Below are 71,395 nucleotides of genomic sequence, written 5' to 3'. Positions count from 1 at the left end.
TGGGAAGGCCTGCTGAGGGATCTTCGCTTTGTTTGTGTGGATCTGTTTAACTGCACAGTTGCTTCTTACGCTTACTGACAGGAGTCCTTTAACTTGTTTCCTCCTGGCGTCCCGGCCCCGCCCTCGGCTCGTCAGGTCCCGGAGAGAAGGGACTTGAGTTGCCATCTTCATGTAAGCGTCTTGGGGCCTGGAATCTAGTCAGCAGCCAGTTTTCTCTTGGTTTCGTTATTTAATGACCTCACTGTGTCACCTTGGAAGCCGGCATCCAAACTGGAAGGCCCGAGCCCGGTCTCTGGCAGGCGTGGCCCACTCAGCCCCGGGTGGGTGTCAGGCTGGTTGATGTTACGGTGGTTACTGTAATAAAGAACAGGGCTGGCTGACAAATTTTCTTATACGGCTGCCGTGAACAAAGTGTGGGGCAAGCCGCAGGTCGGCAGCGCCGAAGCAATACAAAAACACGCAACAGAAAAAACCCACGCCGACGAGGTCAGCTGTTGAGGTTCTCCCACGTGTATTTGGCTGGAAAGTAAAACAAAATGTAATAAAAGCAGCTGTGGGGGCGGAGAGAAGTCAGGTCAAACCCGGGACTGAAAGAAGGCCATTTGGGGCTGCCCCTGGGCCGCTTACAGCTGCAGGGATTTGCAGCGGCACAAGCTCATCTCCTGCGAGTAGAGGAGCCTTGCAGCCGCGCGTGCCGGCTCAGGGTTCGAGGAGCTGGAAGACCTGGTGCTGGGAAGGGTCCATCACCCCGGCCCCGAGGAGGCCGACGGTGTAACCACCAGGATGGTCCAGACGCAGGGCCGTTCCAGGTTGATTTACGACCCGGGCAAACAGCCCATCAATCCAACAGCGGCCCCACTTCCATTCATAGCTCCGTGGAGGCAGAAGAAGGGCCACTGGAAGCGGTCCTGAGCTGCTTCCTGTGGTTCCCCCGCTCCGCGGGGGCAGGGCCTTCTATTTTTAGAGAGTGACCAGTGCAGTGAAGGTCCAGGCGGCCATGGACACGGTGCGGGGACTGGTGGGTGACCAGGGCAGACTGGGTGGGCTCTCCACTGAGACGGTATTTTAAGAGATCCTTTCAAGTGACACGCAGTGGAGAAGAGCTACCACTTCCTCCTGCAGGGGTGAGAGGGTGTGTCCAGGCCAACAGATGCCAGGACGCTTGGCCATAAAGTGTGTCACCGTGTTTGGAGGGCTGGTGACCTCTCCACATGAGCCCCCATGGCCAGTGTCCACAAGACACCAAGACGTTTACTTGCGTGTCCTCATTTATCATGTAACCCTCTCTGAATTCGGTCGTGTGCTGTGGCTCAGTGTCAACTATGCTGTTCTCCTCCAGGCAACGGGTTCTGTCTTCATTTGGGTTCCTCAGAAGCAGATCCTGACAGATTCACATGTACGCTGCCGATGTGGGAGGTGGTCCCGCCAGCACCCCTCGGGGAGTGGGCGAGCGAGGCAGGGAAGGGAGGGAGCCAAGACCACCGGTGAGCGGAAGAGCCCCGAGAAGGTGCTATGAGGCCGACTGGCCCACTTCCCCGGCTCTCCAAGGCTGTGGGCTCTTCTGAAGGCGAGGCCCCTCCCTGTGACCACGGTGTGGCTGGAAGTGACAGGTAAGCCTCCCAGCAGGGGCCAGGGTGCCCCGGGACCGAGCAGCAGAAAGCAGAATCCACGGGGAGCTCTGACGGAGAGCGTCGCGGTCACCGCCGGGCCCCTCGGCTGTTCATCTTCACGGCTCTTGTTTCATCGCTGAAGGGACGTGGTCGCAGCTCAGTGTTTGCGCAGCGCTCCTCCTGGCAATGGAGCTTGATCTGAATATTTAAGACTTTTGTTTCTTTTTCTCTCTCTGTTTACCTTCTACCTAAAGTTTAGACTTTGCGTCTTATTCTGTGCACTCATTTTATGCAAATCACACCCACAGTGAAATATCCCCGTGATGCCATGGGGACGACTAAGGTTAAAAAGACTGATGACTCTGAGCTCCGGCAAACATGCGAGCAACAAGAGCTCTCCTACACTGTCGAGAAAACAGGATGGCTTATCTTATAAAGTTAAATATACATTCACCATACAACCCAGTAACACCCGCTCCTAGAAGTTACCCCAAGAAAACGTGTGTCCGCACAAAGTCCTGTGCGGGGATGAGTGTAGCATAGTCATAAGAGCTCCAAGCTATTTGGAGCATACTGCCTGGGCTAAAGCCCCGCCTCTGTGTGTTACAATGCTGTGTGACCTTCGGTTAGGAGCTTGGCCTCTCTGAGCCTCTCTTCCTCATTCGTCTAATGGAAGTAACAGTAACAACTCTCTCATAGGGCTGTTGTCAGCATTAAATGAGTGCACATGTATGAGAGCTCTGCAGTGGGTACTCCTGTCCCTCAGAAAGATGTGCTCAAGCCCTAACCCCCGGTACTGGTGAATGTGACCTTATTTGGAAATAGGGTCTTTGCAGAGTTAAGGATCTCAAGGTATCATCCTGGATTATGTGGGTGGGTCCTGAATCCCAAGGCTGGTGTTCTTCTATGAGAAAGGTGGGGGATTCGGGTGGGGGCTCTGCCAACCTCCCTCGTAAGCATGTGCCCCGGCATCGCGTGCGGCCAGGTGCGCTCTCACCCACAGGTTCGAGCAGCGATGCCTGTCAGAGCCCCAGCAACGTGGGTTTTCTTCCAGATCAGATACAGAGACGAGGACTCGCAGCTCCACCAGAGGGGAGGAAAGGCTCCGCATCTGAGTTATGTTAGCCAAACCAGCCCGGCTAAGTTTTCCCTGCCTGAGAATACCGACAGATTTTCAGTCTTGTGCAATGCCGCACTTCGGAGAAAAGGCAGGAAGACTCAAGTAACCCTGAACATGTTTGTGGCCAGGCCCCTCCATGGATGCCTCCCACTTCCTGGAGCAGAGAGGCACCAGCTGCCACTCCCGGCGTCTCTCATCCGTCTCGCCCCGTTCTGCTCTGACCCCCCAGCACCCCTCTGCCAGTTGCCTTTCACGTCAACACAGCACACCAAAGAACAAGGGTTGGCTTGGGGGAGCCGGGGTTGGTCACTTGCAAAGGAATGTCTAAACAGGGTGACAGGTGTGTTCTGGGGGTGGTCCGAGGGACCGAGAAACCCAGGACAACACAAAGACGTGGGCCAGCACAGCCCCAGACTGGAAGCTCTCCAGCCGAGCAAGCACGGTGAGGAGAGAAGACGGATGGGTTTCAGTTCAGACCACAGTCATGATGAGCTCCATGTGGGTTCTCGGCAAATGTCTGAGAGGAGAAAGTCTGCCTTCCTTCCTATACCACCTTTTGTTTATGCTTTTTCTCTTTTATCTTAATGCAACTCCCTCCCCCCTTAACACACTTTTAACCCTCCTGCCACCTACCCATCTGTGATCTTGTGCACTCTCAGCATCCCCACCCTAACAAGACTTGTTCCAAAAACCCAGCGTCAGTCATTTACATGTTAGTATAAATAAGTAATGGAAAGGCCCTTTTCCTGGGCTGGAAGTGGCATTTAAGCCCCAGTTATTTCAGCGCTTGAACCAGCAGCAGGACTGCGGCCAACTCTGTCTATAGCTGAAGCTGCTCTGCCTGTGGTGGATGCAAACACGTTTCCAGTTACACACTCATCATGGGCACTTGGACACACACATGCACATGCATGTGTATAGGTGCACATGCACACTCTTCCAGGCTTCCAGGGTGAAATTTAAGTCACATTTTCCAAAGGTTTTTCTGGGTATTCCAGCACTGAGAAAGGCTGCCAGGGTTGCCCTTGGAAAAGGAAGTGAGTGAACGTTCACATGTTGGGACAAGCCGGCTGTGTCCACCCTGAACAGGGGAGGAAGTCAGGCCCCAGGGATGCGATGACTCTGGGCAGGGGCGTGTATGGCTCCGCACTTACTACCTGGTCATGTTAGAGACAGGACTCTCTCTCTGTCTCTCTTTTTTAATGGCAGTGGGCACCAGCTCAAAGTCGTCTGCTAAGAAACACTCTGTGTTCTTCTCTCTGCTGACTCATTTGGTGGGAATTACAAACCCAAATGCCAGCGTGTGGCTGACCCACATGACCCTCCACTGAAAAATAAAGACAGGAGGTTTCAGTTCTTGTGAACAAACAACGGACATGCAGCCAAATCTTCTTCCTCTGTTTTTTCATTCATATCAATGGCCCTACACCCAGTATTCGATGTCACCCCTCCGCCCCCGTCAGTGGCTCCAGATGTGAGAAGAGAGGGGAGTGGGTCACCAACTGGCACCCCTTCTTATTTTTTAATAAGTGAAAAGGATCCTTGGCTTGTAACAGAGAGAGGAAAATTAAAGGTCCGAACTGTCTGATTTTCCGGCTGAGTCCTAGAAGTTGTGTCATGGCGCACGCTGAATGGACACTGGTCTGGGAGACACAAACCCTGGATTCTAGTCTCGGCCACTAAGTAGGTCTGTCACCTCGTTACACCATTTTCCCTCTGGGACCCCAGTTTTCTCATCAGCAAAATGAGGGTGTTGGCCTTGGCCAGAGTGGCAATCCCCTGGAACACACAAGCCCAGGCCAGCACCCACCCAGGCACGGTTTATGGGTCACCACACGGTCTTCCGTAGACCTCAGAACCCTTCTCATACCAGCTCTCCACGAGCCATTAGCCATCACTCAGAAACCTACACGGCGGCTGTCATATCCTTACGTGTGTCTGCCAAGGATTCCCAGCAGCTTGCTGTCGAGGACGTTGGTAGGACTGCACAGCCTGTCCCTGTGGGGGACTATCTCAGGCCAAGGAGTCACGAGCTAGTGAGAAATGGGTCACTTCTGGGCTGGGGCCCTTCACTGCTGACATGAGGCCCTCCACACCTGCCGTCCTTCATAGGGCAATTTGAATAATCAAGATGGCAGGAATTCCTGAGCCTGAGTGATTGAGCAGACACCCTGCCAACCTACAGTGGACCTGCCACACAAATAAGAAATAAGCCTTCATTTAAAAAAAAAAAAAAAAAGTAAACCTCAGCATTCTGGGGTCGTTTGTTACTCCAGCATGGCTTGGCCTTTCCTGACTGATACATCAACCTCAACCCCTCCAGCCCTGTGGTTTTACAAGTCTGGGTCTGGTGACTCAGCCATCAAGCCTGATTCAGAATTGTCCCTTGAGACACTGACACCAAACCAAAAAGTTCACGGCAAGGGCTCCCATGATGTTAGCTCTCAGATCTGTTTGTGGTCCTCTGGGGGTGGTTTTCCCAGCTAGTCAAGACGCATCAGAGCCAACGTCCAAACACTGACCACACCCTTCCAGTGCGGGGATGTTCTGACCAGCAATGTAACAGTGGTTCAGCCTTCACCTCTCTTTGTTCCCATGACATTTTCCAGTTTGAAAAACAAGCTCTCACACCAGTTTTACTTAAAAATGGAGAGTCCAGGGCCGTCCGAGTTTCTGTGTTTTACTCCTAAAACTTTCCTCTAGACCAGAAGGAACCATGGTGTTAAAGCAACGTGGAAGGAGAGCGAGAAGGAAGGCCACACGTGATGTCCACTGCCTGGACTCTTACTCACCGAAAAGGCCACTTCCTCCAGGCGGGGCGCAGGGATCGCGCGGCCCTACTTGTGTGCAGAGCTGTGTGGCGCAGAGCTGGAGAGAAGCAGTCCCTTCCCTCGAGGGCGCCGCTGTCCCGGGTGGCGTCTGTCCGGCTGAAGCCTTCCTGTCAGAAAGCCACAATCACGAGGTGAGTCTTTGGGCGCGAGCCCATGTCACGTGCCGGGCCGGCCTCACGACCGGTTTGCCCCCTTTATCACTTAACTCACTGCAAACCGGCGGGTTCACTGGCCAAGCTGAGACGCCACCTGTAAGGCGGGGAGCAAGAGCGCCTCCTCACAGACTCCCGGGTGGGAGAAGCACCTGCCTGGCGCCCGAGCCGGGTGCCCGGCGGCCGCTGGGGCCCCCGGGGCCGCGGGCTGCTGTCCCCGCCTCCCGCAGGGAGGGGCACCCCGACACAGAGGGCGCCCCACAGGCTTCGTCCCTGCCACGCTGCGCTCAAGAAATCCGAGACCCCGGCCTGAAAGAAGCATCGGGCGAACGAGGAGGCCGTCGGGAGCCCGACAAGCGCGCGCCGCCGCCGCCGCCGCCGCCGCCGCCGCCGCCGCGGCGCCATCTCGGCAGCTCTGAGCCCCGCGGAACACCCGCTGCGGGGACAGCGCGCTTGCGCTAAATGTGCTCCGGGATGCCCAACGGTCTAAGAATGAGAATCGAGGGTGCCTGTTCTTTTTTTTTTTTTTTTTTTTTTTTTGTCCATTTACAAAATTTTTATTTAAAAATTGACATACCAAATTCCATTCACAATAATGAACCAAGTCAAACACACAGAAGAGCACACGCAGCCCTCACGTCTCACCGCGGCGCGTTACCGCCGCTCACGCACAAGCCCGGGCGCCCCCGGAGCGGGACTCCCGACGGGGCGGCGTGGGGGACCCTCCTCCTCCGCCTCACGGCTCGGCGAGCGCCTCGACCACTGGAACGGGAGTCCTGGAAGTTTCCGTTCCATCCGCTGCCCTCCTCTGCGTTTCTTCCCCCCAAAGTCTGTCCACGGAACGTGCATGATCTTTGCGATCAGATTTTCTGACGAAGATAACGATGCGTGTTCAGCTCTGCCCCGAGACGCTTACGCTCCCCGGCGCATCCCCCACCACCACACCCTGGTGCCGCACTCGAGCTCGGTCCTAGCTTACAGCTGTGGGTGCCGGCTCAGAGAGGTGCTGTGAGCGGCCCAGGGTCACACAGCTCCCAAGGGGGTGAGCTGGAATGTGACCGTGGTGTTTTTCCATGTATTCCATGTCGCTATTTACCACTGAACCACAGCCGCCTCCTCTGATAGTGAAAAGTTCTTGGGAAAAATCTTACCGCTGAGATGATGTGTCTTTTACAAAAGGTCTTTCATGCTCCTCACTGAAGAAGAGCGTTTTTCCTGAGGAGTTAAGGGGGTGGGAGTCCTCTCTCCTTGAGGGAGGACCCTGAAGACAAACCGTCAGCCCTTTCTCCCTCCCCCTCAGCGGAAAAATAAATATGTTCTGGCTGTTGTTTAAGTTACAAGCATGTGAAGAGAGAGAAGTTTACTAGTTGTGGGTCAGCTCTGCCCTCTGTAACTACACAGTCGGTTCTATTTATTTATTTTGAAGGGGCTAACCTGGTGTTCTCTTAAAACAACCCACGTGTGGGCTGCAGAAAGCAAACCTAACCATGGCAACCGTGGACGTGGAAAGCAGGGAACTGCGGCAGAAGGTGGGCGGCTGGAGTCTGGTGCTCACGTGCGAGGGGCTCAGGGACCACCTGAATCAGCGCCTCCCGAACGCCGCTCTGCAAGCAATCCTCCTGGGGCTCTTGTTACAATGCGTGTGGAGTCTGGTGCTCATTCGAAGGTCTGGTGGGAGCCCAGGACTCTGCATTTCCAACCTGGGGTCGCAGGGGCCTTGGGTCTCGTTTCTTGGCTCCGAAGCACTTTAGAATCACCTGCAGCTTTGAAAACCCCAACAGCAAACCCGTTGAGTCAGAAACCCTGGGGCAGGATCCAGCGGATTCCAGTGTACGGCCAGGCTTCAGAAGCGGTGCTCAGAGCAGTTGTCAAAACTTGCCTCCCAGGAGCCCTGGACACTCAATGTGACTAATGATCTTGAAGAGCTTTTCCCATCATATGTATCATATCAGAAAATAAAACTAAGTGGTTCAAAAATATTCATCTATTGATTCATTTAAAAACAGAAGTCCACTTTATGTGAACACGAAAAGTGTATTTTTACGCAAACGACAGTCTCACAAAACAAATGTGCAGGCGAGGAGCGGCACTGGTCTCCACGTCCGTCCCGAGCATCAGCCCCAGTAGGTGCAGCAGGGCCGCCTGGCCGCTTCCGCGTCCAACCTGCCGCTTGTCACGCCAGCTGGGCCTCAGCAACGCTGCCCTGGCGTGGAGCTTACAGAAGGGGGCAAGGCCACGGTCCAGAGTCACACAGCCGAGAGCACCAGGGCCCGGGACGGCTGGCTCTACACCCCAGCGCTCTCGACCTAGATGCACGAGACGCGAGGGACTGGGCCTCGCGCTCCCGAGGAGCCCCCGTGATCCCTGGCTGGGAGGTGCTCGGGGGTCCCAGCATCCATCCGTCCAATGCCTGCAGCCTGTGCTGTTCCCTGTCCAGCCTTCTCCCTGCCCAGCTTTCAGCGACGGATGCACTTTTATTCGATTCTGTGAGATTTCACACACATTCCCACGGCACGTCCTGGGGGTCCAGCACTCCTCTGAGCACTCATAACACCAGCCCCGTTCATCGTATATAACCCTGCGTCACGGGTGCAGTTTAGCTCCCGTTTCACAGATGAGGAAACTGAAGCCACACAAAGCCAGGACCTGGACCTACATGGTCTGGGTCCAGCTAAAGCTCTGTGCTCTGCTGCCTCCAGCGACAAAGGGACTTGTTCTGGGCCAGGAGAAGACCACCTTGAGGCGGCGAGGGCCTCGGCCTGGCATGCTGGAGTACTTCCCCTCCCGTTCAGAGTGTCCACCTGGGCCCTGGACTCTGCAAACATCCGCTGGTCCCGCCGCTGCTCAACAGGGACTGACCTCTGCCAGCCTCAAGTTCCTCCCCTGTGAGATGGGTGTAATGATCGTGCCCCCCGAGGGAGGGCAGGCTCTACTATCTGCTCCCAACACCCTCTCCTCTGTGCCTTGCTGGGCTTCACTGCAGTTGGCAGGGCGAGGGGGCTCGGCCCCACTGGTGATGGCTTTGGCCATGTGACCGCTTTGGCCAGTGGAGTGTGGGCAGAAGTAAGTTCTCAACCAGGACGTAGAGAGCCGTGGGAGATTTCTCTTCCCCTCTGGCATTTCCACTGTCTTCTCAGAAAAGCATGTGCATGTAGCTGCTGGTCTTAGAACAGACAACATGTGGAGCAGATCTAAGCCTGGCCCACAGCAGAGCCACTCGACTTGCAGATCTGACAGAAAGGACATATATTTGCTATTTGAAGCCTCTGACATCTCTAGACTGTTTGTTACACAGCATCACCACAGCATTAGCTGACTAGTACATTGTTGAGATGATGAGGGTGGAGATGACATGTGGAGAGCTCTTAGTACAGCATCTGGCTCAGGGCACGCCCTCCAAAACAGGAAGCTTTATGCCCTATTTTAGATGCAGTTTCCATGCGCTGCCCGCCCCAGGCTGAGGCTCCGTAGCCAGCTCACCCTCCCTACCCAGCAGCACGAGGTGCTCACACTACATCTCAGCAGCAGGCTTTGGGAGCCTGGGCCAGGTACGTGGCAAACGACCAGAAACCTTTGCCTCGGTGAATGGGGTTTTCAACCTTATCTTGAACCCTTTTGGTATGGCTGGTGGGTCTGTGCCTGGCGGTGTCTTCTGAAAGGGTCTTTGTGGTGTGAGTGGAAGAAAAACAAGAACCGGGAAGGAAACAGGCTTGGCTTTGTTAAGAAGTGTTCCAGGTTTCAAAGGAAACTTGAAGGTGAATCCAGGGTCCAGGCCTGGCTATGGATTTACAGCAGGTCCCAGGACTCCGTGCCAGGCATGGAGGAAACTTGCTGTCCCAAGGTGTCCCAGGCGCCCTCCTGGGCCCACTGGTGCCACACCTGCTTTCTCGTGTTGCCCTCACGCATGGACACGTGACTTTGGCTGTTTACTGACGCCGGACCATCTACAGAAGGCAGCGGGGCAGGGTCTGCTGCTGGCAGCTCGCTCCTCTCTGGGCTGCGTGACCCTGGGCTCGTTACTTAAGCTCTCGGAGCCTCAGCTTCCCCCTCTGATATGTGGACACTGTGACGCAGACCTCACAAGCCGTGGTGAGGACAAAGCGTGCCCAGCTTCCGAGCCCCTGCACTGGGGCATGGCGCTGCCTGTTAGCACGGTGGCCTTCACCTTTCTGTTTCGACAGACGCCAAGCTCCTCTGCTTGTCCCTTAGCTCTGACTCACAGTGGCCGCTGCCCTCTGTTTATTGACATTTCCCATCTGGAACTAGCATGTAATAAGTGCTCTGGATGGACGAACAAAGAAGAACATTTTCCTTCCTAGGCAAGTGGGAGCTTACTCCGTGGTACCGGGCACTGGAGTGAAGGTGAATGGAATGAGTGAGGCAAAGGAAACAAAGCTGGGGATCGAGAAGTTCTGCACATAGTACAGCTCTCGGAGGAAAGGGTGACGGGTCCACGTGGTGAGTCAGGCGGAACCAGGCTGGGAAATCCTGGCCCTCTGCAATTTCACAGCCAGACAGCAGGAGACATTGTCGTGTTCACGCCCGGGGATGGAAGGGCACAGGGGAGTAGGGCGCAGGCAGCAGGGCGGGAGAGAGTTGTCCCCTCACACAGGTGTCACACGGCGGCTGTGTACCAACCACCCTGGCCGCTGCAACGAAGCCGGGCTGTCTGACCCTGCTGAATCTCAGAGTCGGGCAGGTACAGAAGGTGAGCTGGGGTCGGGCACTGTGAAGGGATGAATTCACTTAAAGGAGGGGCTTAATAGTATCTAAAACAATAATCTATAATAAAGACCACAGCAATCCATTCTAAGTGAGCAACGAGCCATCGTCTGTGATAAACAGTGATCTGTGGCAATAGAAGGCGCCCCACCGTCTTTACTTTTCACGTCACTAAGAACTCATTTTCTAAGAGAAAGACGAATATCACACGGTATCTGTTATGTGTCGAATCTAGAATATGATACAAATGAACTTATTTACAAAACAGAAATAGACTCACAGACATAGAAAACAAATTTATGGTTACCAAAGGGGAAAGAGGGGGGAAGGATAAATTAGGAGTTTGGGATTAGCAGAGACAAACCACCATGTATAAAACAAGGTCCTACTGCACAGCCCAAGGGACTACACTCCATAGCCTGTAATGACCTCTAATGAAGCATAATCTGAAAAGAACGTATACGTGTGACTGACTCGCTGTGCTGCACACCAGAAATTAGCACAACATTGTAAATCAACTGTACTTCAATTCAAAAAGATTTAATTTAAAAAAAGAATTTATTTTCCAGAACAGTCCCCTCCCCATCCCCAATTCTCTTTTCCCAGACAAAATAAGATACAAAACTCTTGGGGGCTAAAATCACGCCTCCATCTAAGGTCCGCACGCGGACCAGCCCCCGTCTTTCATTTGTTTTTATTCCTCATCAATCATTACTTGAGTGTTCTGGAGGTTTTGCATTCCAGAATCTCCTTTGGCCTCCTCATTTTTATAATTTTCCCAGTGAGATAAGAAACTTGGGGTCTGTTTTGGGAGTAGTTAGTGGTGAGTGTCAGTAAAAAAGAAAAACCAAAGAAACGGGGGAGAAAATTGTCTTCTTTTCAACATCCGCAGAACCTTGATCCACATAAATGGCCTCTCTGCTCTGCTCTTGTCTGGAGGCTCACAGGGAACCCCCGGAGGGGCCTCCTGCAGACCTGCAGTGCTTCTCTGCGGCTCGGGGTTATCTGTCTTAGGGCAAGAGCACAGGGAGATGGGGGGCGTCCTCCAGACACTGCCACACCCCCCGCCGACACAGTAGCTTAACCGCGGCCCCAGCACCCCAGCCCTGCGGAGAGGATGCTAAGGGAAAGCCGGGCGGCGTACTCATTACAGCAAATGGGGGTTTGCTCCCAAGTGAGCGCTGTGCGGACACAGGGAAACTGAGTTGAGGAATGCTAATTACTTCTGGAACTGCCTGTTTAGCCACGGATTAGCTCTTATCAGCAAGTGGCTTCTGAAGTCTAATTCTGCCCCAGGAAGGAGGCTTGGCCTGTGCGGCGCCCAAGTCTCCTCTTCCCTCCCAGGGTTCCCCGGTCACTGGGGTCCCACAGTAATCCCCTCCTCATTCTAGTTAATTTCAGCCTCCAGCACAAACCCTCTCCTGGAAGATGCCAACAAGAGACAAAAAAAAGCCGGGCTTTGCTTCATCCTCTGGCCTTGCCCAGATCGGAGAGGAGAACAAGCCCTGAAAGGCCACCAGCAGACTCCAGAGCCTTGCAGGAGGGCCGGCGTCCTCACTCTTTCCTCCAGGCTGCACGGAGATCCCATCGCATCCCAGGGCTGTGCCTTTGACTCACACACTGCGCAGGGGTGAGAAACGTCCGCAGGACGTGGGGCAGGAACCCCCTGGGTTAGCTGCCCAAGCCCCCGAGCCTCCCTGGACGGGAAGGACCAGGAGCCCCTCGTGGGGCCCACGTGGGGCTTACAGCCTCCCTGGTGTCCCACCCAGAGCAGAAGGCTGGGTTGAGATGCCACCTGAGGGGGGAGACTTGTTTCAGGACCCTTTCGGGTGTCCCACGAGAGACTGTGTCCTTTTTCTCTTTCTCCTTCCCCAAGCTGACACGAGGGTGGGGGGCGAATGCAGCAGGGATAACCGGGCCGGCAGGGAGTCTGTGCCCCCGTGCGTTAGGGACCCACTAGGGGTAGGGGCATCACACTGAGTCCACCTGGGGTGTAGGGGGAGCCCTGCAGCTGCGTGAGCCCCCAGGGGCCTCCGGGGGCTCGAAGGAGCCACAGTGCTTGGGGAGTAGATTACACCCCCAAGACCGACTCCCAGCGGCTGAGAGGGAACTTCAGCCAGAACCGGGGGACCCGCGGGGAGGGCAGAGGCCCCCGGGGGGAGGGGCTGCGTTCTCCTCCCACTGGGTTTTTATTAATGTATTGCTCTCTATTTGAATTTCCTCCTGTAAGCAAGTGAACAAGACAAAAATTCAAAACACCTGGTAGTTCGAAACTTACTCATTAAAAAAAAAATCCCACTAATAAAGATGATAGCAGAAGAGATGAAGTCCAGATGAACCACAGCTGCCGGTTCAAGTGACAGATTCGCAGCCCTTTCTTCTCCGTGAATGGGAAGGGGAGGCACCGCCGGCTAAAGCCCTTTAATGCGGATTCTCACCACCGCTACCCTAAGTGGAATCACTGTTACCGCTGTAATAACATTTACCCAGCGTCCCCGCGCTGGGTGCCCTCATATGGCGACCACATTGTCCACAGCAGCCTGGAGCTTCGCTCCATGGCCCTGACAAAGGGGATGCTTCACGGGTGTGGGGAGGGGGCTGGCGGGCAGGACGGGTGGGCCTCCTGACTCTGTTTGGCGGCGTTACTCAGAATCTCCGAGACTGTTTGCAGCAGAATCATAAACGCCTGTCACATCGAGTGGCAGGAGAACCTGCCTTTGTTTGAACAAACTCTGCAGATTATTCTTAAGCACATGAAAATCTGCGTTTCCCGATCGCTGAAAACGGATGGACGCTGACGCCTGCCTCACAGGATTGTCGCTGGGGCACCGAAGAAGGAGGACAGGACGAGGGACCGGTCACTGTTAAGCTCAGCAATTACTATTACTGTGGCTCTTACTGTCATTATTATTACCCACAAGCAAACCCAGGTCCAGGGAGGGAGGGTGACTGGCCCAGGGTCCCATGGTGACAAGGGGCCAGTGCCCACCGGGGACCCTGCTTGGGGGTTCCCCATCCCCACCCTCCCTGTTATCACCTCCACGGCGAGTGGACCGCCTCCAGCGCAGAGACAAGGGGTGCTGAACGCTGGGTCACTTCCCAAATCTGGGATCCCTACGCACCCTCCACCAGAAGGCGTTTCCTCTGCTCCCAGCTAGAGGGGACATTTCAGCCCCCCCCCCATCAGTTAGTGGCACGGTGACTCTCTAGACATTAAAGCTGCCACCGGCCGGAACTCTGAGCGGGGCTGGCGCGAACCACTCCAGTCAGGGGCTCCATCAGGACGCCCTTGTGGCCGTTTTCTTAGGGAACACAGCCCAGGCAAGCCCTGGTGCCCCTGATTCCCTCACGCCCCAGGGGGTTGGGGATGCCCACGTGGCTGCACCGTCTTGTCAGCATTCAGAGTTTCTCTTGCTCACCCGGTAACCCGTTCAGGGTTCCGAGCCCACGTGTGTCGGGCTGTAGCTGGAAGCCGGAGCACAGGGCTGTAATCACAGCCTTCAGCTGAGAATCAATGACGCGGGCAATTCTGGGGTCAGTTGAACAGAAGCAGGCTGCAAGTTCACAAGAAGGCCAAGTTGTGTGAACAAAAGGCTTACGAGATTCCCGAGTTCATATCTCGCCTTGAGATGGCTCCACAAACCTCCTTCGCAGGCAGTAGCCGGCTGGGCCGTATATTTGTCGACTGGGAAAAATGATGAAAGGCTGGCCAGTCAGCGTGTGGGGCCGGCACGGCGCTCCACACATCATCGGCAGATTATAGGGTCGGGCGGTTTAAAAATGCAACAAGCCGTGTTCTCCCCCAGCTCTGGGCGGAAAGATCTGGGTAAAATGAGCAGCAGCTTGAATCCGTTCCATCAAAGATTCTGGGAGGGGCGAGGGAGCCCCCACTCCCACTGCCGCTGCCGCCCGTGGATCTTATCAGGCACTCCACCTTCCTCATTCGTGGGTCTTCCCTCCGGGATAAACCAGGAGATAAAGGGAAACCTGCAAGAAACACCTCAGGATGTGTTTCCAGACGGAAAAGCCTGCGCTGTCTCGCGGTTTGGAACCTCTGGGCAGCCTGAGGTGGACGTGCCCGCGATGGAGAGTGGGGGCTGGGACCGGTCTTTGGCCAGCCGGCTGCGTCCAAGGGCGTGCCCAGGAAAGGCTGGCCGGAGGGACTCCCTCCGGCTGCCTCTCTGTGAGTCTGGGCCGGTCACTGCCTGTGTGGTCGTGGTCCATTTGGTGTTCACACCTTCAGAGTGTGAGCCCCGGGGCCAGGCTGCCCGGGGGCTGTTCTGGCTCCTCTCATCCCTGCTGTGTGTCCTCGGGACAGCCAGTCAGTGCCCCTGAGTCTCAGAGGTTTCCACTCTTCTCATGTGAGGTGGGGCTATTAAAAGTACCACATCACGTGGCTGTGAAGATGAAACAGGGTGGGCCGCATGTCAGGTGCTTTGCCCAGTGCTGGGCACAGACGAGACATCCCTGAGGATACGCCGCGGTTGGTGTTATTGTCCTTTTTCAGATGGCCCCGCTGCTAAGCCATGCAGAGGGCTGCACGGCGGTGAGCTCAGCCTCACTTTTCTAGGCTAGAAAGCGTCCGTGGTGGGAGGAAGCAGGACGGGGAAGAGAAGCTGGCGTGGGTCTCTCTGAGCCCCTCTGCCCCACCGCTGAGCGGGATGCAGCGGGCGCATCTGATCGAATCAGGCTGCTGAGCTCCCGAGAGGGAAGGGGCCAGCCAGACGCTCTACCTACACGATCTATGCTCCTCAAGCCAACTTCTGGGACCTTCCCCTGTTGGGGATGGTGTCCGCTTCTGACCTCAGAGGTGAGTGGTCCAATGCTGTGGGCTATTCGTGTCTGTCTGGTTCGGGTCCCCAGAAACAGTCCCAGGACAGGATTCTGGCATGAGTCGTTCATTTGGGCCGTGAGCCCAGGGGACAGCAGGAGGGGAGCGAGCAGGCGGGGAAGCGACCCAGAGAAGGGAGGGAGCCAACGTGGGATGGGCTGGGGTGTTGTCACCAAGCAAGTTCACCTGGGAAAGGACACAGAGCCCAGAGCTCGGAGCCGCCCGGCCCCAGGAGAGGGAGCGGGGTGCTTACACTCCAGCTCCCCCTGCCACCCGCGGGGGGGTGAAAGCCTTGCAGCCCCTGGCCTGCCGCCTGTGTGTAGGCAGAACGGGCTCTGGGAACTTCGGGTGCTGTCTGCCCCAGGCCATTCAGGAAGCTTGCCTGCCTCCCTCCGGCCCACCCGGACGCCCTCCTCTGGCTTTACTTCTTTGGTGTTTATTTCCCAGGGTTTAAATGCGGCTGTCCTGCAACCCTATCTCGACCTGTTTCACTGCGTGCACCTTATGCCCACGTAGGAGCGGAGTTCTCTTGAAGGCAGCCACACGGTTTTCCAAGTGCTCGGATGACAGGACCCAAATCCCAAGCGCAGACATGCTCATGGGCTTCCTCTGCCCCCAGGGCCACCGCAGCCACGCCGAGATCGCCAGTTCCATTCCCCCGCCCTTCTCTTCCCAAAGGAAATTCTTCCGCGAACGAGCAGCTAGGCCTACAGCATGACGACAGAATGAAGGGCTGGGGGAGAGGGAAGTGACCCAGGGCTCAGCTGGGAGCTTGGGAGGGAGATCAGCGTGAAGTGCTCTGACGCAGCGTCGTGTCTGGGCACACAGGGCGAGGGTGGACGGGCGTGCGGTGAAATTACTTTTGAATGGTATACTCTGCAATTTGATTGCAGCGGATTTTGGAGACTGAACCACATAGATTCGGGGCTTATAAGGGCTCCAACTGTATTTTCCAGGGGGCAGAAATGCACGTGCCATGGGGAGCCAGTAAACGCTCACTAAACGAACTAACGGTCTAAGTGTTTACGGACCTAGAGGCTCTTCTAGTGTCTGAGGCTCAGGTGCCTCTGTAAAAGCTCTAGATAAAATACAAGGTGCCTAGCAAAGTTCAAGTTTTGGCTTAAAAAAGATTATTAGTTAAAGTACGTCGCAAATATTACATAGGACAAACTTCTAATAAATTTGCTAAATCTGGCAACCAAGGTGTAAGAAACGTGCTGGTCGTGGAATTTAAATTGAGGGCAACAAGCCGTTAGACAAGTGGGAGCAGCGGGGATGGGGGACTGTTAAGGTCGGTGAGAACATGTCCTAAGAACATTTCTCTATTTTTTGAGCTTTTTTTTTTTAAAGTGAAGTACAGTCGACACATAATGTAGTGTTAATTTCTGGTGTACGGCATAGTGATTCACGTATGCACATATATTCCTTTCCATATTCTTTTTCATTACAGGCTATTACAAGGTATTGCATATGGTTCCCTGCGCTATATAGTAGGACCTTGTTGTTTATCTATTTTATCTAAGTGCACTTCTTAAAAAAAAAAATCTTCCTGTCATTAAAACAAAACACATTTTTTAATCCAACACCCTCCTTTTAAGTAAGGAATCTGACACGCAGACAGGAGGAGCAAGGAGCCTGAGCCCAGGCAGTCAGGCAGAGACGAGACTGGACTCCAGGTTTCCTCCCGCCCGGTCCGGCGTCCTCCCCCCGAGTCACCGTGGGAGGCTGCGCAGCTTCAGATGCGCCCCGCCTTCGGGGGCAGGTGATGGACGGCCCTTCGGGGTGAGAGCAATTTCATGGATCACTAGGTGTAGCCAGTTCACATTTTTCCCCAAGACAGCTAAGCTGTTAGCAGAGGCGGAGTGGGTTCCCTCGGTCTCTGGTCACACACGGCGGACACCACGGCGTTCCTCCCTCGTGCAGCCAGGTGATATTACTGTCCTTCATTTCTGCTCTTTGAGGTGCTCTCGATAAAGGTGTAGCAGTTGGGATATTAGGTAACATGTTCCATGTCTTGTCAGGTTACCATCCGTTTCCTCGTCTGGGAAATGAGGGAGCTGGGCGGCCGTCAAGCCTCCCTGATCTCTAAGGAGGAGGACCCGGTGCCCCACATTGCCTGGGGGGGTCCTGGTTCATGCCCGTTGCCCAGCGTAGTCAACGGCTGCATCCTGGGTGCCCCCCAGGGTGCCCCAGCTTGCATGAAAAACCATTCACTCCCTCCAGCCCAGTGGCATGCTGGAGCCACACGGCACCGGCTCTCCAGACCTGAGGCTGTGTGTGCCCCCAGCCTGTGTTACTGCCAGGTGGTCAGCGAGTGAACGTACGTTTGACTACACAGTCTGTTTTTTTAAAGTTATTTTGATCCATCCACGTCGTTGCACATGGCAAGATTTCGTCCTTTTATGGCTGAGTAGTATTCCACCGCCCATACACACCGCCTCTTCCTTATCCGGCCGTCTGATGGTGGACTCGGAGGTTGCTTCCACGCCTTGGGTGCTGAGAACAATGCTGGGAGAGCAAAACCAGTGAGGGGCGTCAACAGTCTGGGCAGATGGAAACCAGACTTGTGGTGGTGAGCATGCCAAGTGCAGACAGATGTAGAAAAAGAATTCTGTAAACATGGAACTTATGTCATGTTACAAGACGATAAAACATCTTAAATAATGACAGAAAAGCTACTTTAGCGACAAGTCAGTTGACATACTCAGTGTTCTAGTTCTAGTGACCGACTCGTGAAAATGTCCACTTAAGCCAGTGTCTGTCCGAGTCCTTAGTGGTCACAACACTGCGAAAGCCGAGTCCCCTCTGCGTGTGTTTTCCTGTTTCATCCGTCAGGATGGTTGCACTGACCCCGTCGCTGTGGGACACAGTGTCTCTGCAAATCTGAAATCCCCAGATGCTCTCAGGGAGAGAACAGCCTGGAACCGGCCATCCCTGGGTTGCCCCCTGGCCAGTTGGGTGACCGTCTCACCAGATGCTCGTCTGAAAAAGTGCAGTTAAAACGCAGCCCTTCCCAAGTGTGGACCGGCTGCAGGTGAGGGCAGTCTTGCTCCCAGGCTGCCTTCCCTGTGTCCAGGCCAACAGACGGGGAGCCTTCCCCCCTGAGATGGGGAGACTTTCCCCCACCCCCGCCTGGGGGAGGGGCACGATACACCCCTCTCCAAGGAGGCATGTGAGCTGCAGCCACGGACAGAGCCCCCCTCCCCCTCCCGACCCCCTTACATCATCGGGAGCCTGAGTCCCGGCGGGCGTGGATGCTAAAGGCCACGCAGCGGCTGAGGAACAGGCCGACGGCAGAGACGAGGATTCGACTCTCAGGTAAGGGGAGAAGGAAGCGGCCTGTATAAAGTCACCCCAACTCAACTTGCAGGCGGGAACTGAGGTGAGAGCCGGTGAGGCCGCCAGGGAGGCCGTCGGTCCCGGCTCTGCAGGAGAGCTGGCACTGATGACACCCACACGCTTAGACAGAGCCCTGCGCCCAGGGGTCCCGTTTGCCCACCTACAGAATGGGGAGGTTAAGTGTCTACGTTCAGGGGTTTGGAGACTGAAATGAGGTAAAGCCTGCAGGACTCACATGGGATAAGACAGCCACAGCGTGGTGCCAGACCCACGCAGTTTGCTCGTGAGAAGCTTGCTGTTAATGCCTTTTTTTTTTTTTACGGTGGCTGTCATTCATTTCTTCTTGGCATCTGTGATCCCCTTCCTTCCTTCCTACAAAGAACTGAACCTCCTAGTCGTGGGCTTTGTGTGGTCCCTGGGTGGTTTGGGACAGTCACCTACTCCTTCTGCTTTGAGGCTGTTGAATTCAAAAACGGGGCTGCAACATAAATTCGCCCAATCAGAGCAGATGTCGGGACTTGGGTTGGGTAAGAGAGGGAGGACACCCTGTCTCTTCCTGTGTGGGCGGACAGTGGAGCATGGAATCTGACCACCTTGAGCGAAGTCTTCCGGTAGGTGAAGCTGCCACAGAGAAGGAGAAACACAGCTCTGGTGACACTGTCAACTGCTGGAACAAACCGAGCCTGAAGCTCACCCTGTCTCTGGATTTTCCAGTATATGAGCCAATGAATTCACACTGTTGCTTAAACCAGTTTGGATATCTGCTGCTTGTACCCTAACTAATCCATCGAAGCACTTTTCCGAGGCGAGGTAGTGCCAGAGCCCAGCATCTTCAGCCTTCTAGCTGAACGAAAGAGTGTATGGGGAGACGGTGCAGGTGAAAAGCATCTCATACAGTAGTTAACACACATGGGTGTGCCAGAAAAATCCATGGTTTTCCCATCCTTCCTTCTCTGTTGTATTCAAAGCAACTTCAACTACATCATCAAAAAATTAGATTTCCAGACTGCTCATGGAGAGACAGATTCTTCAGCCTGGACTCTTTGGGGCTTATTCAAGTAATCACATGCCTTGGGAAATATTAATACAATGCCTTTATTTCTCCCTTGAGACAGAATATGGCACATTAACCCACTTGGAATGGAGTGAAGCACTCGAACACTAGCTACAGGGCTGAGTTTAAAACTGGAAACTGGTTACGTTCAGTTAAGATTTTAAGAGCTGATTTCCCCAAATCCACTTGCTGCTTGGGACTCAGAGAAGCAAAGACAGGGAGGCCAGCTGAAAGGCTTCCTTAGGCTGGCAGGCAGCTCCCCGCTCCACGGTGTGACGCCGGGACCCAGCCTCGCCTGCGCTCGGCTCTCACATCCCGCAGCAGGACTTCACGACCTGCACCGTGGACCATGTGGAACCCAGGAGGTAGGCGACGGATGGGAAAAACATTCCACCGCGATTTTCACTAACCTCTCACTGAGTCACAGCTTCGGCTTCCGTTCTGCACGCAGGCAGCAGACGGCAGCGGCAGCACCGTGAACCTTCCTGCCTGCGGAAATCAGATATTCCACATTTCAGTCATTGTGGATATCTTGAAACTCTGCCTATTCTCACTCAAAATGATCGGGGCTCTGACGTCTTGTTGCTAAATGCACTTGTGACGAAGTGCGTGCATTACGGCATCCCTGCCGTTGGTGTGTCGCTGCAACGCCCTCCTGTGGCTCCAATATGCTGATGGTTATTGTTAATTATTATTATTATCATGTAATCATCACGCCCCCGAATGTCAGATTTCCCCAGCGTCCTCCCTAAGGAGATCACGAACTCCTTGATGAAAGGGGCATGTCTGGCCCATTTTTATATTCAGCATTGAGCAGAGGGTTGAGAATCCAGCAAATATTGGGGGACAAGTGAATAATGATGTTGTGCAGTTACTTTGTGACACTTCTGTCTCCGGGAAAGCAAGGTGAGAGGCCTTCTCGAGGGCCAAGCTGGGACATGCTTGTAAGCAGGGACCACATCCAAGCCTCTGCTTCCGAGTGCGTTGGCCTCCTCCATCACACTTGTTGAAAATCAATCACATGGACACACCTAGCGCACACAGGTACACACATGTCCGCACACACACGCACACACCGACGCTTCAGCCAGAAGCTCCCTCCTTCCCTCTCTGACTCCACCCTGCCTCCAAGGGGAATATTTATGAGTTTTAATAAATTGGGACCACGGTTCATTAGGCAGCTCGCATTCGCCCCCAAGGCCCCGCGGGGCTGTCACGGTCGGCGTTTCATGTGTCTGAGCGCGGTGAGGCCGCACATGCCACACTGATGAACTCACGGGGGACCCAGCTCTGTCCCTGCTGCCCGGGAGGGCGCTCGTCTTTCAAACCAGATTAAAAGAAAACAAGAGCATGGCCCATCCCCGCTGGAGGAGCGTGGAATGGTGCGCTTCGCAGAAGCAGGAATGCAGCCCATTAATTACTATTTGTCGTCTATTAATTACTATTTGAAATACGGCCCGGCTGTGATGGGCGGGGGAGTGGCGGTCGAGTGCTAATGAGTGGGCTTAACTCCTGGACTCGGAGGAGACTGGGTCTGAGCTGTGTGCCCTGGAGCTGCGGCCCGAGCAGGCGCAGCGAGGCCCACGAGGGTGGGGGCGCTTCTGCAGGAAAGGAGGGGCCCAGGGCACGGCTCCTGAACTCAGGGGCAGCGAGGATGAGCGGGGGCTTGGGTCGCCAGGGGGCCAGGCCAGCTCATCACACGGAGTTTACAGGCGGGTCTTGGAGTCGGATGCGACTTCCCTGCACTGAACACTCCTGGGCCGCCACGGCAGGGGGGAGGCGGGGGCAGCAAGCCCACTTCCTGCGGCAGGTTAAGGGACTCCACTGTCAAGAGACATTCACGGGCCAGAAGCTCACCCACGCTGGAGAGGAGAGAGCGAGGGTGCGGCAAGAGGGAGCCGTGGCTTCAGGCCTGTGGTCCGCACCCCCACCCCTCACCAGTCCAGGGGCCCGGGCTCTCATGTCTGACCCTTTGCTCGGCCGTGTCACACGGCCGCTGGAAGTCTCCTCCAGACACGCTTGTGGTGGGAATACGAAAGCAACTGAGGTCTCGGTGACATGGTGGGAGTGCTCTTGGGGACTCCCGGGCCCCTGGACCCCACCCTGGGACCCTCTGCTGGACACAGTCCAGTGTGTGAATGAATATGTCCTGACGCACTTCTCCATTCTCGTGCTGATGGCCATTCGGGCTGTTTCCGGTCTTTGGCTACTAGGAATGAATTTGCCATGGACGTTTTGGTGCACACACACACACACACAGATGTGCACGTGCTCACACACACACACAGATTGCACACACACACACACGCATGCAGCTCTGTCGGGCATGTACATAGGAGCGGAGTTGTTACACCCTAGGGCAGCTCATATTAGGTTCAGTGCCTCTTCCCAGTTTTCCAAGCTGGTTGTTCCAGGTGGTGCCCCCTCAGCAGCGTACGAGGATGCCAGCCCATCTTTCTCCTCTTTGTCAGAGTTATTGACCTCATCCCAGCATACTGATAGTCAATGGAGGGGAAGGGCCCTTGTGAACCAGGTACATTTTTAAATATCTTCCATTTGGAAGTAATTTTAGATTTTCAAAGAGTTGTAAGATCAGTACAAAAAGAATACTGTCCACCCACTAAAGGTAACCTCGCACCCGACCGTGGACTTCGATCAGGACTGAGAAACCCACAGGGCTACAGAACTAAGATTTGCCCTCACGGTACCTCCCCCAGTTCCACTAGGGTCCTCCTTCTGCTCCAGGGTCCTGCCCGGGGGCCACGTCACGTCTCATTGCCACATCTCCTCAGGCTTCCCCGTCTGTGACAGTTTCCCAGACGTTCCCTCTTTTCCGTCACAAGGATGCTCTGAAGAGTCCCGGTCAGGTCGTTTGCGGAACGTCCCCTGACCTGGGTTTGTCTCACGTTTGCGCGTGACTGGACTGAGGCTGCGCGCTCGGGGCGGGGGGGGGGGGGGGCTCCCACAGGAGGCGCGTCCTCCTCACCCGCTCCGCCGCGGAGGCGCGCGCGGCCAGCACAGCTGTTCACGGGCGGCGCTGAGCTGACCACTCGGGCGATGTGTGCCAGCGCCCTCCACCGAGGGTTCCCAGCTCTCCCTGCCCGTCCTCTGTTCGGTTAGGAGACAGTCACCAAGTCCGGCCCACGTTAAAGCTGTGCCTCTCGGAGGGCAGAGAATCAGAATGTGTGGACGTGTGGCTGCCACTGTAACAGGAGCCGATGCATCTTTTAGGGGAGGCTCTTTGAGGCTCTTCTGCAACTGGCCTGCTTCTCTGTAAGGTTCCACCCGCTAATTCAGCACCCACGGGTGGATCCCGTCTCAGCAACTCTTACTAACAGTGACTTCTTACTTCCCTCCTTGTACATTTATTATTTGGAATTCTTCTGTCGGAAGGATTTGTCCCTTCTCTCCCATCTATTTATTTTTTCAGTCATCTATTTATATCAGGGTGGCTCATGGATATTTATTTTATTGTTTGAGTAATAACCCAGTATTCCCATTATTCATTTTGTTGTTCAAATTGTTCCATTTTGGCCACTGGAAGATCTTTTGGATTGACTCCTGTGTCCTTTTGATATGGTCCATTTTTAAAAAAAAGAAAAAAACCGCATTAATTTCTGACACAAGAGATACTCCAGGCTCATCTTGTATTTTCCCAGTTCAGCATTCGAATCAGCTTTCCAAGGAGCCTTGAACTAGGTTCCTTTTCAACCTTCTCTAAAGTTATACTGGTTATTTACAAGTGGAGAGTATTGTATAGGACACTCTCATTTCCAAAGGAGCAACATGAAATGCTTTGTCATCACCGGTTGAATGCAGGTTCCGTGCTCCATCTTTACAGTGGAATCAAGTATCTGTTTTCCTGGTAGCTTTCCTTCACGACAGTGATGCTTGTTCTTAAAGCAGGTAGGGATTGCTGCATGGCGGGGGCACGCTGCGGTGGAGGATCTGTCACCCTGGAGCCAGAAAGTGGCTGGTGGGGCTGGGGGCGGCGGCATCTGAGTGCACACACATTTCAGCCTTCCCGTGATTGATGTGATGTGTGTTGACCAGGTCACTACCCCAGTGTTTGGCCGTTACTGCATCAGACAGCAATGCCATCACCCAGGGTGACTGCGCTGGCAGATGCAACTCTCAAATACAACCCACTAGGAATTCTACCCATTGATTGTCCTTCACACCATCCTCAACGTGGATGACGCATCGAGTGGATAATTGTACAACTCAGTGATGATGACTGAGTCCCGTGATGTTACTCTAAACACATGTAAAAACCGCAGCCTGTGTTGATAATGGTGCTGCAGATTCACGGCACGGCAGGGCCACGGCTCTCTTCTGCCGGAATGGAAGGCTTCTGGTTTCACTCCTGACCAGTGGTTATTCAGCTCCTGTGGCCGTAATTTTGGTTTCCTCCTGAGCCCCCAAATGTCAATGCTCTTTGACACTTTTCCAGTGAAGTGAGCAGCGTGACCTGGGCACGGGGGCCACCTCTCCCTCCATTCGGGCAGGGGGCAGCAATTTGCACACACATCTGTTCTCCCTCCTGGAGAAAGGCGCTGACATCTGAGGCACTGAATGGCATTTCCATGTTGGTTGCTGCTGTGTTTGGCAGGAAAGGGACTAGAAAGGGTCTCCCTCCAGGGAGGGTCTCTGTCTTCTGGTGTCATTAGCCCATGTGAATCTCACCTCCTGGGGTTCCCGGGCCCAGGAGCTGTGCATTTGTCAAAGGGCTGCGACGGGACCTCCCACCTTGCCAGGGCGACCCAGGGCTGAGGAATTCGCATCCCCGGGAGCCGCCCTGGGGGCTCTCTGCTCCTGATTCATGACCTACACCGACCATGAGAGGCTGCACTGGGCAGCCTTGTTCCGCCGGTGCTGGAGCCGCTGAAACAGACTTCCAGCATCAGCATTACGACATTCTTCCTTTTCAAAGACTTGGTCTCAGTGAAAGCCTCTCGTCATTTTCGTGAGTCCCTGTTGAAGAGTTTAAGTTGGGGCAAAAGGGTCCATCAAAGCACTTGAGGAAAATGGATGCAGCAAGACAGGGTCTTCCCGGCAGAAAGGGATCTTGTATTTTACTCCTCTCAAGCTAAATAAGCTGGGGGGAGAAAAGCTATGATTTATTGAGTGTTTTCCAAGCGCTGGCATTTAGCTAAGCTCTTTCTATATTTGAACCATATGAAACCTGCCAGTTTTGTAAATCAAAACAGGTCGCATGTCAATGCTTTTATATGGCTCAGACGAAGACATTACCTCACTTCTGACAAGCCTGTGAGATGGTTGGTAATATCCCCATTTTACTGATGAATAAGCAGAGGCTCAGAGAGGTCAAGCCACCTGGCCTGGGTCACATAATTAATACAAGTGGCAGAACTGGTATTTAAATCCAGGCCTACATGACTCCAGAATTCACACTGGAAGCCACCACGATACAGTGCTCACATTACGCAGATCAGTTTCCATGAAGTGCTCGGACTGATTCTTGACACAAAACTGCTACATAAATAAGTTCTTGTAGGAATAAATGATGAAAGCATTTTATAGTTACTCCAGTGATTACTACATTAGATCCTAGCCAGCCATTTTGCATAAAACCCTCCATATTTGGCTATGTTTGGAATTTGCCCCCAAAAAATCTCCCAACCCCCCAATCTTGCCATAAACCATCCACAGGGCCCCAAACACCGCTGCCTTGTGCATCAGAGCACACAGTTCGCCAGCTTCCTGCACGTAGAATTTGCCCACAGACCCCAGTCAGATTCTAAATCTGTTTTTCTTTCCGAAACCGTGAAAGCCATCACACTGGCTATTTCTGCTGTTTCATTACAGGATTCTAGAAACTGAGAGGTGGAAGGTGCCAGGGATAGCATTTAGCCCGTTAGGGCATCTTCCAGGAACAGGAGGCTGGTGACCAAAGGCCTGGGTGTTAGTCCCATGTGTCCCCAAGCCAGCTGTGTGGCCTCGGGAGCACCTCCGGCTTCTCTGGGCATCGCTCTGTCTGGCGGTGACGTGGGGGTTGGGCCAGATGCTCAACATTCTTCTTTAGGCCCAAGGTTCTCTAAGATGACGTGATCTTACCATGAAACCGTGAGTCCTCATGAAACGCCCTGTCCCCGTGAAACAGGAATTCCTGAGAGGTGGCCATCAGCGTCTCCTTAGACCTATCTGCTGTCTGTGTGTTCGCAATGGCTAATGCAGGTCCCCAGAGCAAAATTTAAATGTACCGAGGGGTTTTCAGTGGAGAACAACCCCCGGCCACCATTGCCTCCAGACGCCCAGGGTGCCTCTCCCGCCGGTCCTCCCAGAGCGGGTCCGCCTATGTGAAAGCACCCGCCCTCGGTGCATCCAGCCCACCTCGCGCCCACCAGACCCCTGCACTGCCCAACCCCTGGCGGCTCCTGCTGGTGTTGGATGGACATCTCTGCCGTCCTCCCTGCTGCTCTCGGCTTTGGAATCTGAGTCCAGAGCACATACCGGCGATTCCACTGGGACTGGGAAACGGGGGAACCATTAACACTGACGGCGTCTCCCGCGCATCCGTGACCGGAGGCGTCATGCAGCACGCCTTGCAGACGGAGTATGTGGGCTTCTCCTCACCACCACGCGCCCTCTGGGGTCTGGTCTTGTCCACCTCCACGGCCTGATCCTAAACCAGCCCTGCCCTGACCTCGGGGCCCTTCTGTTTCTCCACCACCAGCTCCTTTCCAGCTCTCATACCGGCTGATCATCCACGCACTCTTCGCATGCCGATTCACAAAAGCATCCTGTTCTCAGCATCCAGCCATCACTCCAATGTCACCACCTTAGGGAAGCCACCCTGGTCACCCAGGCCTGAACTAGCCTGTGCAACTGAGAAATGGAATTTTTGTTGGTTTGATTCCAACTTACTTACATTTAAGTGGCCATATATGGCTCGTAGCTACCACGGCTGCCATATTGGACCCATTAAGCCAAACCAAGACAGCAGCATAACAGTTCAAAGCTCAGACTCTGGAGCTGCGTCCGTGAGCAGATTCCCTGACTGCTGGGTGCCTGGGTGTCCTCATCTGTTTCATGGGGTTTATAGAGGACCCATCCCATAGGGGTTTTGAAGGATCAGATCAGCTGGTGGATGTGAAGCACACGGCCGGGTGCCTGGGCTGGGTAAGTCTCAGGCATTACCTTGAATTTTGTTGGAGAGACGGAGCCCATGGCTCCACCATGGGGCCATTTACTTCTAACTGGATGCTTCAAGACCGCTGTGCCTAGAGTAAGACGGCGCGATGACAGGCAGGGCAGGGAAGGTATTTGGGTTTTACTACAACACCGGCGGCTAACAGCAGCCGGCACTCAAGATGTGGCCGACCTGGGCTCCAGGAGCGCAGGGTGCTGCCTGGTTGGCGCGCTCCCAGCGCGTGGGCGCCGTGCTCGGGGGCCTGGTCCGTGTGTCTGTCGTGCTCACTGTCTCAGGGTGTCTTAGGAGCAGCAGCTCAGCTAACCCTCCTCTTTTGACAGATGAGGAAAGACGTCCAGGGGAAGAGGGACGTATCCACAGCAAGACCTCGCAAGCTGGTCCAGGGATCGATTCGCACGGGATGTCTGGACCGAAAGCAGCATTGTTTACCGTCTGAGTTCTCCCTCCCACAGACCAGGAGAAGGCGGTGTGTCCCCCATGCCCTGCCTCCTCTCCGACCCCCTTCAGCCCAAATGGGACATCAGATCCTCCCATCTGCTGTGGTCCCCTGCCTCCCCTCCTCCCCCTGGAGACAGGGAGGACGAAGCCCAGGTCTGGAAGCAGCAGATTCCCCAGAGATGGCATCACTCTTTCCCTTTCCAGAACGAGCAGAGGAGAAAGATGGTCTGAGTCACAGCTCTGCCTGCCGCGGACCAGACTGGCCAGGGGCCCTCCCTTGTGTGAAAAGCCAAGAAGGCAGCTTCAGCCTCTCCTGCCACGTCACCGCCCATGTCTGTCCCGCACCCACAGTCGTGGGGAGGGCTCGGCGCGTTTCCTCCCTCATCCCCGGGGGCAGCCCAGTGAGATGTGGCCGCTATTGTGACCCCATTTTACAGATGAGAAGACTGTCCAAAGAACATAAATCACGTGCCAGGGGTCCACACAGAGGGAGCAGATGCCAGCCCTGCGCTCCTGAGCATGGCCCAGACTGCCCCCTGGGGCTCGGGCAGCGCTGGCTCCACCTCTGGGGGCAGCGTAGGCCGTGAAGACAGGGGTTCCCGGGCTGGGAATGCAGGAAGGGCTCAGCTGGGCGGCTCTGCCAGGGACTCTCCTCTGGTTGCTGCTGGAGGTCGACTGGGGGTCCGAGACGGCGCGCGAGCGTGCAGTGCAACAGACGCCAGACTCAGGGACGTCAAGAGACCTGCCGGACGGGAGCGCCAGGGAGGTGGAATCCGCGCCAGGTCCCTCAACCGGCAAACATGTCGCTGCTTTTAGGACTGGTCCAGGCTGATCCCAGAGGTGAGTTTTGGAAAGATCCTTATAAGGGCTTACACATTTTTTTGTTGTTGTTGTGAAAATAAATACAGAAAAAGGCATAAAACCTCTGCACGTACAGCAAATAACTTGAGAGCGAACCCCATGTCATCACAGTCAGGTCTCAAAATCAAACACAGGGGCGGCACCCCGAGCCCCAGCCCGTGGCCCCTCGCCCCAGAGCTGCCCGCCACCCACGCCTGCACAGGGCCAGCTGCTCCTCCACACACCTGGCACGTGTGCGCTCAGCCGGGACCGGAGGGAGCCCTGCTGCGTCTGACCTCGACAGAGGCGCCACCTTCGTGGCCGAGCGTCTGCGACCTGCTCCCTCTGCTCAGCGCTGTGGGCCCGTCCGCAGCCGCTCCCCATCGCTCACCCTCTCAGGTGACTATTCACTGACGGCTGTTTCCAGCCGGGGGCACTTGAAGACCAACCGCGCTGCTGTGGGCTGTCTTGTGCAGGTGTCCTGCCGCACCTGGACACGGATCCCCTCAGGACTGGGATGGTCGGGCCGCGGGATGTGCACAGCTTACACTTTCTAGGTGATTCCAAACTACTTCTCCAGGAGGTATCGCACTCAGTGCGTCTTCCACCGGCCACCAGCCTCCGTGCAACGCCTGCCCATTGGTTCAAGTTGTGCCCTCTGAGACCCCGAAGGGCACTTCCTGCTCCAGCCCCCTTCTCCACAGAGAGCAGAGTGTCCAGCAAGTAACAGAGGCTCAATAAAACATTGCTGGATGAAAGAACGGATGAGTTCAACTTCAAGCCGGTGTGTGCACCCTTCTTTTGTCTTCAGGGGTCAAGTTCTTTCGACCAGACCGACATGAGCCTGGAAGGCACCTTTGTGCGGATTAGGTAAAGACGCCCCGCTGGGTGGGCAAGCTGTGAAAGGTCACCCACTCTGGCAGAAGCAGTGTCAGCGGTTCATGCTGTGGCCAGCTGGTCCCCACCGGCTGAAGCCCCCTTGGCCTGCTGTTTTGGAGAAACACACAAGGGACAGACACAGCCCAGAAGGGCAGCCCCGTGTGCACCTGCCTCCCCCGTAATTAAAGGTTGTTTCTGTTAATCTGTGTTCCTCCTAAGTGGCAGCACCCAGAAGGTTCCCTAAGTCCCAAATCTTCCTAGCTCCCAAGAAAGCAAATTTTCTAAACCATGTATACATGGACATGGAACTGAAAAACATTACAAGACTTCGGCTCATCCGTGAGCTGCAAGGAAATGACAGGCACACACGAACCCAGTCAGGGACGTTCCTAGCTCCATTTCTCAGGCCAAGCCCAAATCCAGTCCCTGGAATTCCCTTCTGGTTTCTGTTCTGGAGTCTCAGGCCGGGTGCCCAGGCAAGCTGCACAGTGACACCCAGCTCCGGGAGACAGCTCCACGCCACGGCCCCCACTGATGAGGGTGCCGGTAATTTCAGTGCGCGATTTCCAGAAAAGAACTTGACTCAGACCCAGCGGTTTGGAATTAACCTGCTCATTTCACCCAGCTCGGAAGGCGGATCAGAGCCCACGTTCGCGGGCAGTGTCTGGGTGGAGGCGCCGCACAAAGTCGATGAGCACGAGTGGAACTTCTTAGTAAACAGAGGCCAGCCCTGGGCAGCCTGAGCCCTGCCAGTGTTCTCTCAAATGGCGTTTTATTGCTACATAATGCAATTTCATGACAAATCCTGGGCTGCCCTCCCACGCCTCGTATTAAGTTATTTCTTTTTATTGTGCTGGTTTTATTGATGATGTCATGACATGGCCCATCAACCTTTAATTAAAACCATGGCCGCCATGTTAGGCTTCCTTTAAACCGTGAAAGCCAGGGCTTTGGAGAGGTCCCTCTGAGAGTCACGGTGCTCGAGAGAAAAGTCTTGTGGGTTCCAGGAGTCATAAAGAGGTTCCCAGAGGGGCTGGGGTGTGGAGGGACTCCTGCATCTTAGGGGCTGAAGGGTGTCCCCCCAGAAAAGAGATGCTGCAGTCTGAACACCCAGTACTTCAGAACGTGGACCTCCTTGGAAACAGAGTCATCACAGATGTAATCGGAGATGAGGTCACAATGCGGACCCCTGACCGAACATGACTGATGTCCTTACGAGAGGACGGCGTGTGAAGACAGAGACACAAAGGGGCAGGAAGGGTCCCCTACAGGTTGCAGAGGGAGCACAGCCCTGCCAGCGCTTGGTTCCAGACCTCAAGAACAGCCAGACAGTAAGTGCGTTGTTTCAAGGCCCCCACTTGTGGTGCTTTGTGATGGGGCCTCGTGAGCAAATACAGGGGGATTGGCTGTGCCTCTCTGAACTCCACCGTGTCAGCTGAGAAACGGGGCGAGAGGCAAATCTGCATCCCCTCCACCTGAGCCCCATCCCGGCCTCCTCGGCCGCAGCCCTGCCCCGACGACGAGGGTGTCCTGTGCTGGGATCTGCTCTGAGGGAGGCGGGCTCAGACCCAGCCCGGCCACAGCGAGGGTCTGGACGCTTAGCGTCTGGGGGAGTCAATACACCCAGGGGGTTAATGACTGGGGGGGGGGGGCGGCAACGGAGGCCCTGGGAGCTCCCTGGGCTTGATCTCGTCTGGGACTCCCAAAGCGCTTTGGAAAGCGGGGACGGATCCAACACAACGGCTCGCTTCCCTTTCACGCACAAAGTGTGGGACCCCGACGCTGGGCCCCTGGGCCTGGGTGAGCATCTTCACTGCATCCTGGGGGGAGCCTTGGTCTCCGCCTGCAGGACAGGAAACTGACAGGCCCAGGCTACACGGGGACATCCATGCCGCGCGCAAGCCTGCGGGTTGGCTGGGGTCGCCAGAGCCAGCGTGCCAGGGTGTCAGTGCACGCGTGTGTGTGCGTGTGATCCCCGCGAGGAAGGTGGGCGCCCCGCGCTCAGGTCCTGCTAGCACAGCTCTCCCTCGTCTCTCTCTCTAGGCCGTCAGCGCGCATTTCCCAGGGCAGACACTCCTTCTCACTGAACAGCAACTTTCCTGCCCCTTGTGTGTTGTTGTGGTAAAATACACACAACTAAATTTGCCTTTCGACCGCGGAAAGCTCTGCCACTTCGGTGGCGTCAAGTCCGTTCCCTGTGGTGGGCACCCACCACCCCCACCCGCTACCCCAGCACTCTCACCTCCCGGGGGGACCCTGCGCCATCCGCCCCCCAGCCCCGACGCCCACACGTCTGCCTCTCCCGGTGCCACCGCACACGTCCAAGGCTCAGAGGCCCCGGGGGGAGGGAGACCTAAGGGAGAAGGTCATTCTCAACTGCTGCTCATTGTTAAGGTGGCCAAACTTATCCAAGCAGATTAGGGCCAGGCACCCACCAAGGGGTCCAGCACCTGCTCAGACCTGGGCCACGTCCTCTGGAAGAAGTCTTGCTTCAGACGCCTAGTCCAGCTCAGCCGTCAGGGCAGTCAGCGGGTGTGCGGGTGAACTCCCCCTGGCTCACAATATGCTCAGCGTTTCAGAGGTCAGAGGGCATGGCACGGGATTTAAACCAATCATCAGCTCACAATTCTACGGACAATCATCCATGATGCAGGTTAAAAGGCAGCAAGGACAGAACCCAGCCACCACAAGCATCCCCCTATAACGTCTCATTTCGTAAAAATGCGCACACAAATAAAACAAAAAGCCTGTCTCAGGACTCTGTAAAATTCTGAAGATTTTGCTTAGCGATACAGACGCAGCAAGAATAGCTTGCAAGGGTATCGGTGCACCTGGTGATTTAAAATAAACGGAGCTGGTTTAAGGAGGAAGAAAATAGGATGTTTCAAACACCAAAACCCCAAAATTCTTGTCCCAGGAAGTCAGTGACCCTGCGGATGGGCAACTGGAACAAAGGGTCGCTCTGAACAGGAACATGAAGCCGTCTCTGTTACAAAGAAAGCATTGCGTAAGGGGATGCCGATCGGTAACAATTAGAGCCGGATCAGATAGGTGGGGAAGTCCAGCCCCCTCTGGAGCACAGGGCTCGTTGACCTGTGACTGGCTATCAGCTTCCCCCATCGCTGACCTGATCCAGGCTCCCTGCAAAGAATTTCAACTGTGGATGACTTTACCCCACATGCCTTGTGGGCCTGTCACAGGGGGCACAGGTCCCCGGCTGTCCGAGGCTCGGCAGACCCAGCGGCCGACGGGGACTGGGCCGGTAGTGCGCACTCATGCGGTGGGCGGGGGGCAGGCCGTAAAGAATGGTGGGGACTGTGGCAAACTGAGAGCCCAGAGCTCGCACAAAGTGGACACCACGGCTAGGCTCCAGGCTCTCGTTGCCAGGGGGGTGTGGCCAGATCTGAGTGTATCAAGTATCCGCTGTATAGATTCAAATGCACGATGTCCCCATTTTTGGAACATCGAGGGCCCACACAGCACGCCTGCAGCAGTGGAAGCCCCCTGGACTAGTCTCAGGAAATGACAGGGACTTCTCTGTATGCATTGACCAAACCCCTCCTCTCCCATAAACGGGTGGCCGAGGGTGCTCGGCAAAACAGAGGTCTGCGGTCTAACCACTGCCTTCTGGCTGGGCCAGGGAGCGCCCACCCCTGCCCCTCGCCCAGTCTGTGTCTCCCGCCCGGAGGCCCTGCTCGCCCCTCTCTAAATGCACATGGACTCTGAAGCCACAAGGTAAGGTTCTCTTGACAACCCGTGAGGTCTGCTCGTGGCTGTGCGAACGGCCTCCAGCTGCACTGTCGGCGGATCCGCCCACCGCAGACCCTGCAGACGCAGGACCCCCGCGGCCTTGCTCACCTATTCACAAGGAGTCACTAGATGCCCGTGTGTGTGAGACCCTGCGCTCTCAGGTGGCTTCGATACCCAACACGAGGCTCAGCGCTGGCTCTGCCGCAGACGCACCCGGCAAAGCGGACACGTGTCTGATGCGCGGACGGTGGGTCTATTCGAATCCCTGGTGGGGCCCCAGCGCCTGCGTGTTTATAAAGCTCCGGCTGAGCTCGGTGGTCCTTCAAGCCTAAGCGCTTCCGTGAGATCTTCTGACCCAACGAGAACCTCCCTCAACATGTGTCAGACTTGTTTCTGCTCATTTGATATTTGGGACCAAAAAAAGAGAGTAAATTAGAGATGACCCCTCAGGGTTAGGGGCCACATTTCAGCAGCTCCGACAGCGTGCTGTTCCAGGAAGGGCCGTGACAGAGGCTTCCACTTTCAAAATGACCGAGTTTATCAGCATGAAGCCCTCATTAAGAGAAAGTAATCAGTGGCCTGGCTTAATAAGCCAATGGACTGTCCCTCTAAAGAGGCTCACACTTGGAGCCCACATGAATTTGAAGGACGCAGAGCTATGGTGGGGTCCGATCGCCCTAGAAGACAGGGCAGAGCTCACCGGAGCCGCCGCCTCTGCTGTGGCGGGGAGCAGGCCCCGCTGGGTTCGGTGCTAACGACTGCTTGCTGCGGCGAGCGGGCGTGATACAATTCACGTGCGCAAACAAAGCCCCCGAGGTAACAGGACCGGCCTCGGGGTCCAGATGTCAACCCGTCTAAGCCCCCCGGCTGATAGCCATGACGCTCTAGAAACCGGACACCGTGGCTCATTACAGAGCAGCGGGTTGCGCCCTGAACTCTCCCCAGCACCTGGGTTCAAATCCCAGAGGCTGACTTTTGTTCTAGATTTTTTTTTTTTTTCTCTTTTTGGTGGGACGCAGTTTAACTCCACTTTGTCTGAAACCCCTGAGCTCACCTTTCAGCAAAGCAGAGGCACCCTGCCTGTGGTTGGTGTTTATTTTTCGGTTGTCATCTCCAGTTTACCCTCCAGAACTTGATCTTTAAGGGAGTAACAAATAGCTCCTGAAATCTGTCCAGGACTTTTTTGTTTTGCAGACAGAACTGCCCGTAAACCAATCCGGGTAAGAAAGACTGTGGTGTCCACTGCAGAGTAACAGGCTTTTTAAAGACAGACCACACTCCTCCTGGGGCACACACCAGGAAAGCTGTGTTGACCAGCAAACACACGGCCCTGGAACAGCAACACGCCGTCTCTGGCTGCGGGAGTGGCGCGTCGACGTGGGATGGCCTCCCCAGAGCCCCGCGTGGTCACTGTGCATCGAGCTGATCTTGCTGGTCTCCTTGGCCTTGTCTTTTCTCTGCCAACATCAACTGCCCGAGCAAGCCCTGTCCCAGAGGGTGACGTTTCCAGGGCGACGGCGAGCAGAGCAAAGGCAAAAAGAAAACAGTCTCCCATCTGACTGATGGTTTGAGTTTAATTAGTGGGGAAAAGCTCCAATCGGACATCTGCGACTGGGTCAAGCCCCGGGTCCCTTCCTGCAAAATTGCCAAAAAACAAACAGGTCAGGTGGGCTGGAGGCTGACCTTCTGGAGATGCCTGCTGTTTTCGTGCTGATTTAAACAGTGAGTCAAATACAAGTTTTGATCGCGGGTTGGTGACGTTCCAAGCCAACAGTGAACAGGTAGTTTTTAGGGTTGTAAATGTTAAGGGTTTTGCAAATGAAATAACGTTTTGAAAATATGGCAGTAGCTCCTTCTCATCCCGCGAAACATGAGGGATTTGGTTTTCGAGTTTCTAAGGAGTCTGGATTTAGAATTTTTAGAGCCGTAAGGATTAGAGCAGGTAGGGAGGCTGCCTTTCCAGGATTAAGCCCAGTTACTCGCAATAACCCTCGCATTTGCTCGTCCGCTCATTCCACAAGTATCTGTGGCTCCCAGTGACGGCCGCGGGCTGGGTGCCAGGGGTGAGGGATTCAGACAGAGTCCTCCCGAGAAGGAAGCGGAGGCCCGAGGAGCCAAGGGACTCGGAAAGACCACACAGCCGGCCCCGGCAGCATTAGGATGGGCCTCTTACCTCCAGGGCCCCGCCACCGCCCTCGCCACCCCATGCAGTCTCCCCAGTGGCACCCCACTTACAGAAACCAAAGGAATCTGGCCGCTAGGAAGGAGAAATGGGAGGACGCACAATCGCGTTTAAAAAGAGCTGCTTTTCAGAGTCGCTGTAGGATGGCACTTGGATGCACCTGAGAACTAACCTGGAGATTTTTAAGGGATAAAGAAGGAAAGAGGTGCCAGTCCCTCCTGGACCGACCCAGTCAGAATGGCTTAGAGGGGCCACTGGGGCTCCAGGGCTTCTCAGAGCTCCCAGTGAGCCTGGGTGAAGAGCTCACTGGGGGCTCAGGGAGCTTCACCGGGGCCGCGGTGGGTGGACGGCCAAGCCCAGGGCCTCCTGCAGGGGTCCCATGAGTCCATCACCAGGGTCTCTGGGCACCATTCTCAGCAGCCTCCTCCCTGGTGAAGAGCATGGAATCTCTTGCTCTCCGGGTCTGTGAGTAGAGACCGGAGTTACCCCCACACGCCCGTCCCTCTGCCGCACCCCCAGTCCTGCCCATTCCGACATCCTCATCCTGTCTCAGCCCTCTTCCCGCCCTGCTCCCCCAGCTCCCCTCCCCAGAGCCCGAGGGCGCCCGCACCCCTGCCCGTGCTCTCCTCCCGCCTCCCTTGACTTCTTTCTGTCTGGTCGGTCGTGCTGACCCTTCCCCTCCCCCACCTGGGCTGCCAGGCTGGCGCCAAAACGACGTGCTGCTCCCCCCACCCCCCCGCAGCAGCCTCGTGATGATCTCCCGCCTGCCTACCTTTCACTAATCCCGGATTCTCTTTAGGTCCCTCCAGCGTGGGTTTCCATTTCCTAATTGTTTTAAATCCTAGGACCTTTCCTCCATTATGAAAACGGGTAGCACAAAACGTAACAGCTCCAGCTCGGGGACTCTCGGTCGGGGTCTCGGCCTTCGTCCTCGTGAGCTTTCGCAGAGGGACCAGCTCCTGCTCACTCCGCGTGTGAGTCCATATACACACTTCCCACCCTTAATCATGTTTTCAAACGAGAAGGTATATAGCATACGCTGGCTGTAACAGATCCTCAGGAACACCTGATGACTGAATGAGTGAATGAATGAATGAAGTGCTGAGAGCCCAGATCCTGAGGGCAGGTGAACCTGGGCTTGAGCCCCGGTTAAGCCGCTAATTAACTGGTGACCTAGGGCAGATTTCTTAATAACTCTGCGCCTCGGATAAGGAAGCACAGGCTCAGAGGACGACAGCGAAGATTAACCTAGAGAATCTTCGTAAACACCCCGCAGAGGTCCCGCCTAAGGAAAGCAGCCCATCAGAAAAGCCGAAAACAACAGCAAGGAGCAATGCTGCACCATCAGGCAGAGGTGAAACACCCAGTGTCGCTTGTTCAACTGCCACGTTAAACACAGCTTTTTCGTTTTTTACGAAGCTAGAAGACCCTCCCTACCCTGGCCCCGTTTCTGGAGACAGCATTGCTTTCCAAGAACTGAGAAGAGCTTCCCGGTTTGGTATGAACATGGCTTAAACAATAACACTCTCATCTTGAAGCCCTGAGAGGGTCATATTTCACGTACAAGCCTTCAACTTCCTTTCCCAGTAACTATGTATTTCATTCACAATATGTTGCTCACAGCACATCAATTTAAAGATAGCTCACTTTCAAAAGTTTCCAGAACACTTCCCCGCATGCACATCCCATAATGTTCTTGCCTCACTGCTTGTTAATGCACTTCGGACTATTTCCAATTTTTTTAAATAATTGTATGTTCAGTGAATATCCTTGGACATAGATCTTCATACTCTCTCTCTTTTTGTTTTTTAAAGGGGTCAGCTGTTGGGAGTGGAATTCCTAGATAAATTTGATAAATGGATAAGTTACAATTTGATACAAAGTGCCTAAATGGGCTTCTCCAAAATGCATACCAGCCGTGCTTGAGAGGACTTTCTTCCCAGCATTCCAACCAGCTGGGAATATTTTAGTTCTTTTAAAATCTTGGACAACCTAGCAGACAAAAATAAGGTCTCATTTTTAAAATGTGTGCCTGTATTTGATTGCTAATCATGTTGGGCATGTTTGCATGCAGATTGGCCAAAAACAACATACGGTGCTTTTGAGAAATGTCTGTTTACGTCCTGACCTTTGCCCATTTTTCTCTTGTGGTTGTTTATATGTTTTATACTGATCCTTAGGTGCCACTTTATAATGTGACTCTTATTCATGTATCTGCCATGTGGATTGCAAATTTCCAGGTAATTGTCTATCTTTCAATCTTTTATTACAAATTTCTGCAAGATATATTGTATATCATTCTGTCTTATTTAGCAGAAACCACCGAACACAATTTAACCTCTTGCTGAGGACCTGTAACCTGGCCCATCGTCAAACGCTCCTGGAGTTTGTACACGCTTTGCTCTCTCATTAAGTGACCTCAAATGGCCAGACTTGTGAGTACTTTTCTCTGTGTTATTCTGGTTTCCCCCTTGGAAAACTACCCACGTGTATTCCTTGTTATTACTATATTAAAAATTACAGTATTCTTCCCTAATTTCCTACGTACTTTTCTCTAGCATCTGCGGCTGGGGAGGCAGACCATCAGGTCTGTTGGAGCTGCATCTAAAGTAGGAGTCGTTAGGGCGCAGACGAGAGCCCTGGGGGCTCTCCCACCTACAAAATGCATGAACTCTACAGCATCCCTTCAGAGTTCTCAGCCCCTTTGTATTTTCTTGCTAATTCTGGGCCTTTTTCAGCTCGTTAAGAGTGCCTAATACTTGAAACCCCAGTTAAGTGAGGTGTTCCTATATATCGGAGACCCTTAATCAGAAGCTAGTGACTGACTGACTCTCAAACCTCCGGTTAACCTGGCCCACCTCCTCCTTCCCCGGGATCTGAAACTCGTCAACAACCCCCCAGCCGAGTCGTCCTCCAAGCTCTCTGAGCGACTCCCACGGTGGACAGGCCGACTCTTTAATCGGGGTCTGTTCCGTTTTGGACAGCCCTCATCATTGCAAGCTGAATCGACACACGGAGCCTGATTCCCCAGAACGTCTATCGCACAGTCCTACGTCTCCCTTCTGGTTGGCCTAACTCTCCGTGTGTCTTTTTCACAGTAAGACAAATGGTTGCTCTGTGGTCTGCATAGATCTCCCCGGGTGGGCCTGGACCCCCCTACCAAAAACCACCCCTTCCCCCCGGGATGAACACTGGGCTTTCCAAGTCCCACGGTGGGGGCGGAGTCACACAGACAGAGATGCTCCGAGCTCAGAGGTGGCTCCAGATCCCGAGAGCGCCAGCGCTGACGCGGTCAGAGCTCCTCCAGTCCCACCCAGCCTCCCTCAAACACTGCAGAAAGCTGCCCACCAGGCAAGGCACACAGTAAATGTCAGCGAGAAGGGTTCTAAATCAAGGCAAGTTAGGTTGTGAGCTCCCTAAATCTCGGCTGCAGCTTCGGACACTAGCAGTGGGCCCTTGCTCCCTTCAGAGCGCTTCTGACTGCTCTGGTAGCGTCTTTGACTGTGTCTCCAATGTCAAGCCTTCCTGAAACCCCAAAAGGAAAGAAATACACACAAAGCAGGTACTTGTGTTTGTTCAACAATCTGGTGGCTCAGAAGTGAGAACTCGGGCCTGTGAGCCCCGATGTTCCCCAAGGGTAGGGGGTGGTTCCACCAACCCCACAGCACTTCCCCCAGCTGCCATCAGGGTGCCACTGGAGGTGGGTCCTTGACTGCCCAGGAGGCAAAGGTCTGGCCCATGCAATGCTCTGGGAAAGGTCAGGCTTAGCTCAGCTTGACACAGGTGTACTGAGCCCCAACCCTGTGCAAGACAGAACAGGTCAGAGGAGGATGAAGACCACATCATTGGAGAGCTCACTTGTTTGGCCAAATCCAAGGACCACTCTTCCTATAGGTTAAAAAAAGTGCTGAATACCCATAGTCTTGGACAGGAATATAAATACACGGAGCTTTCCTTCCAGACTTCCTTATTTGCTCATCTGTAAAGTGGGTGGATTGGACCAGAAGATCTTGAAGGCTCCTATTATACCTGATGTTCTTGGGGTCAAGTTGGGTATCTAGAGGAATGGGCAGTAAACCATGTCTACTGGCCTCACTTTCCAGGACAGCCTGTGAAGCACACGTGCACCCAAGCCAGCACTGACCGACGTCCCTGGCCCTCAGGGGCTGCCTGCACTGCTGCCCTCGCTGTCGTCCTCATCACCGCCACCCCCCGGCGTCCTGGGGTGTTCAGTGGAGCTAACGTTCAGGAGACGGTGGTTGCTCTAGACGTGACACACTGTCTCTTATTCGGTGGACACAAAAGCTGCGTTTGATGGTGTCTATTTTGGTTTTCATCTTGACAGCATCGCCTTGTTCCAAATCACTGTCCCTTCCCCATCGGCACGGGGATGCAGTGCACGGACGGCGCCGAAGCGTGACAGGGTGAGGGGTCACTTACACCACGGAAAGGGGTGGCTCTGCGAGCACGATGCAGCGGGCGAGCAGCAGGCACGGTCGAGGAAGCAGACAGGCTGAGACGGGGTCCCGAGTGGCCAGTGACCTTCCTGCGCGCGCACTCGCAGGGAAGGGGGAGGACTTCAACTTCTCCATCTATTTTCTAAGCCAGGATGATACGTTTTGACATGATTATATATGTAACGTGTTTGATCTCTCTTCTGCTCCCTGCCCATCCACACAGAGACCCTTCAGACCGTCATGTAACAAGGAAAGGAGGACAGAAGAAATTTCCTCATGTCTACATACAGCAAAACATCGAGCTGTACCCCTCGAATACATCCAATTTTGATGTCACTCATGTCTCAATAAAGCTGTTCAAAGGGGGGAGGGACAGCAGAGGGAGAAGTGACTCTCAGAGCACAGGCTGCCACCTCCTCCTCCTCCTGAAACCTAGAACAGACACACTTTGGAAGAGCACGAAATACGTCCACAGGGTCACGGAGCAAAATCAAACCCAGAGCCCCGGCTGCACCTGGGGGCCCCCGATTCTCAGGGGGACCATATACGTGGTCGTCCAAATGGGGGCCTATTTGAGAATGAAAGGAGACATTAGGACCAATGAGCAGATATTCATTAATTAACAATCACCTCAACTTGACTGTCTCAGCCCAAAGGGGACTTACGCGCATCCCACAAACATCAGACCTCGGGCGCGGGGGTCTAGAATCCTCACCGAAGGAGGAGCGAGAAGAATGAGGACAAGAGAAGGGAGGACGGCCGTGGGCACCGTCGGCTGTGGGCACCGCCGCCCGCCGCCCTGTCCTGAGAGAGCCCATCCTCCGCCTGTGGTGCTGAGCTTCCTGCTTCGTGTGTTAAAAGATTCTTTTAAAAAATAAATTACCCCCAAGGGCAGATAATAGGGATATGTTATTTTTGTCGATCTGTTCGTTTGCTTATTTTTCAAGTACTTAATTGAGACAATAATCATCAGTGAGCCTCTGTCAAGCCACCTGATTTTTTAAAATTTCCCACCCTGTTTAAGTCCCCGAATCCAGGACTGCTCATGTGGCCCTCTCCAGCTGGCCGGGAAGGACCCCCGCCCACGCCCACGCCATGCCGAGAGCCGCCCTTGCCTCTCACTGCGCTGCGCTATTATTTTCTAAGTATCATTGCCCGGGACTAGTTTTTAACTTGGATACCCCTCCCTGCAAATCTGAGGGTCCGTTCCCTCGAGTCCCACGGGAGCAGCACCCTTTCCCCAGGATTAGCCCATCCCCAGGCTTCCCCCACCCCAGGCAGCTCCCCCAACATCACAGATACTGGAATTTGCCTCAGAACCATCTGGCCTGCAATGTTATGCAAACAGTGTCCCCACTGGCCAAACTGCTCTCTCCAGACCCCATGCTGGGCTGTTGTTATTTTTAAAGACAGCTCATTCAGCCGCTGCAGGGAACTAATTTCTTTTCAACAGGGCTACACCCCTGCCCCAGCAGCACCCACCCTGAAGCCCGGGCAGCCAGACAGAGATGGAGGAGGTGGGGGTGGGGGAATCCGTTTTAGCACCATTTCTAGGATCAAAGTCCTTTTTGACCCGAAAGAGCTCAGGCTGTTAGATTATAAATTGCGGTTTAATTAGAACCTTGTCAATCAACTTTTATCCCTGCCTTGGTTTGGGCAAATGGTTCGTACTTTGGCAAGTCATCAATTCAGAGTTTTGGAGAACACAAGCTCGGGGTTTTGTGTCAAGCAGAAAGCAGACGTGGGTGGTTTTCACCCTTATGGAACTTTTTTTCTCTCCTTTTGGAGAGCCAAGATGTACTCCATTTGCTTCAGAAAAATAACCCGAGATGTGGGAGTTTACACGTCTTGGAGCATCTATGTCTTGTTAATTCAGGGGCAGAGATGAGGGCACAGCTTTGTCTAGAGGGTAAAGTTTAAGATTTGTGTCAACCCCCTGACTCTGAGTTCTGACTAAGGGACTGACAACCTGGGGCAAGCCATTTCGCTACGGAGCTTCACTCCTTCCACCTCCAAGGTGAGAGCAGTGATAGCAGCTAACTCGTGGGCTCCCCATTAATATTCAGCTACGGTTTATGGGCCACCTACTACGTCACAGGCACTGGGCTAGGGTCTGAGGGTCCCACTGTCAATAAGACAGCCTGGCGGAGTTTATATTCTGAGCAGGAGAGGGAGGGAGGAAACAGCACATCAGTAAGCAGATAAAGATATGATGTAATGCCTCGTAGAGCTAAGTGCCAAGAAGAAACATGTAATAGAGTGTAGGGAGAAACATAAGAGGGAGGTGTTAATGCATGCTGAGGACTTAGCACGGCACATAGTAGGTGGTCAAATAAAGTCAGTGGTGAGATGATGATGGTGGTGATGATGGTGGTGATGATGATGATGGTGATGATGATGGTGATGATGGTGATGAGACTGGTGACAGTGATGATGATGGTGATTCCTGATACTCTCTTGACACACCAGATCCCTTCCTTCCTCTATTCCATCCTTGGAAACAACACTTGACTATCCTAATTAGAGTGAATGAATGCCAAAATCATGCCCCATTTTTTTCTTTTTTTTCAAATTCAACACTTTTCCTTAGACTTGGCCAAAGGTTTTGGAGTCAACAGTTTCAACCAGACCTTCATTAAAGAGCAAAACACGTGCACAGCCCCCAAAAGCATCCAAAATGGAAAAGAAAAGGGTTCCTTGTATTTTCTACTTGGCAACGAGCTCCTCTTAAATCAGAACAGGACTGATTCAGCGTAGATAGAATCTCTTGGAACCAGCTCCCCTTACTGCCCAGAGCCACACGTGGCTGAGTGCCCCTCAGCCACACCTGTGCCTTTGATTAAGTTCTGGGAGGAAAACTCTTGGGCCAGGCCGTCCATGACTAACTCAGCACTGCAAAGCAAAAAGCACCGAGGAACAAACTCGCTGGCCCCCCAGCCTTTGTGATTAGTGATCACCCCTTGGCAAAATAAAAATGACAGTCATTTCCCCGTGTCCCTGCGGCAGTGACAGAGTGCCCCGTTCCAAGGGCGTTTCTGGCTTCATCCCAAATATGAGGCCACCGTGTTCATCTAGTTTTGGACCAAATCCACACATTTGCCATGGAGACTGGGGCCAGGCTGAGCTGGAGAATGAATCATTCCCAGCCGTCTTTCTCTCTCCCTGTCCCCAAGAGTGAAGGCAAGAAGACAGAGGGGATGAAAAATGACACTAAGGGAACCTCAAGCGTTGCTGCCTCTGCTCATCCAGACGCATCAGGAGAGGGAGGCTTTGCTGTGTCAGGGGCCACTCAAGCCATGCTGCTAACTAAGATTCTACTGCCAGGAAGTGTACAAAGTTCCGTTACTTGAAGATTTCTCATTTCAGTGAAAATATTTCTAACTTAAGAAAAATAGAAATCCATGGGGTGTTCTGGGATAGAGCACAGCTCTGAAAGGAGAATTCTAGAACCTGGTCTCGGAATGGTTAGGAATCTGGAGAGTGCCAGGGCCCTGGTGGGCAGTCTGCCTCCAAAGGCCCCTGTCAAGATGAGTGAAGGCCAAGGACTCTAGCCTTGGGGTCAGTCGGCACCAGATTCTAATCCCAGGGAGGACAGAGCCTGTTGGTGGGGGAGGAGGAGGCCCACGTGGGTGAGTGCCGTGCCCCAGCCGTGGCCATGGGGAGGCGTCAGCCTGCTCAGGCTGTCGTAACTAAATACCACAGGGTGCCACCGGCTCAGAGCCCAGACCACAAACGTGCATTTTCTCACAGTTCTGGGGGCCTCAAGCCCGAGATCAAGGTGAGTGCAGGGTCAGCGTCTGGGGGGACCTCCCCCCTTGGCGTACGGATGCCCGCTTCTGACTGCACCCTCACGTGGCTTTTCCTCAGTGCGCGCACAGAGACAGCGAGAGCTCTGACGTCTCTCCCTCTTATAAGGACACTAATCCTATGGGATCAGGGCCCCACCCTCATGGCCTCACTTAACCTTAACTGCATCCTTAAAGGCCTCGTGTCCAAATACAGTCAGGGCTTCAGCATACGGTCTGGGGGTAGGGGACACACTTCAGTCCACAACAGGGGAACTGGCGCTGTGACTGGCAAGTCACTGGGCACTGGCATGAACCTAAGCTTGTCCTGCAGACACCTGCACACAGCCTTGCACTGTTTCCTGGGGCTCACGCCCAGGAGCGGAGTCACCGGATCCAAGGGCGACAGCTTTGAGCTTCTTGCTGCCGGCCGCCGAGCATGAGCAGCGCGGACTCACGCGGGTTTGCTCTCCTCGGAGTCACACCCTTAGACTTCTCACTTCCCGCCTCTGGATCCGGCTGCGCTGCCGGGGAGGCCGGGGTCGGGGGGCCACACCCCCGCCCGTCCCCGCACTCCCGGGGGTGGAGTCTCCAGCACGGTGCTGAGAACACTGCGAGCCCAACCCCAGGCTCCGCAGCGGGGCTCCATCATCTCTGCCCACACCCCACTGGCCAAAGCGACCCCCCTTAGGGCCAGCAGGGCGCTTGGGCAAGAGGGATCACAGCTGTCGGGGATCGGTGAGCTAGCCAGCCTTTGGCATAAAACTTACAAACCTTTCAGCCAAGACCACACAGCCAGGGGTGGCAGAGCTGGAATCAAACCCAGGCTGTCTGACCTGGAGCCACAGCCCATCCATTCACTCCCAGAGCACAGCTGAGGGCCTGACACTGTTTTGTGCTGGGGGATCAGCAAAGAGTAAAATAGGTTAAAAATACAAGCCCTAAGAGGAAGACAAATCCTAAGTAAGAGATGAAATAACCTAACAGGACGACTCCGGAGAGAAATTGAGATGGAAAGGGGGCGGCCCACGGACCACTTGCCGCAACACCGGGCCCTGGATTTGGGCAGCTCGGAGAAGTCTGCGCGTAGACAGACCCCCCGACTACGTCCACTCCGGCTGCCGGGCAGAGGGCAGACCGAAGGGGGCGAGGGCGGGAGCCAGGAAGCCACTGAGGACAAAAGCACTAATCCAGCCGAGAGAGTGTCTGGGGTTGGTCCGGGGCGGTACCAGCGCAGTGAGACAGACGGGTGTTCACGGTGGGCTTGCTGGTGGACTGGGAGGGGGCTGGGAGGGACTGGCCTGGTGTGAATGCAGGAAGAACAGACGTTTCGGGGTGGGCGGGATCAAGAGTTCAGGTTTGAACACGAGCAATCTCCACATCCAAGAATCCGCAGGAGTGAGTCCGCCAGGCAGAGAGAGGGCCGCGGTGGTGCCTGGCATCCAGAAAAGGCTCAGACATATGGACCCTGTGGCCGCTGCCTGAAGCCCTCACGGCGGGCTGGGCTCCACGCTGCCTTCTCATTACGGTCGGCTCCTTGCACTCATCTCCCGGGGAAGGGCCAGGAAATATGAGGTGCGACCCGACGTGGGCCATCCCGGGCAGCGGGGGCGGTCAGGGGCCTGTCTGAAGGGCAACCCTCCCGGGTTCACACCGCCCACGCGTCCTGAGACCCGATCGTGGCCGTGTCTTCTGTGAAGGTGGGGCACTTGACAGCTGATTATTTTTGCTGCCCGGCTTCATATCAAACACGCCAAAGATCAGTCACTTGTGAGGGGCCAGCTGTTGACAAGCAAGGTGGGAGGAGGCAGGCAGAGATTCACTGTCTCGGCCGGGGTCTGGTGATGCTGAGCAGCGAGTGCCTTCACCGCGGAGCCCAGGGCCACCAGCAGCCAGGGAGCCGAGGCTGGAGGGAGCTTGCGCCCCGCCAGCCTCTTGGCCTGGCGAGCTCCTACCGACCATGCAGGTCTCACCTGAAACGTCCCTCCCTCCCGCCCATGGAGACCCCCTATTCCACCCTCTCCTGGCAGCACCTGCCCCGCCCCCAACACCTCACATCCTGCGATGATTTCATTAACCATCTGTCATGACACGTTCAGCACTTACCCTCCACCTGACTGAGCTCCCTGGGGAGGAGGGACTCATCAAACCCACCCCAGAGCTGAGACCTTGTGGGGGGCGATCAGTATTTATTGACTGACTGCTGACAGCCTCCATGCAGGATGGAAAGGGAAAATCTGTGTTTATGAGCAAATACAGGTACAGTCATCATTCTGACCTAAGAGACTAAAACAAAACCAAACCTAGAAGATAGAATTCTCCAGGAATCTAAAACGGCTGCCTCCCATCTGTGGGCTACAGATGTTAGAATGGGGAAGGGACAACACTGTTTTAAGGGACAACAATGTGAATTCTTATCGGACCAAGTATTCTCTTTACTTAAATGTTTTATTCTGAAAATTGATACCGGTAAGTAGGCGAAAAGCTCCAGACCCCCACCAACTACACTCGCCAGCGTAGGACTTGGCCGGGCACCCCAGGCTCCATGTCACTGCTTCCTCACATACTTAAATATGCATCTTTAAAAAAATGTAGACGTTTTCTTTCAATAATAGCAGAAGCATCTTTAGAGAAAATACTCTGTGTGCCCATATGAACTGGATTATGATTTCTAAAATGCACGCTATTGCAATGACCGAATTTCTAAAATTAAGAGTGTTACATGTTTACAGAAGGCATTTTGTCAGGATATATTTTCTTAACTCACAGATATTAAAAGGAACAACGGTCATCCTGAGGAGTCTGGGATATTTCCTGACGTCAAACATAAAAAGGATGGGAAACTCTCATTTAAAATTCCATTTCAGCCACGACTAGGATTTGTCCCTGGGCCCTCCTGATAGAACAGCAAAGAGAACCAATTAGAGAAGCTCAGAGAGTCTAGAAAGTGCCTGCATGCTGCTGAGTGCTGCCCTGCACACATCTGCAAGGGTGCGTGGATGTCCATCTTTGTTGTGACCTTTGTCCGGGGCATCTTGGCGCTTTCCTGAGCACCCCAGCCACTCCTCCCTCTCACTCTTTTGTCAGCGTCCCAGTGAGGGCTGCTCCTCCCTCACCCACACCCTCCCGGCCAGAGGCCGGTGCATCTGGACTCAATGCAAAGGAACCCAATCAATCAGCGGCTTTGCCTATGACATGCCAGACAACTGCACCAGCGGGTCCTTTTCCTCACCAAGGAGGCCAAATGGCCATCAAAGGGCTGAGCCCAGCCCCCACCCTGGCGCACACCCCATGACCCATGGCTGTGAGTCTCAGGTGGCAGCAACACCTTCCATGGGGACCCACGCAGCATCTTCAACTCTGGCTGCTCTCGTCCCAGAGGTTTAAAAAGGGGAGGTTTTTAAAAGGACCCACAACCAGGTCTCACCCTGGAGACGCTGGGTTGGGGTCTGGGCACTGGTGTTTGCTGACGGCGCCCAGGTCATCCTAATGTGCAGCTGGCGTTGAGAACTAGCCAGCTGACTGATCGATCACACAGGTCACCAACTTGCCTCTTCCAGGTGCTGAGAGATAAGTCAACCAGATCACTTGTTGGACAAAAATCATTTTCAAACCAAACAAAACAATAAAAAGTTCATCCAGAGCCACATAGAGATTGACCCACAAAGATAAAACAAAACCACCCCTGTCCTCCAACCCCCAGGGGAAGAGACTGCAGTGGGATGAGCTGCCGTGAGAGCTCAGCTGGTCTGTCTGTGTGGAGTTTACTGCTGAAGCTGTCGCGCGCTCCAGGGCCAGGATGAGCTTTGTCCCTGAGGTTTGGTCACTTCTCTGAAGTGCTCTGCCAGGACCAATATCACTGGTTCACTTGTCACCCTGACGGTTGTTGAGATTTTCTCGCACACCCGCTGTGCTAAGTCACAAGGATACACTGATTACTGGGACCGGGCCATTGTTTTCAGATGGGGAAGAGTTAGGGGAGCATCACAGTGACTGTAGTTTATTCTGTCCCTTTTGTGCCAAGCATTCTGCTGCAAACCTGACATGCATTCTCTCATCTGATCACTACAGCAATGCTATGAAGTGGGGGAGTATTATAACAGTCAATCTCTGTAGAGGACTCTGAGGCTCAGAGATGTTAGGTAATTTGCCCAATGTCACACAGCAAATAGTGGCAGAGGTGGCACTCAACCGAGCCCATGACTCCAAGTGGACGCTCCTTACCTCACACCCCGCTGCTTCCCCCAGTGGCATCACCAGGACACGGAGCCACGGGCACAAGAGGCTGGCAGTGAATGCCGAGGCCCCACCCACTTCTGGAGCCATAAGAAGGTTTCCCCTCCAAGGCTGATCGTCGATGTCAGCTAATTTTCAGCTCTGTTTACACTGATTCCAGCATGGTCGGGAGGGAGCAGCGGTGCTGATAAGTGTTTGACAACCTGCACCCAGAACAAAGCCCTAACTGGCGGAGTTGCCTGGTTTCTGTGATGTAAGTAGCCCCACCGTGGTGGGTTTAGAATTCCCAGCGTGACGTCACTGAGCTCAGGGCTGGAAGAGAGACCCACGGCCAGCTCTCGCCGGCTGGTGGAAGTGGGCTCCAGCAAAACTGGGAGGGGAGGACTCCGATTCTCTCTGGCCCAAGGTCATTTGAGGATCATGAGAGATCGTTTGACCCTTTCTAATTTTGGTTTATAGAAGAATTTTTAGACTGGAATCTCCATTACAGAAGGAACCATTTCTGTTCTTGCCATCTATCTATCCACTCACGGCTCCTGGCTTAGCGCCTGTTAAAGAGTCAGTCCTCTCGGGCTTGAGGGGATGATGGGGCAGCCAAGGTGGCGGTGGTGGGAGGCAGGCGTGGCCAGGCTGGGACTTACTGCAAAGGAAGAGTCGATGGGATTTGCTGCTGCTGGAGTGGGCGGGAAAGAGAGGGGTCAGGCTGGACCCCGAGCTCTTATCCTGAAGGTTGGAGTTGGCTTTTCCTGGGATGGGAACCACTGGGAGGGGCAGGTTTGGGAGGGCAGAAATGCAAACTCTGGTGTGGACATTCTGAGCCGCGTGCTGGACATGTAGTGGGATACAGAGTAGGCTGTGGTATGTGCCAGTTCAGGGACGTTGGAGAAGCGATAGGCAGAAAGGATTGGAAGACTCTGGAATCCATGAGTTGCTGGAAGACAGGAATGAGGTGAACACACTGGAAACGGTGGTTGGTGATGAGATGCTTAGAACTAAAGAGGGAATACATGTATCGGTCCACGCGCTCTTGGATTTGACCGTGGAAGGCATGGATAAGAGCTCTGGCAGAGAAGACGCACAGTCTCTGAGGGGCCAGGGATCTTGAAGGGCCGTCTGCAATTGTGCATCGTTATTAGGACCACAAGAATCAGGACAGAAGCGTGTTTGGAGAGAGTGAGAAATTCAGCATATGAAAGAGGTAGGTTTATAAATCATTGGGCCAAATGCTGGCTTTTTAATAAGTAGTCCGGGAGAAACTGGTCATCAATAGGAAAAAAAATTAAATTCTTACTTCAGATCATTTACAACAATAATTTACACGTAGTTAAAGATCTATAAAAAGCATAAAGCAAAATTTAAAGACCCTCTAGAAGAAAATGAAGATGACTGTCGACAACATTAGGATAGAGAGAGATTTTTCTAAACAGGATTGAAGATCCACAAACCAGAAAAGTTATATTTAGCACATCAGACATGATACTGTTAAACGTCACTATGTGCTAAATAAAGAAAAGAGATCATCCGTGGGGTGGAAGAGTACTTGCATGCACACATGTGGCACAGAATTGGTATTCAAACTATATATGAAGACACCCGTGAATCAGTGAGAAATGAAAAACAACACAGCAGGGACAAGGAGCAGGGGCCGGGGCCAGCGACTCACAGAAGAGGAGCCCCTACTGGCCTGTAACAGGGAGACGCCAGGTAAAGCCCAAATGAGGACCTGTTCCCCACCCGTCGGTGTGGAGAAAGGAAAGCACAGGTGTTGATACTGCCTGCGAGACGGGGACGCTGGCGGGGACGCTGGCACCGCCGCTGCCGAGAACACCAGTCTCTACCAGCACGTGCGTCCCTCCGGGTGGGACGGCGTGCCTGCATGCACACCTGAGAGGAGCTCCCGGCCACACGTGGGGCAGCCCGTTCCTGCCGTGTGGTGCAGCGACAACTCGGAAACAGCACCGCCGTTCATCAACCGGAGAGCTGAGAACTGAACCGGGGGAGGCTCGCTCAACAGCACCTCCAGAGCAGCGTCATCACCGCAGACAAGTCTCGAGCCTCGTGCGAAGCCAGCAAAGCAGGTTGCAGAAGGAAACGGGCAACAGGAAACCACGTAGAGAGACTGCAAACACGCACACCGACCTCTCACATTGCTTATGGATGAACCCACATGGGGCGGAAATACGTGCGTGGGAATGACAGACATCAGAATCAGGACGGTGGTCACCTCCACGGGACTGGGGACAGGTGCGCGGAGGGGTTTTCTTTCAGAAGATAATGTCCAAACAGACCACAGAAAATGTTCACGAGGGTAAATCTGGGCGGTAGGTATATGGTCACCGGGTTCTCTGTATGCATCTGCATGCTTGGCGTCGTTCACATTTTTAAAAGGACAGACAACAGTTCTTTCTTATTGAGCCGGACTTTAGATTCCAGATCTTTCGGATTTAAAATCTAAGTGGAGGATTTTACATATGTCTCTGTCGACTGGCATCACTTTGGGCCCTTCATTTCAACTCGCTAAAATTCGTTTAGTTCATAAACATTTATGAAAGCCTCTTCTAAATGCCAGGTCCTAAGTTGTGGGGTCTTAGAGGGGCTTTGGACATAATTGCCTACAATCTTTTGAACCATTACTTTCTCACTCATCTTATGAGAATTACTTCTGAACTTTGGGAATTCAGCTGCTTGATGAAATGATTTGTTTTCAGCCAAAGTATTTATAAAAGGAGGAGGAGGTCTGCCGCCCAGCAGTGCACGTAGTTAACACTGTCGTCCTGCACACTTAAAATAGCACATTCTATGGCAGGTATTTTTTTTAGCGGTAGGACAGGATTGAGCACAGAGTGCCGTGGCAGGCCACTGCAGACTTCTCCCCAGATTAACTTCACATCCTAACCGATTCCACGTGCACGTGTGCACATGTGTATGCCTGTACAAACCACATTCCACCTACAAAAATGTGGCCCAAGTTTTAAACGATCAATTTAGGAAGAAAAGTATCCTGAAGCATTTTTCAATTGTATGCTAAATTAGCAGACAGAAAAAGACCTTGCTGGGCATAGATTCTTCGTGTGTCTGTTTAGGAAGCCTAAGTGACAGTATTAAGGAAGGAAGAGACCCATCCCAGGGCCTTTTCTGGGGGACAGATTCCTGTCCGCACTTTCCACCCAGGTCAGAGGCTGGCACCGCGGCTCGGGGGCCCCGCGGCCGGTTTCCATTCCTCTCCCCGCCTGACCACAGAATCTCTCCTTGGACAGCCCTCCCTGGAGGTGCCTCCTTTCGGCTTCCTCCGTGTTTTTATTTTCCTTTACCACTCATCTTTTCCTTTTTGTCTTGTTTTTTCTTCTTTGCTGTGCTGCTCCGTCAATATTTAGTTTCTAAATATTTAGTTTCTAAGTTGCTGTTCTTGTGCTGTTTAGGCAGAATCACTTGTAAACTCACCCGTTCACCACAGGGCTCCTGGGCCCTGGCTGCAGGAGGATCACCTGGGGAACCTCCAGAAGGCACCCCAGCCCCACACAGACCAGGTAGGTCAGAGTCTCAGGCTGCTGATATTTTCCAAAAGCTTCCCAGGTGGTACTGCCGTGCGGCCCCGGTTGAGAGATGCTGATTTCATAGACATGAACTAAACCCCCTGTGCACCAAGACAGGGGGGATCCTAAGGGGGTGATGAGGGGCCTCCCAGAGAGGTGACAGGCTGCGTGTCCCAGGGCACAACAGCAGTGCCCCTGTGGAGGGCTCCGTGCCCTGGGACCCTGACGCCAGGTAGGGCTGGGGTCGGCTTTGCCCTGAAAGCTGTCAGGATGGGCTTTCGGAAGGCGTGGCTCTCACTGGTCCTTGAGGGGCTCAGTGAAACGATGGGGGAGATGACAATCGCGCCTCTGAGTCGCAGCCCTCGGGAGCCGCCTCCGAGCCAGACACCGAGAGCGGGACCGCCACCCCGACCGCCACAGGCCGTGGCCCCGGCCGCTGCCGGCCGCTCGCGCAGGAGCTTTGTGTGCTCGTTCGCCCTCCGTGAGTCGCAGGCGTGCTCGGCTCGGGCGCTTCGGGGACCCCGTGTGCTGCCGCCAAGCTGCCTCTGTGCCCCCGCTGCTTCTGTTCCTGTGTCTGAGAGCAGAGCCCAGCTTTTCCTTGGGGACCCCTTCTCCACCCTGAATGAAAGGTTGGGGCTGACCCCACCCTAGATCCTCGGTCCTTGCAACTCAGGTCTGGCCCATCAGAGTGTCACCTACTCCTGCCAGAATGATTGGCTCAAAGCGGCCAGTCAGTGCCACAGACAATTCCAGAAGTTTTGTGGCATCTGAACTTCACATAAGCTTGCTAGAGCTAGGGGGCTGCCCCCTTCAGGGGAGAGCAGGAAAAAGAATGAGACCCATGGAAAGAGAAGCAGAGACGGAGAGATTGAGCCTCAAAGCCCCTGGATCAAAACATCCCCAGAGCGGTGCGGCTCCCGGGCCTTCTAATTCCAAAGCCACGGAGGGTCGCCGTGGCCCAGACCAGCTGCAGTTTGGCTTCTGTCAACCGGGAAGGAAAGAACCTCGGCTGGGAATGTCCACTTACGGGTCACAAAGCTGTTTATCGCTAGGTGGCCGTGTGTGCTCATTCCCCGGGCAGCCCTGGTTTCTGCTATGGCTCTGGCGTGACTGACTGTTAGCTGTACCCCTTCACTCTCAGAATAGCCTGGTTGTATGATGAAGGACGAGGCTGCTGTTTTAGTTGTCTAGCATCGCGTAACAAGCCACCCCAAAATTGATGGCCAGAAACAACCAACCTCATTTGCACACGATTCTGCAAGTTGGGCTGGGCTCAGCTTGGTGGCTCTTCTGCTCTCTTGAGGGCAGTCATTTGTGTGGCTCCATTTAGCCAGTGGACGGACAGGCAGTGCTCAGCTGGGACACGGGGACCACAGGGCCACTCCCTCTCCATGTGGCCTCCCCAGCAGGTGGCCTGGGGAGCTCAGGGCTCCCACTAGTGCTGAAGCAGAAGCCGCCAGCACCTCTTAAGCATAGGCCTGGAATGTCCACAGCCTCCTTCCACTGCCTTCTGTTATTTAAAGTGTTCACAATCCCAGCCTGGGCTGGAGGAGCGGGGACTGCAGGGGGCTGTGGCTCGGTGGGAGACCCCCAGCTAGAAGACCAGCCAAGTAACCCCAGGCACCTCCTGGCTGGATCCCAAACATCTCGTTCCATCCCGGGGATGTGAGTGTCTGGTGGGGGAAGGACTCACTAGCCCCATCTTTCACTTTTCTTGGCCTCAAGAAAATGAATTCTGGGATCTCCCTACTCAGTGTCCCCCTGAACCAGCAGCATTCTCACCCTCGGAAACTGGCTAGAAATCAGACTCCCAGGCCCCATCCCAGACCCCGTGAATCAGAATCTGCATTAACGAGATCCCTGGGGACATGAATGCACCTCAAGGCTTGAGAAGCACCACTCTGGCTTCCGCACTCCCTCCGAGAATGGGCAGAAGGCGTGCACACGGAAACCACAGAGTCACGGCCAGATTCACGCACCACGGCACAAACAGCAGCTCTCCCACGATGCCCCTGGTCTCAGGCCCAGCTCTGCTGCTCCCAGGCGTGTGCCCGGGGTATAGGCTCCCGCTGATATCAGGGCAGACGGGGCAGCCCAGTTTAGAGCGCTCTCGCCTGGAGCACCCTGGCCAGCGGTGTGACCTTTGCCCTCAGTCTCTCCGCTCTTTGGCCCAACTGGCTGTAAAACGAGAGAGGGCTGTTGGCTGCGCTTCCCTCCAGGGCCCCTTCCAACTCTAAGACTCTGGGAATCCAGGAAATCCCAATTTAGATCCGCGGCTTCGGAAACTGGCAACAGAGAATGGAATCCGGAAGGCCCTGGCCATTGTGAACGCCAAGTCTAGACGCTGGAAAGGGGGCCACTGAGGCAGGAAGAAGTGAAAGTCCCCTTCGCAGCGCTGCCCCTTCCAGGAAGCAATAGCCAGGCAGGCCTCAGCACAGCTCCCGAGGCTGAGGTCTGGTTCCCCTGGGGCGCGGCCAAGCCCGCTGTTATTGTCCTCTCTGCAGCTCACCGAACGCTCACACCCAGCCGAGTGCTTCCTCCATGATAACACCAGTGGCAGGAGCTGCCCCGTGTCCTCCTGGACAAACAGGTGATGTTGATTTACAGCGTGTAAAAGAGACCATCTGACCAGCCGATGCCAGCTGAGAGCAACCGGGGCCGATAAAGGCGGCTTATCACAAAGGATTAGCAAATGTTATTTTCTCTTTGTTTGAAGTCCGGTGTTTGGACAATCGCTGTGAGGCCCAGCATGGCCAGGGCCAAGTTTAACAGTGACCACAGAGATGGCAGTGATTGCTCGGCGAAGATGAAACAGAATGAGATGCGCTGTGTGCCCAGGAGAACCACTGCAGCGACCGTCAGGCTGGTGTGACGGTGAGAGACACAGTGAGGGTTCGTGACCCGGTCCGGCTTCGGACAAAACAACCACATGAAGCAAAATTTCTACGTGCGGAGGATCAGGGCTTCTCAACCTTGACGCACATCAGAAATGGTCAGGGCACCTGTGTGTACCTGGGCTGTACCCAAGCAAGGAAATCCGAGTCTCTGGGGGTGGGACTGGGGTGTCAGTCATTTTCAAAGGCCACCAACACGAAGCCAAGTGTGAGAGATGCGCCCCAGATTAACGCTTCTCAAGCGCTCACGTGCATTCCGACCACTCAGAGATCTGGTTAAAATGCAGATCCCGAGTGGCTCTCAGGTAGGGCCCGAGGTTCAGCATCTCTGGCATCTCCTGGGGACGCCGATGCTGCTGGTCTGGGACCACGTGCTGGGTGACGAGGCCAGCTGACTGTTGCCCAAACGCCCCAGCGTTGCCCCCCGCACTCCTCGAAGCTGGCGGCAGGCGTGGGGCGGGGAGAGGGCCTGTCCTCTGCGGACAAGGTCCGCTCAGCTTGCCGTCGACCCGGAGGTCTCCTAGCGCACAGATCCATCCGCCTCCTGGGGAGCGATGGAAATGTCGGGTATCTCGACTGTGCTGGTGGTTTCCTGGGTGTGTACACACACATCCATCAAAATCCATCAGATTGTACCTCTGAGATACGTGTAGTTTACTGCACAGAAGCTACGCCACCATAAAGTTGCTTCAGTGTGTTTTTAAAGTTGCTCTTGACCCAGAAGAGGAGAGCCTGGGGCACGGCTGCAGCGGGCGGGGCAGGACCCCCTCGGGCAGGCGCCCCGAGCTGAATGGGGCTGGGCGCCAACTGTGGGTTGGAGGATAAAAGCTCATGATGAGGTTCTTCTTAAAACATCTTTTTTGAGTTACAGTTCACGCACCATAACACTCACCCGTCTAGGGTGCAGTCAGCGGTTTTGGGCACCCGTCCAGCGTCGTGCAGCCGCCACCACTGTCTAGGGTTAGAATGTTTGGCCAACCCTGAGGTCACCACTCAGGCCACCCTCTTCACACCCAGACCAGCGCCCCCTGCAGGAAGACCGGCTGCCTGAGGACTGTAGGAACACTCAGGAGTTGAACCCCGGGCTGGAAGCCTGCAGCATCAGCCATGGGCCGTCACCCACTCCAGGAAGCCCTCCAAGCCTGCCACGCCGTTCCTCCACCCCGTGCCAGCCCACAGTGGGGCACAGTGAGCACGTATGTGCCAGGAGCTTGCGCCCAGACCCCTGTCTGCTACGGTGTTGATGTCCAGGAAAAGGTGCATGTGGTTTTGAACTTGTCCGCTGTGACTTCAGTAGAACGAACACTGAATTACTATGCAGATGGCTTCGTCTCAAGCCCACAGGCAGCACCTCCGGTGTCCTCGAGTGTCAAACAGAGAGGAACCCCTCCCAGTTCCAGGGCCGCCCCGGGACTTCCGCAACCCAGCAGCACTGAGACTTACCTCTCCTCTGAGGGTAAAGAAGCAATGCGAGGGTTAAAGGCTGGAAAGTTCTAGTTTAATATAAAGCAGTGGAGATCTCCTTGAAGTTGGAGATGCCTTCAGGGAGTAAGTCATTGTTCCTGGAGACATTTTAGGGCAACGCTGCCCTGAGGTGTGGCACAGCCGGCGTAGGCGACCTTGCGCCCCGTGACAGGGCGCTCCTGCAGCTGAACGGCGGGGGCTCACTAAGCACTGACCATACGCTCGCGTGTGACGCTCAGCGCGGGCAGCAGGCTCTCCAGAAGGATGACGGGGCTGCTGGTGAAGCTGGGGCCCCCGGGATGTACTGCTGCCACCCCACGCCCTGTCTGATAAGTGAGGCAAGGGTTTTCTGCAGGGTGGCAACACGCCCAACTCAGATATTTTCCAGAGGGTCCTGCTGGTGGGAGTAACTGGGCTGGGAGGGGGGGTGTTGGAAGGACACGTAAAAGGAGGAAGACATGTCTGGGCTTTTGCTCCTTGCCCTTCCCCCTTCCCAGAACCGGGGGCGGGGGGGGGGCATCCAGGGCCAGTGGCCATGGCCATCACTTATACAGGATGGCCGGGCAGGAGGGCCAAGGACCCACACCCGTGATGGCGCCCTAAGCCAGTAGAGTGGCCCTGAGACACCAAGTCCAGACGCTTCTGTGGGGAACAAGTAAACAAACAAGAGCCCTGACCTGCACCGGCCTCTGCTGGGTTCCCTTCGTTGCACTCGGCGCTGCTAGGTGACAGCTCTCACCTGCCGGCCCCCTGACAGGCAGAGGGGAGGGCCGGCCGGGTAAGACCAGGTCAGTGTGGCCCTTTCAGCGAAACTGCGCCCACTCCTCCGGGCGGGCGGCACACGGCAGTGGCAGGCACCTTGCTGTGTGTCGGGGCTTCTCCGGACGGTGGCGGGGGGGGGGCGCGTCGTGGGACAGCACGGCACCCCTGGCCTCAACCCCCTGGGTTCCGGCAGTATGCTCCCCACCGGCTGTGACAACCAGAACACCTCCAGGCACCAGCCCGTGTGCCCCAGGGGACACTGGGGACCACTGCTGCAGACACTAGCGGGAAGCTGGCTGACTCAGGGAAACGGGCTCACTCGGGGACTGTGAGCAGCAGAGGAGCGGGACCCACCGGGCTCTGAGGTGAGGACGCCCTGGGGGAGGAGGGTGAGGGTGGAAGGACCGCGGCGGCCGGCGGGCCAGGCAGGGCCTGGCCCAGGGCAGCAGGGAGGTGACGAGGAGTGAGGGATCCCAGACAGACTGTGACATGGCAGTGACGGGGTTTTCCGACGCTTGCGTGTGGGATGGGAGGCAGAGGAGTTGGGGCAATGCCAGGCTGCTGAGTCTGGACAGTGGGCGGGATGAAGACAGTGTTTTCTGAGATGAGCAGGATCACGGGTCAGGAGAGTCCCAAGTGCCCAGAGACGGTGCCGTGGGCGGCTGACACGGCGTCCCGCTGCTCCTCACGCTCCCTTCCCCGCTGGGTAGAACCTGGCTTTGACCCATCCCGTGGCTTTGAAAGACCTACCGTGAGCACAGGAGCCGCAGCACCACGAAGGCAATTGCTCCCTGGCCATGAGGTTGGTCTTTTGAACAATTCCAGAACACTGCCCCCAATGAGTTCAAACGCCCTTTTCTCAGATGCCTCTGGGGATTCAACAAATGCACACAAAGTCCTCGCCGGGTCTGGGCGCCATCCAGCCATGACCCGCAGCAGCACTGACCGTGACGTGCTGGCTGAGCTCTGCCATTCCCTCGGAGCTGCCGGAGGTGCGTGACAGTCACCCGCAGCTCTGCCGGCACTCTTGTGACATCACTGTGCAACCTCTCCACCTCGAGGTGGCAGAGGAGGCCACTCGCTGCCTACGCAACCCCCATGTGGGACAGGGACCCTGGTGCTGTGAGTTGACACCCCTGGAACGTGTCCCAAGCAACCTCTCAGCCAGGCTCCTCCCAGACAAACACAGCAACAGTAACCCTCATCGTTGAGGGATGAGGTCCACCCTGGGGTGCTGCACTGGGTGCCACGCCAGCCACCACAGATGGCCGAAGAAAACCCCTCAGTGAAGGGGACCAGACAGGAGGTTTACCCCGAGAGCTTTGCCAGGGCTGTGAGAGGCAGGCCAGTGAAGCCTGGTCTGGGACGTTTTCACCAACCAGTTTCGATTCCCACCAGGCCTGCCCCCACCTGCTCACTCTGCCTTGGTCACGAGGCCGGACAAAGAGAACACAGACTTCACATTGGAGGCAAACTGGAAACAGACTCCCACTCAAAACCCGAATAGGTCAGAGGAGAGGAAAACGGATCGCTGCATCAAACTTTGAGCCCCGCTCTGCCGGCTGTGCAGGCTCCCCGCAGGTCGGCCCCTCAGTCAGGACGGGCGAGGTCGGCTGCAGCAACAACGCGCAGCGGCACAGGCACGGAGGCTGGTTTCTCTTCCACGCCACGCCGTCTGCCACATGCTCCAGTCGCCCACGTGCCGGGCGCTCCCTTGTACTGACTCTGCCACCCTCGTGTGTTACCAGCCGCCAAGGCAAAAGAGTCACGGCGGACTGCACCCTGGATTTTAAAGCTTCCAGTCGGAAGCTGTGTCACTATTGCGCACAGTTCACTGACGTCATCACAGGGGCTCAGAGAGATGCAGGTCTACATGGGCCGGAAGTTGGGGGGCAGCCCCCCGATCACGAGTTGCTCTCACTGGGGGCCGCCCAGTCGCACACTGGCTCAGGCTGTGGTCCAGGCCGCACTGTTAGTACTTTCTAACAACAGCTATGGTCACGGTAACACATATTCAGTTATCAGATACAAAACACCTCTCCACACGCCCTCAATGAACTCATTCTTTGATTCACTTGACATGTATGGATTGAGGCCCTACTATGTGCTAAGTGTTGTGCAAACCAATTTACAATCATTGTCTCATTAACCTTTGGGATGACCCCATGAGACAGCATACGAGTCAGGGCTTATCAAGAAAGGGAACATTTAAGAATTTCTGTGCCAGGCTCTCTGGGCCAGTCAGGCCCAGAGGCCCTGAAACCAGGAGGGACACTCAGCTCAGGCTGAGGCCCCAGGAGGTGATGTTCCAGCCGGAAGGCCAGCGCTGGGCATTGTGACAGAGGCTCGCCCCTGCTGCCTCCACCGTGGCCCTGGCCCAAGCCTGCCTCTCCTGCGGCCCCCTTCCCGCCTCCAGCCTTCCTGCGAGGGAGGCTGCGAGCTGGCCTCAGGAGGCAGGACAAAGAGAAGCCCTGTTTAAACACCCCTGGGAAGCCACATTTCGGCAAAGGCGCACTGCGGGCCATGCGTCCTATAGACGACAAAACTGAGCCTCTGGGAGGGTCAAAACAAACCGACAAAGTAAACAGCCATCCCCACCGGGCCCCCACCAGGTGGTGGCACAGCCAGGCCAGCCCGTCCGCTCCCCGCCCGGGGCTCACACGCAGGAGCACGTTCTAGGGGAGTTTTCTCAGCCTGGGAGGCTGCTGTGTCTAGACACACCACTTCCTCGCCGTCACTGCCCCGTCCCAGGCTCTCAAACCCCAAGTGCAGGGAGCAGACAGTCCCCCCGGGACAGCGCACTCCTCCCCAAGCCTCTGGCCCTGCCGGGCTGGCGTCTGGGCCTCCGCAGTGGCCCACGCGGCTGTCTCCCCGACTACGCCCAGGAGTAGGGCCAGGTGGGGCGCACGTCTCAAGCTGGGCTTACGGACTACCCCAGCCTCTCTGCTACCTGAGCATCCCGGGCAAACCCTTCACCTCTGAGTCTCCGCTTCCCCGACTGTGAAGTGGGCATAAAGCCGTATGTGTGTAGCCGAGCTCCGATTAGTACCGCTACGTGGGAGGGTGAGCAGGAAGCTGTTTCCAAGCAGAGAAAGGCTTCCCGCAGACTAGCCGGGGTCTGGTAGCCCCTCTGAATGCATCTGTTTCAGTTTTGTCGTAGACAGTTGTGGATTATGTCCTGGGGGGATGGTCACACCTTAAGCAGTGACGCCACAACCCAAACGTTCTAGTGATGGCTTTTCCCGACTCTCAACCAAGCCGCACACGTGACCTGCCACCAAGAGAGCCCCGGCCTGGCTCCAGCGTGGGGAGGCTGCCCTGGGCCCCGGGGCCGTGGGTGTGGGAACGCGGAGGCGGCAAGACTCACACCACCGGGGGCTGTGGCCTGGATTCACCCCTTCCTGTATCTTCTGTGAAAGAAGGAAACAACCCTTCTGAAACAGATCCCATGACGAGCAGCCCTGAAATCCTCACAGAACCAGACGTGAGAGCAAACGCCTCATCTGACACCTGGTGGCGTCTGCCCTGCCCCAGCCCACCGGGTCTCCTCCTCCAGAGCCGGCCGCTCCGCCAGCAGCAGCAGAGGGACACCGGCAGCGCCGAGCAGGTGAAGGAGAGAGGTGTGGCTGGGGATGTAGCCTGTGAACAGCACGTGGAGGAGTGGACGTCCCTGTGGGTCCTGTCTTCCCTCTGCAACCACAGGACCCTGGAGAGGCCACCAGCCTGGGACCCCCCGGCGGCAGCCTGGAAGCCACACCAGTGCTGCCCCCCACCCCCGCCCCAACGTGGGACACACCCCACGCAGGAGATGACTTCAGGTGGGACGTCGGGGCCGCTGGGAACCGCCCGGTGGTGCTCTCCTAAGTGCCCTGAGCCTCTCTCGGGCCCAGACAGCCCCTTTAACGGGCTGGAACAGGCTCTGCCTTGAAGCCTCGGCAGCCCCGGCGTCCAGCATGGGCTTAACAACAGCGTTAGGTCTCCTGCATTTGGTCCTGCGCTAGCTCCTAATGGTGATGAGAAGTAACCATTTCCACCGACCGCCACGCTGCAAATTCTTCCAAAACAAAATTAGGTAAAAACAAAACGAAACCAAAGACTTGACTTAGAGGAGAAACATTAAGGGCCGGACAACAGTGCAAACGGACCAGGGGTGTGACGAGGGGGAAAGACGTGACCATCCCGGCGGGTCACCCTCCTCGGGGGCGAAGCGGAGCGGGGCGTCCTACGGAGGGGCTGCCTCACCAGGGGCTGCGGCCAGGCCTCCTGGGGGTGTCATCTGTCCTCTGGCCGGAGGCACCCAGAACCGCCCGCTCCCCGGTCTCCCTGCTGCTCCTCAGTTCAGCACCTCGTCTTGGCCTGGGTTGTTTGAAAAACAGGCCTTTTGTCTTTTTTAAAGGAAACGTTAAAAACAAGAGTCGCAGCCACCACGTATTAGACTCTGGTCAGCATTTCCCGGCGTTATCTCCTCGTCGCTCGCCTCTGACAGCTCTGGAAGCCTCGCCTTTCCCTGCCGGGTCGGGAGTCCCCTGACACCACGGAGCAAACGGCAGAGCCAGGATCTGGACCAGGTCCATCCAGCTTCGGGGAGGCGGAGTCACGAAACTTGCCATGAAAAATAAAAACTGAAAAACTGAAAACAAGGGATGCAAAGAACGTCCAACAAGCCAAAGAGTGAAAACAAGGAGAAGACACAGAAGAGCAAGGGACGGGTGGGAATCAGAGGAGACGGCGGGGGAGGAAAGACGAAACCGTAAAAACCGACAAAACGTGCGAAAGGACCCATTCTGCGGCACTTGGGCTGTTGCAATCTCAGGGGCGGGATCACTTCCCCTCTCTTTCCACTAATGAGATTCCTCTATGCTCAGCGTGTGACAAATCGGTTTGGAATTACAATATTTTGACAGCCTCCTAATTGGCCTTCCAGCCTCCACTCCCACCCCCGCCAGGCCACTCTCTCTGCTGCCAGGGACATCTTTCCAAAATGCAAATGTGACCTTGTACTTCCCTGCTTTGCTCTGCATTTTTCAATGGCACCCCTGTGGGCTGGATCCAGTCCCAGCTGACCCCAGGCAACCTCTGCAGCCTCCTGCCCTCCCCGCCTCCCTTCAAGGAGCCCCCAGCCACCACTGCTGGCGTGGGGTCTACTCCCCCATGCACCTCTGCAGACCCCCTGCCCTGACCCCTCTCTCCAACTCAAGACATTCCTGGGCTCCTTGGAGGACCCCTGCAATATGAATACCTCATTCTTTGCCGCAGTAGCACTGTTCCCACCTCTGCGGCTGGCTTGTACAAATCTACCTTCTCCATTACTTCTAGAGCTCCAGGAGGGTGGGGCACATATTCTGGCTGTCTGTCTCCAGGGCCTCACCCAGGAAGAGAGTGGCAGAGGCCAAAAGAAATGAAACGACAGAACAGTTTGGTCAGTTGTTTCTCCCAGAAGTACAAGATCCAGTCAAGGCACGTAGGAGGGGTTGTCAGCCAAGTGTGGGGGACGGGCAGGTCAGGGAAGGCTTCCTGGAGGAGGTGACAGGTGAGCTGAAGGACGAGCTGGACTCTCAGCTGAAGAGGCGGGGAAGATTGTTCTAGGGTGGAGGGTTTGGAGTGGCAGGGAACTCGGCCTCTTTGAGTAGGGTTGGCGGGATGGTGAGAGATGAGGATGGACAGGCATGTCAGGGCCTGGAGTCCTAGTTACGGAGGCAGGTTTCATGGTGAGAGCAGTGGAGATACCTACAGGGTTTCTGTAGGCAGGAAGTAGTGTTAGGTTTCCATCTCAGAAAGGTCACTAGCCACAGTGGGAGGCTGGACTGGGAAGACAGGTGAACGGGTGTCATGTCTGGTTGTGCAGGCAGGGCACTGTACAACTGTAGGGGTACCTCTGTCCCCTCTAGGGAGGCCGTGGCACTTGAAGAGGGCTGACCTCATCTGCTGGCAGGGATTCCTGTTAGACAGTTGTCAAGGCAAGTTAGTGACTGATGTTGGGATGTGAGCCGGTGGCCTGGCTGTGGATGCAGAAGGAGGGACGTGGTGGGTCCTAGAGGCTCAGGTGTGGATCAAGGAGCTCTTGGACCCTGTGACTTGGAATCAGGCCCGGGGCACAACCCGTTTTCCAGCTGGGTCCCTGAGTGTGTTCCTTGTGGGGTCAGGGGGCCATACAGAGGTGAATTCATCATGACACTAATGTGGTTTGAACTTCGGGGCCTGAACGTGAATCGATCTCTTCCAGTGAGGTCCCAGGGTCATACGTTTGTGGGAAATTGGCAAAGCAAGATACTTTCTGTCTCCCTCCACTCTGACTTGCCCTCTGAGACGTGGTTGGCTGGCATCTGCAGTCTTGGGATTTGGCGGAAGGAAGCTGACATGTGAGGTCGGGCTCGTAGAGGAGGGGCAGTCACTCAGGTGCGGTAGGGACACCGCTGGCCGTCCTGGGCGCAGGCCCGGCTTCCTGTGCTGACTCACCCGGCACCTTGACCAGAAGGTGCAGAGCCGAAGGCTGGACGGGGGAGACGAACGTGCCCTGTGATGTGGCGCCAGAAGGAGAGGAGGGTGGGGAGTGGAGGGTGTGCAAGGCATGGGAAGCACACGGCCAGTCGCTGGTCTGCGGAAAATTCCTCCAAGCAGATGCGTCTGGTTGTAAAAGGAGAATTTGATTCTCTTGGACTCAAGGTCAAAACTGAAACTCATTTCCATCAGGAGGACACTCGATGGTGCAGCATATACGGGATACATGTGCCATCACTTTTAAAATCCTTTTTGGGGGGGATATTTGATAAAGTCTGAGTATGCCATTATAACTGGAATTTGGAAAGGCGTTTTGGAATGTTTCAATAAAATGAGTGAGAAATTATGGACTTCTAATTTGGGTGTATCTGAAAGGTACCTTCTTTTGTCATCTTTCAATTCCATTAATAAAGAATCAAGTGATAAAGTGAGATAAGATATTAACAGAATACGAAACGAAAGAGAAAACATTCTGACACTGAGAAGTGAATTATAACCGAAAGTGTCCAGATCATAAAAGCAGTAATTAATTAAAAAGAGGTCAATTTCCGATACAAGAAATAAAGAAGCACTTAGATGGTTTGAAGACCTAATTAGCATTGAGAAGTGAATCATGTAAATACATTGTGGAAATAGTCACATACCTGGCTAGTTTGACACAAAGTAATTGACATTGAGGAGGACAGCATAAAACCCACAAATAAAGACAGTGCTATTTCCCAAGAAAACTTGGAAGACCTGAAATCTTACAGCTCCTATATGAAAGATATTCAATAGACGTTTCCCTGAATTTGACAACAGGGTTAAAAATTTTCCCAACTGTCACAGTTGGGATCTGTGGGCCAGACAGAAGTAGAATTATGTATGTGAAACTAAAAGATGTTTTTCTGAGCTACCAACAAGCACACACACAGACACACGCACACACACACACACACACACACACACACAAAAGCAAATTATGACCAAATACATCACAGGAAATACTAAGTTATCTTTCTTCACTCTGCAGAAAATGCAACCAAATCTGTATCCTATGAAAAGGAGATCAAAGCATATGCAGCCCCAAAAAAGGCAGGAAGGAAAAGTATAGATGTGACCCAGGCAGCTAATTAGTAAAACATTATGTTAATTGGTGGATTTAGTGGTGTTTGACCCATTTGTCAGGTGTTTAAAAACTGCCATTTGCCACGGTTTCTTTTCTGACTATTCACTTTTGTAACTGCTTTTATACTTGGATTTTGAATTAATTTTCAAGGGCCCCCAGATTGTACACTGTTTGAGCCCAGAAAACCTGACTGTGCCACTGGTGCTGATTTCAGACCTCCCGAGGCTCACCAGGGGTGAGACTGATAAGAGATGGTCCAGCCGCAGGGCTCGGGCTTGGAGCCTGGCCGGGACCCCAGCTGAACTAACACGGCTCTGCTGGTGGGTTCACAGACCTGGGGCCTCTGCAGGCCGCCCGCTCGTTAATATTGCCCGGCTCACATCTATGAAGTCGCGCTCTGTCCTGGAGCCAAAATAACACGCTTTAAGCTCGGATACAGTTGAAAGTGAAACCGCATGTTTTCTAAAGGTTTAAAAGCTCGTTTGAAGGAGGGCAGAGGGTCAGGAAATAAGGAGCTGCATTTACGGAGATTTGGCAACCCTTCCACGAGGAGGAGTCCCGCTTAGAACCTGCGCTCTCACCCTGCGCGCTGCCCCTGGCGGGATGGGCAGGCCGGCCCGCCTTCGTGTCCGCGGTGCTGACAAGGGCTCAGCTTCACGAGTCAGCTCCCTGGAGCGAGATGGGCTCAGGTGCATCAGAGACCAAGCGAGGGCTCGGCCAGGGGTCAGGGAGAAGGAAGCGGGATGCGGCCGGGGAGAGCCCTGAGCTGCCGGCCATCGGGTACTACAGCTGGCCAGGACCTCAGGAATGATTCACTCCAAATGCTTCTCACAGGCCCAGGGCTGAAAAACCAAATCCCAGGAGCTAATGCGTCTCACCTGAAATCACTATGAAACCTGGGGGGCAAAGTGTTGATCAGAAATTTGCTTTTTACAGGAACCGTCAGAATCCTATTCATCAGATCCACACATAGTTGGTATTCGGATTTTTCCGTTTGACCTCACTGCTGGGGAACCTAAATGGCTGTTTTGAGATTTCCCCAGTCATCATTACACATCACCCTGGGGGCCCTTTTATCATAAATAACAACAACAAAAACATCAGAATAGGAAGAGTCCCTCCCCTCTGGGCTTGCAGTCCAGGAGGCCTTCCTGCTGCGTCAGTTCTCACAGGGGCTCTGTTGGGTAATGCCAGTCGTCCGCTTTGCAGGAGAGAAAACGGGCTCAAAAAATATAAAAAATATCTGCACAGCAAAGGAAACCATAAGTAAAACAAAAAGACAACCTACAGAATGGGAGAAAATTTTTGCAAATGAAACCAACAAAGGCTTGATCTCCAGAATATATAAGCAGCTCATACGACTCAATAAGAAAAAAATAAACAACCCAATCCAAAAATGGGCAGAAGACCTAAACAAGCAATTCTCCAAGGAAGACATACAAATGATCAATAGGCACATGAAAAAATGCTCAATACCACTAATTATCAGAGAAATGCAAATCAAAACTACGATGAGGTATCACCTCACACCAGTCAGAATGGCCGTCATTCAAAAATCCACAAATGACAAATGCTGGAGAGGCTGTGGAGAAAAGGGAACCCTCCTTCACTGCTGGTGGGAATGCAGTTTGGTGCAGCCACTGTGGAAAACAGTGTGGAGATTCCTCAAAAGACTAGGAATAGACTTACCATATGACCCAGGAATCCCACTCCTGGGCTTATATCCAGAAGGAACCCTACTCCAAAAAGACACCTGCACCCCAATGTTCATAGCAGCACTATTTACAATAGCCAAGACATGGAGACAGCCTAAATGTCCATCAACAGATGACTGGATGAAGAAGATGTAGTATATTTATACAAGGGAATACTATTCAGCCATAAAAACTGACAACATAGTGCCATTTGCAGCAACATGGATGCTCCTGGAGAAAGTCATTGTAAGTGAAGTAAGCCAGAAAGAGAAAGAAAAATACCATATGAGATCACTCATATGTGGAATCGAAAAAACAAACAAACAAACAAACAAAACAGAAATACAAAACAGAAACAGAAATAGACATAGAAAACAAACTTGTGGTTGCCAAGGGGGCAGGGGATGGGAAGGGACAGACTGGGATTTCAAAATGTAGAATAGATAAACAAGATTATACTGTATAGCACAGGGAAATATATACAAGATCTTATGGTAGCTCACAGAGGAAAAAATGTGACAATGAATATATATATGTTCATGTATAACTGAAAAATTGTGCTCTACACTGGAATTTGACACAACATTGTAAAATGATTATAAGTCAATAAAAAATGTTAAAAAAAAAAAAAAAGTAAAGAAAAAAATACATAAAAAATAAGGCACTCGCCCAAGGTCAGGCCGGGGAAGGAAGGGCCCAGCAGGGACTGGAACCCGGTCTCACGGTCTCAATTCTAGTACCCTGGGATCTACTAGAAACCTCTCGGGGCGCTTCCCTCAATTTCCCTGTCGTAAAATTTATGGAAAAGGCAGCCTGGCTTCTGGTGGGAAGACCCGTCCTAACCGCAGAGCAAGGCTAAGCGTCCACGTGCAGCCGGCGCCACAGCCGGGGAGCCCGGCCGTCGGCAGCGGGCGTTGGCGCTGCCGTCTCTCTGCCCGGCAGGACCTGCTCACCCGTTACCTTCTCAGGGCCTCCGGGCCTCGTGGATGATGGGAGCCCCGCGACTCCCTCATTTTACCTTGATTATCCCACGGTCTTCATTTCTTCCATTGCTTCGTTAATGTCTGGTTCACTGCAGTGGATTTTAAGTTCCAAGAGGACAGAAAGCTCCAATCAGAGAGAATCCTTTCCTGTCATCCGCCTCCATCCTGTCGTGCTGAGTGTGGTGGACGCGGATACCACCCAGAGACTTACACAGGGACATCAGTCCTCGTTGAATGTGACTTCCTTGAGCATTACTGTTCCACACCGTGCTATGCAGGGGCAGGAGAAGATGGCGGCTTGAAATCTAAGTTCTGTCTTTTCTGGCTGCAAAAGCCCGGACAAGGGATGAGACATTGCTGAGCCTCAGCTTCTCAGTCTGTAAAATGGATCTGACAGCTGTGGCCCATCCCTGGGTAGCTCCTAATACTAAATGCAAATCCGAAGATACAACCCAGGTCCTGCCCCAGAAGAAGTGCTCAGGACACGCACGCAGCTAAAGAACAAAACTGAGCACCAAGCGTTGGAGCCGTTAGACACCCCCAGGGTCTTATTCCCTGGGGTGGCTGACTTTTAGTGGGCTCAGGGCTGCCCAGAGAGCTGGCAGCACATTGCGTCTGTGCATGTCTGGGAGGGTACTTCCGATGAGACTAGCACTTGAGTCGGTGGACCGGGTAAAGCAGACCACCCTCACCAGTGGGTGGGCACCTTCCAACCCACTGAGGGCCTGAGCAGAACAAAAAAGGGGAGGGGGCACTTTGCTCTCTCCACTTGAGCTGAGACGTCCATCTTCCACCCTCAGACGTCTGACATCCTGCTTCTTGGGCTTTTGGACTCAGATGGTGACTTACATCCTCAGACCCCTCCCCATAAACCCACAATTCTTGGGCCTTCAGACTCGGACTTCCCTCCTTCTCCAGCTAGCTGACAGCAGAGCCCAGGACCTCTCAGCCTCCACAACCAATTCCTATTATATACACAATATAAAATCTCCTATTGGTCCTGTTCCTCTGGAGAACCCACTACTGTTTAACACTGAACCACCGCTGTCAACTGACCGGGACATTGTGACCAAGTGTGGTGCTCCCACTGCTTGTTGAATGAATGTGTGAGTGAGTGAGTGAGTAACTGAATGTGGGACCAGCAACCTGGGAGCCCCTCCGAGTCATCGATTCTCTTCTTTCAAGGACACTTTCCAGGACGATGAGTGGCAGGCTGTCAGTGCGAATGTCTTCAGGGGCAAGCGGGTGGTCCACGGGGAAAAAACAGTAGGGACTCAAATGTCACTTTGCTCCCCACCAAAGACATCAAAAAAACTGGATGTTTGAAACACGGTGGTCAGGAAGCAACAAGCATCTGCAGGTCTTCCTGGAGGCCACCAGCCTACACCCTCTGACACGTCGCCTGGGGACGCCTGCCTGCTGGTGATAATTCTAAACGAGATGTTCCAGTTCCCAATCCCTTATTTGAAGCCACTGGGGCCAGCTGTAGGCAGAACCCAGAACGCAGATGGATTTTAAGGAGGTAAATCCATAAATCCTGTCATTTTCCCCCAGGGGCTGGGGGCTGCCCTGTATCTTCAAAGTGTCCTGCAGTGAATGGTTGAGCTGTCAACTAAGGGCAGATTTTTGTCACCAGCTGAGGTATTTTTAACATCGGTTTTGGCTTGTTGGATGTTGGAATTGTGGGTCTGCATTGCCAGGGTTCTCCATCTCTCAGGCGGATCCCAGTAAAGCGACTGCCGCTGGTCTCCACCTGCCTGTTTTCCTTTGCCCGGTGGCAGAGCCTCATGGCATCTCCTCCAGGGCCAGACGCCTCCCCTGTCGTCCTCCTCTCATCACGGACCTCTCCATCCAGGCTTCCGAGAGGTGTGGACCGTTTTTCCTCCCTGCATACCTTGCAGGGTCCAGACGCTGAGCGCAAAGGCTGGCTGAGCTGCCGACTCAGGGGAGCAAGCTGGTGCGGGTCGCCCGGGAAGCCACGGCGCAGCAGGGCTGGAGTCTCATCTTCCAGGTGCTGCTTCCAGGTGTTCGTCTCCAAGAAAGACACTCGCCCAGGGTGTGTGCCATGGCTGAATCTGACGAGGAAGCAGGCGGCCCTGGTCCGTATCCTTCCCCGAACCTCTTGCTGTTGGCAATCATTTCTCCTGAAACTGAAAATCCCTTTTGTCTGTGGGAAAAACCTCATAAAAGAAGAACAGCCCAACCGAAACGCACACTGGTTTCTATTTATAATTGGGGGAAGGAATTTTGCACAGATTCGACTCATCTATGAAAAAAGAGCCAATTGCTCAGAGGCGGAGGCTTCCCACTTCCTATTAGCGTTCATTTTTTAGGTCACCACTCAGCTATTTGGAGATTGTTTCGTTTGAAGATGATCTCCTTATCGAGGACGCTGGGAGACGCTCAGCGCGCCATACTAGGAAGGCGCCATCGGCTCACACGCAGGACAGTCACCCTCTGGCCACCAGACAGTCACCTGCCGAGGTCATCCCCCAGGAAACCTCAGAGTGGGGGGAAGGTTGAAAGCAGGACTGTCCTCATTTCCTGCCCACAGACAGGAGGAGAGGAAGGAAGGAGGAGACGAGGGACCGATTTCCAGGAAGGCAGAGGTGGGAGGACGGAGCTGGGATCTCCAGCCACTCTTTCTGCCTTGCCTGTCTGCGGCTGGCACGTCCTGTGGAAAATGAAGATGCCTTTGAATGAGTTTCATTCCACGGTAAGATCCAATCTCGAGGCTGGAGGAATCTGGGGAGACTTGAAACTTTTGGCCCCTTGGCTGAGTCTGTCAGTCTGTCTGTCCAGCTAGTGGCCATGGGGAGGTCAGTCAGGCTCCCAGCCGGCCAACTGAGATCCAACGATGGCCTGACCAAATCGATGGGGCTTCCTGCCAATCGTCCACTGGAAACCCGCAGAGCTGGATTAGCGGAACAGGGCAGCCCCTTTGCTCCTGTCGGTGTAAACCTGGGGACCTGGTCTAGGGGTTCATGAAAAAGTAAGATAACTACAAAAAAAAAAAACCAAAAACCAAAAAAACAAAACCACCCAGCAATAGTGAATGCTGCTAAGTGGTGAGCATCTGCAGCTACTGCAGGGAAGGACTTTCTTCACGTGAATGTTCTCGGTCAACTCCTGTTTCGGTTGAATTGTGCCCCCCAAAAGGTGTTCGAGTCCTAGCCCCCGCACCTGTGAATGTGACCTCATCCCTTGTCTGGAAACCGGGTCTTTGCAGGCGGTCGAGTCAGGATGAGGCTGTCAGGTGAGCCCTAATCCAATAGGACAGAGAACTTAGCAAGAGGAGACTTCGTCACAGACAGACACACATGGAGGGACGTGTGTGCAGGCAGGCTGACGCACCTACGAGCCAGGGGACACCAGAGGCACCACAGCCAGGACGCGGCCCGGAGCAGACCCTCCCGCACAGCCTCCCGGAGCCGGCCCTGCCGACACCCTGAGCTCAGACCTGCGGTCTCCAGAGCTGTGACAGGGTACATCTCTATGGCTTAAGCCACCCGATCTGTGGCCCTCTGTCCTGGCAGCCGCGGAGAACTAGCAGGACTCCACACCGTCCACGGTGGGTGCCTGTGTCATTCCTACTTCACAAGCGCAGAGCTAGAGAGGAACTTCATGTTTGCAAATAGCAGAGAAGTTAAGTAACTTCCCCAAGTTCAAATAGCAAGTGACTGATACTGTCAGGACCTGAACTCTCTGACTGTAAAGCCCGAGGACACTGAGGATCCCCACAGAGGTCCCAAAACGTGTGCAGGTCACTTCATCCAGTGGCCGCCAAGTGCATGTGTGGACCTGGGTCCCTGCCAGGGCCCAGCCCCCCGACACCAGGCCGGCCTCCACTCTGATCCAGGCAACGAGCACACTCGGGTCTGGAGTTTGGGTGGTGCTGCGAGACGCCCATGCTCTCAAAGGAGCAGACGGCAGAGCAGGGGAGGGGACTGAACGGGGACATGCGTGCCACAGCGCCCACCACACTCACTTCTCACTCCGGGCCGCGCAGGCCGGGGGGGATGTGGGGGGTGGGGGGGTGGGCAGGCCGCCTGGAAGGGAGAGGGCACTTATTTCCAGAGTATCGGTTTACCCCGGGGGAGTTGTTGCAAATGTCGCCTTTACATTAAAGCGGTAATCGTAAGTGATCTTCCCGGCCAACCTGTGCTCAGCTGCTGGTGTAAGGCCCTGAAATGAAAGCGACCTCAGCAGAGTGAGAGCTGCTTCTCTCTTCACGTGAAGGGCGGCCACGCGCTGGTGCCGGGGCTCCGGGTTTCCGAGCAGGAAGGAAGGGTTTGAACCATGCACGCACACACCCACAGGGACAGAAGGAGGACTCCAGGGGCGTGGGGACCCATGGGCAAGAGTGGGGACCAGGGGATGTCCGGCTTGGCTGGAGAGAAGGGACCGAAGGGTCGTAGGGGATGTTAGATTGAAGAGTCGGGTTGATGTCCAGCCACCGACGGTGGCTGAGTAGAGCGGCGTCCTCTCCAGACGGCGGTCTGGGGGAAGGAGGACCAAGCAAGTGTCTTTCACATGCCCACACCCTCCTTCAGTAACAGTGACAGAGACCACAGAAGATGGTCACTGCTCTGGCATGAGGGCTGCCCACACACCGATGAGGAGGAGTCTGCGGTAAGCTGGCCTCACCCCCAGAGAGGGTCCTGACTTCCCTGATTCTCATTTCGGTCTTGTTTCTGTTCTGGGAGAGAAGCGGGGGCAGCCGTGACGTGAGGGGCCTGGACGGAGCGGCAAGTGGACGGTTTACAAGTAGATTGCGCTGGCCCATCAGTGCCTTCCCATGTCGTTGACAGATGCAAGTTAGCAGCCTGGGTTCTTCTTCAGTTTGCTCTGGTTGCTGGACTCGGCTTCTCCGATGACCGCACTGTCCTGAGACTGGACCACAAGGGTGATGGCCCTGTAGACGGTACGTCTGTAGGTCCACACGTAGGGTGGGGTCACTTCTAAGTCCAGTCGGTAAAGCAAAATGCACATGTGGTTGAGGAGCCCCTTGAAAGCCGTTTCTGGGACGGCAGGACTTGAGCCCTCAGGAAGCTCAGAA

This window comes from Camelus dromedarius, chromosome 23, assembly GCF_036321535.1.
Source record: "Camelus dromedarius isolate mCamDro1 chromosome 23, mCamDro1.pat, whole genome shotgun sequence".
Classification (NCBI taxonomy): domain Eukaryota; kingdom Metazoa; phylum Chordata; class Mammalia; order Artiodactyla; family Camelidae; genus Camelus; species Camelus dromedarius.
The sequence above is the reverse complement of the archived record's forward strand: the minus strand, read 5'-3'. Positions refer to the sequence as shown.